This window comes from Taudactylus pleione, unplaced genomic scaffold (assembly GCF_031769625.1).
Source record: "Taudactylus pleione unplaced genomic scaffold, aTauple2 ptg000040l, whole genome shotgun sequence".
Taxonomy (NCBI): Eukaryota; Metazoa; Chordata; class Amphibia; order Anura; family Myobatrachidae; genus Taudactylus; species Taudactylus pleione.
The window spans coordinates 10764632-10832873 of NW_028284442.1; the positions used below are offsets into that span (position 1 = coordinate 10764632).

The 68242-nt window shown below is 43.3% G+C and overlaps 1 protein-coding gene across 1 annotated transcript; it reads right to left on the bottom strand.

Annotated features, from left to right (window-relative positions):
• Positions 1–15029: 15029 nt before the first annotated feature.
• On the bottom strand, positions 15030–60549 carry TSPAN19 (tetraspanin 19). Its single transcript, XM_088455387.1, has 8 exons — positions 60481–60549; positions 54044–54116; positions 50771–50907; positions 38881–38961; positions 35336–35446; positions 33139–33282; positions 28032–28115; positions 15030–15104 (listed from the first exon to the last, which is right to left on the bottom strand). Exons 1-8 carry the CDS (start codon positions 60544–60546, stop codon positions 15030–15032), a joined length of 771 nt encoding a protein of 256 aa, XP_088311513.1. The 5' UTR covers positions 60547–60549.
• Positions 60550–68242: the final 7693 nt, after the last annotated feature.

The following is a 68242-nucleotide window of genomic DNA, read 5'->3' on the forward strand; positions in this document are numbered from 1 at the left end:
TGGCCACAGTGTTCAGGAAGTGGCCACCACATCTGTCATTCGAAAGTAGACAGAGTTCATTTAGTATATACTGTACATAACTGCAGTACATCTCCCATGGGAAGGAATAAGGCACATTATCACCTTATGCAGGCAACTGCTGAACATCTGCCCTGCCTCACATCCTGATTAAATACATTAAAAATAGATTAAAATAAAAAATCAGTTGTAACCATATAATACAATCCAGAATCCTGGCTGGGAGCAAGTGTTAACCCCCAGCCCCCCACAATCTAGCACATTTCATACTTCCCTAGTATGCCTATTGAATTATATAGCTTTTATTATTTGGTTAATTAGCCAACTGAAAGATTGGCAGAATTATAATTAGACTGTATTTATATAATTAATGTATATTACGCTTAGAACAACTGATCCTTTATTTATACTTGTCTATTGTTAGTGATAAAGTCTATAGCTGTAGCTATTGTATATACCACCTATTACATTATTTAGTGCCAGTTTAGTCTACTTGCCTTAGTCCTTTTCTACTCTCAGCATTTCTTTTTCTTATTCTCTCATTTCACTCTCTCCTCCCCTTCATCACTCCATCAGCCCTGGTGTCTGCAGTTGCACTATACAGTTCTAGCAGGTGGCAGCTGTTGGCTCATCTCTAATGATTAACATCATGATTCATGATGGATTTTGCCAGGCACGAAATAGCACATTATGCCACGGGAGTCGGGACCACTGTGTGGAGTTTGTATGTTCTCCCATGTTTACATGGGTTTCCTTCAGGTACTCTGGTTTTCTCCCACACGCCAAAAATATACTGGTGTGGGACATCATTTACAATTCACTTATGTGCCCTCTTAGTACTGTCATGATTATAGCAATCAGCATAAGATTTGGATATATACATTTTCATTCAACAAAATGTATCCTTTCAGTGAAAGATCATATAGTTCACTTAAAGTACAGTATGGCAGGGTGAAAAAGGGGTTAAACTTCAAGAATTCAGGGTATTATTATACCTCAGTACCTTGTTGGTTAGTGTTTGGGAGATTGTTATGACCCCCATAAAGAGCCTGTATCTACAGGAACTTGTAAATACTCCATCGCCCCTATCCTGTGTGCTGGGCCGTGATGTGTTTTGCTGTGGTGTATTCTCACAATAAGAGATTGCTATACTTGAATACAAAGTAGAACAAGATGCATGGATAAGTGGGTGGCCAATTCTCAGGAATAACCTAAAAACTCAGTTTGCCTTTCTACTAATGAGGAAGCCCAGGTACGCTACCAACTTTGAGAAGGTGAAGTCAGCCATCTGTGACTGTCTTGCTCTTGAACCAGAGACTGTTTCAGTCAGAGCATCACGAGCTGCTGTCAGGCCTTGGTGCAGAAAATTTCAGCGTTCACAGCTAAGTCGCTCTCCCAAAGCTCCATACAGCTGATCAGGTAGTGGAAAACTGTAATCTTGGAACAGTTTACCTGTCTTCTACACTGGATGAGGCTCACTGGACCTGGATTTAAAGAACAGAGGGCCTGATTCAGAGCCGCTCGTAAGCGGCCGCTCGTTCGCTCCGAGAGATGTTCGCACATCTGCGCATGTGCCAACCAGTCAGTGCGGTCGGAAATCGTGTGTTCGCAAAATAACGAGTGCCTGCTAATTTGAGTAACAGGATGAGGCATTTGTGGGTGGTAACAGGGGAAGGTGCTTGAAAACGGGGAGTGGTGATCCGAACGCAGGCGTGCCAAACGGTCAAAACGGGCGTTTTAAGGGTGTGCATAATTAACAAAGCAGCGTAATCGGCCAGTCACTTGGTTGTCTCTTTCGCATGATTGCGGTGGGAAAATCCAACCACAAGCACTGCGAGCAGTTCAGATGCCTTTCGATGTACTCGATTAATCTAATACATAGCGGAGATGACGTATGATGCGAACGGCCAGGGGGCGTCTTTACAAAATAGCGAGCGCTTGTTTCATTCGCTCGCTCAGACATAGAGGCGTCAACAGACCGCAAAGAGCGAGCGCTCAATTGAAATAGCTGGCCCCTTTTTCTGAACGAGCAAGCGCAAATAGCGTCTGGTTCTGAATCAGGCCCAGAGTTTGCTAATATCTACTGTTGTTGATGAAAAATGCAGATGGTGGAGCTCCCTCACCATTAATGGCCAGCACTGAGAGCCTCATCCCGCTTCACCACCATTTAAACAACAAAAATTAGCATCAGTGGCAGAAGGGATCAGAGCTCCATTGCCAAGTTCTTCAGCCCTGCAATCATCAACCCTGGCAAAGTCCCATTCAGCTACACCTCACTTACTTTATGAAAGGCTTTCTACTGGCCTAGGTCTGAATCAGCTGGCAGGGGTCTGGCCTTGCAGTTTCTAGAGTCCAGCGTTGTTTGGCAAATGATTAGTCCTGTGCCTCTGGACCTAATGCTCTTGTCCTGTGGAGAACAAGGGCACAGTAATTAACAAATTGGCTGTACCTTTTCAGAGGTGTTGCTCAATCCGGAAAAAGCCCTGAAACCCAGAAATAAAAGAAATAAGATCGTAAGGGCAAGGTTTCAGTGAGGAAGATGAGTATGTTTATGTTTGTGTTTACTAGTAGTAATGATAGAGATTTGGATAATATCAACAAGGAACTGCTAATCCTTCCCCTTGAAATTCTTCCTGATTTTAGAGTGGCTCAATAGGAGGACCCTGTGCTTAAAATTACTTTTAATAATGTTGTTGCTGTTGATGGCCAACAAAAGATCAGGCACCCATATTTAATTTTGCTAAATTACATTTTGTACCAAAAGAACCAGTATAAAGAAAAGGAAATAATTTACCCCCGGTTGTCCCCACTACCTTTAGAAAACAAGACCTGGTGACAGCACCATAAAAGAGCTTTATTGCACCCTGTGCTGTCCACACCCCTTGAACGCATGATCTAATGCCGTTATGCCGAGGGGCTAGGTCCACTAGTGCTGGGAATTAATGCACTACCCAGAGCATCCTCAGGATGTTTCAGAGGGCTATAGTATGCATGTCTGGAGCATCCAAAGGATGCTCTGGGTAGCATTGCAGCAGCAATTCTGGCTGCATGGTGCTGTTCAAGGCACCCTGCTCACCAGATGCAAGTGCTGTGGGGCAGTAGTGGTGCTTCCCTTAGGGCTCACCGCTCGCACACACCCCTGGTATGACCCTGTCTGGTGGGACCTATCATTATATCCTGGCGGGTACAAGTTTATTTTAGTGATAGTAGACTATGCCACTCAATATCCAAAAGCATTATCTCTGTGTGTTGCCAGTAAGGTAGTGGAAGTATTCTACCATGTCGGTACAAAATGTTATTATTTATAGATCAGGGTAGTAATTCTATGTCCTGTTTGTTACAAGAGCCCCAGAAGCTCCTTGTATCCCTGGTGAGGATGTGTGCCTGCCATCCACAAAGAGATGGTCTAGTTGAACACTCTAGAGTCAATGTTAAGATGCAGAATTATGGGACTAACACTATGATTTGTTCCCTGTTTGTGAGGTGCCGCAGGATTCCATTGGCTTTTTTGCCATTTGAGCTCCTTAACAGGAGAAAGTATTGAGACAATCTTGCTCTTATTCAGGCATCCTGGGAGGAGCAAAAGATAGCAGGATAGCTAACTGTACTTTAGAAATAATAGAGACTAAATATTTTGGGTACACTGTTTCCAATGGTTGCCTTTAGTCCCTGGTTAATAAGGTACAAACCCTAAATAAAGCCCCAGTCTTTGGCACAAATAGCAGCTAAAGTAGCTCTTTCTGAAGTCAGCTGGTTACTGTACGGAGTTTCTTCACCAGTTTTCTACTCACTGCTACCAGGATTCTGGGCCTGATTCAGACCACTCGCGAGTGCTGAGCACAGCTATACGACTGGCCAGGAGGACGCTCTAAAAATCAAGTAGGACGGCCCTGATTCAGAGCGAGCGCTCTGTCAGGGCGTCCGGCTCTGAATCAGGGCCTCTGTTTGCTCCTTTCCCTGTTGCCACATACTGGTATACTGTAATGGCTTGTTTGTGATTAGCTGACAGAGGGGGATGCAGTCAATTGCCAGACAAACGGGATGCCGACTGTCTTGCGCCGAAATTCCGATTAGCTGGAGATGCCAACGCCTGGACTCCTGATCAGTTGGAGATGCCGATGCCGGAATACCAACAGCCAACATCCCGAACATAAAAACAGTGGGGCCGGGTAGCTGAAAGCCGCATGGGGGTAGGGAAAGGTTAAGGTTTAGGCGCACCAGGGGGACTTAGGCTTAGGCTGCGGGAGGGGGGAGGTTAGGGTTATGCTACAGACAGGAGGGTTAGGCACCATCGGGTGGAGGTTAGGGTTAGGAATCCCCCGGGGAGGATTGGGTTTAGGGTGTGGGAAGGGAACTTAGGGTTAGCCACCACCCCAGGTAGGTTAGGGTTAGGCACCCCAAGGGAGGGTTAGGGAGGGGAGAGGAGGAGGGCCAGGGTACTTACCAACCATAGTCAGGATTCTGAACAGCGAGCTTCTGGCATTGGGATTCTAACTGGCGACTTATTAGCCGCCGGCATATAATACCCAACCCAACTGAATAGCTAATTAGCATAAGTGCAAAGCTGAATGCAGATTCCCAAATATCAGAACGGGTCCTGCGTGATCACACCCCCTGTGCCTGGATACTGAACGTATCCCGACACCAAAATAGCAGAGCAGTGCTATTTTGGTGTCACCCGATGTAGCCCGCACCCCCAGACCAGTGACATGTGGTGAGGGCAATGGCTGGAGTGGCACACATGGAGATGTACAAGAAAAAAACGGGGTGCGGGGAGCAGTGGCGTACGTTCAACCCAGGCGCCCGGAGGCAAGTTATAAATGAGTGCCCTCCTCGTCACAGCCGCTGACACTGTAATGTAGCAATTTGCATGTTGGCAAGCTATAGATAGACGAAGGCAGCAGCTGATAGTCTGACATGGAGCTCTCCACTAGTGTATGGTGGCTTCTCAGGTGCCGGGAAGGGGTGCCATGTATTGGGCGGCCGTGGCGGTACACTCTGGATACATAGTTACAGCCCTAAGTGGGGTGATTATGTTGTGGACAATGGAGGAGGTGCCACTTCAGAGCTGGAGCCCGGTGGCATAGTTTGGCCCCTGGCGGGGAGACAAGATGGCGCTGCACTTTCGAGATCTCTGCCTTGCTACACTTTTTAGACTAATCCCTCGAAGTCTAGCAAAATAGTAGCCAATAAATTGGTTCTAGAGGCTGGAAAAGAGAAGACTCTGCACTGTGGAAAACTCTTGAGGTATGTGCTTTGTAATTTTTATTAGAGCCACCTAGGTTTTTTTGCTCCACTGAAAAATGCCTCACTGCATCCCAGTGCAGACTCATATTCTCCACCATTTTTTTTGTACTAAAGACTTTTCCAATATATGTTTTAGAAAACGTTTTATGTTTCAATAAATTAACTTTTGGATTAAACCAAGTTGAATATGGGGATCTGTGTGAATTGAAGAAACCCAGATACGTTTATCATCTCCGTGAAATACGTGAGTACGGTACGCATATTATATAATCTATTGGGTACAGGGGAAGGTGTCACTTCAGATATCACATTGGGAAAATAAACCATTATAAGCTGGCAATAGCACAACCTTATGTAAGTCAGGTGTGTTACCTGATGGAAATGTTTGGGGATATGTATGAAAAGAGGGACAACCTATAAAAAGGACCCTTTGAGATACCCCTACAAGGTTCACCTCGTCTGATCTTTGTGCCAATTTAGGTGTGCGTATATTCAGAAGGACCATACAGCATTTATCCATTCTCCTATGATTGTGCATAATTCTAAGATACATAGCTGTATAAGAATAACCCTAAAAGATTTGCTGTAAGAATTTTTGGAAATCCTACAGGGTAATACACATTATATACTATTTTCTATCCGCATATCTGTGTGAACCATTTGAATCTTTTTGAAAAAGTGACAACAGAAACGAAAGAGCAGCATATGAGACACTTTAAGATAAGTATATATTTCCTTGTGTCTAAATATCACCTGTGGTATATAAGAGATATTGCCCTCTTTTTCTACACATGGAGATGGGTCTGAGTACTTTGAGCCTGTCTTACCCCCTACTCATTGTAATTTTTCCCTCACTACACTAAGCTTTAGTGTCTATTGCTTCTCCTACCTGCATCACTGTGTCTTCTCTTGCTTCTGCTGACTGTGCTCCGATCTCTAAACACCAGTGGCGTAACATGTGTGGGGTTGCGCAGGGCATGATAAGAGGGGGAGCTGTCGGTTGCAGTCCAGGACACTGGTTTCAAGTTCATTGTAGTGCGGACCGCACTCCATGCGGTCTGCACTACACAGTAAAAAACACACCAGCGCTGGGTAATACACTCGTACAACCCGGCGTCGGTGTGTTTTTTTTAGCAGCCAATGAGAGTCAGACAGACTCTAATTGGCTGCTGCACCCACGTCCGGAACTGGGCTGGAACTCACTTATGAGCTCCACCTTCCAGCTCCCGCAGTGGGTGATGGGAGAGACATCATGACGTCTCTCCCATAGTATCGTGTGGGAGGACGGAGGAGCGGATGGCAGCGGGCGCAGGAGTGGGGATTCAGGTAAGTGTTGTAGTTTTTTTTGTGTGTGTGTCTTTCTTCTATATATGCAAGAGGCATAGCATAGGGGAACCATTATTGTGGGCACTATATAAGGGACACTACTGGGGGCACTGCATAGAGGGGACCACTACTGGGGGCACTGTATAAGGGGCACTGCATAGGATGGGACCACTACTGGGGGCCCTGCATAAGGGGGACCACTACTGGGGGCACTGTATAAGGGGCCCTGCATAGGGGTCACCACTACTGGGGACACTGTATAGGGGGACCACTACTGGGGGCCCTGTATAAGGGCACTGCATAGGGGGGACCAATACTGGGGGCACTGTATAAGGGGCATTACTGGTGGCACTGTATAAGTGGCACTGTATAAGTGGCACAACTGAGGGCACTACATAAGGGGCACTACTGGGGGCACTGAATAAGCAGCTCTACTGGGGGCACTGTATAAGGGACACTACTACAGGGAGCACTGCATAAGGGGCACTGCTACTGGAGACATTGCATAAGGGGCACTACTACAGTGGGCATTGCAAGAGGGGCACTACTACTGAGGGCATTAAGTTGCATATGAAATGGAAAGGAATGTTCTCAGAGTGATGAGAAATGGTGGTGTGTCATGTTGACACCCCCTCATTTATCAGTGGCCATGACCCTTGTGACATGTAGCCACATATACTTTTTTGGCACGCACATACTTGGTGGGGAGGCTGTCTTTTAACTTGCCCTGGGCTCCAAATACCCATTTACGCCACTGTTAAACACTGCAATGCACTTCCTAGTCACATGACACATCCAAGGTGTCCATCAGTGCTCAAGGCATGCCCCCCGTCCTCAGAGGCATTGCCTCTATTAGCTATCTTTCTGTGCAGCTTAATGCCCGTGGTGTGGCCCCGCCGCCAGTTCTACAAGCAGTGTCTGACTATACAGAAGCAAGGCTTAACTGTTGCTGCCTCATTTCTTGTTTCCCTCCAGTCCCATGAACTCCACAAAGCTGCTGAATGTTAACTATAAAAATGATTATAATAAACAAAGAAGATGTTTATAAGTGATAAATATCTTCTTTGTATTCTAATCATTTTATATAAAATCTCAGGAGTAGGACAGGGGAGGCTCTGCCGCTACTGCCACTTTGTAAACACATTATGCTGTAATGGATGCTCATTTCATTGCTTAAAATCACATAATATGCATGTTTTTATATACATATAAAAAAATAAATCTCTCAATTCCAGTTGAGAGTTTTACAAAAGACATGTGTGATATCACAAAGTAGAAAAGAAAAGTGTTAGCTCACATTTATTTGCATTCTTAGATGACTATAGCTATTCTTAAAATAAAACAAAAGAATAATGGTTTTTTAATTTAAGTAGTTTCTATAGTAACAATGTTTGCTTATACAATATATATCCTCTTTTTTTATTCACCTTTAGTTGAAATCCCCCAGAATTGTAACTTGTAAAAAGACAAGCTAGGTAACAGAATATGCAGTGTTTTCATTACTTTAAAAATCAGATGATGCTACAAGCAAGAAACATCACATGCCTGCTTCAAACACATCTAATTATCATTCAGCTTTAACTTTCCATCACACCAGCCTGGGGCGTGTTGTTGCACATCATGCAAATCAAACCAAGGGTGAGGAACATATATAATTAAGATGAATCTAATTATAAAACAGCTATCCCGCTGTAATCAACAGTAAGAGAGCACACACTAATTAATTAAAACAAATCGACATTACCAGAATCATGTGAGTGCCCTGAAAACATCTCAAATTGTTTAAAATCTATTAAGAACAGTTTAATTAAGTGGTTCCTAAACTGTGCGCCGTGGCTCCCGGCTGGTGTATTTCTTTTATTTAAGTATTTTTTTTTTTATTTTGCACTGGTGGGAGAGGGGTTGGTGGTGTGGGGTAAAGGGGGGTTGTGTTGAGCGCGGGGAGAGCTGTCACCGTAAAGTAGGGGTGGGGAACCTTTTTTCTGCCGAGGGCCATTTTGATATATATAACATTATTTGCGGGCCCGGTGCATGCCATGCCCCCTCCGTGTGAAGTCACATGGGGGCGGGGTCCCAATCTCCGGTGATTACAGCAATGCCCAGAACATCCTCAGGATGCTCCGGGGAGCTGTAAGGGCAGCGGTGTGACCGTCTGAAGCATCCTAAGGACACTCCAGGTGGAACTGCTGCAAAGATTCTGGCTGCAGTGTGCCATTCTAGGCACCCCGCTAGCCAGATGAGGCTAGCAGAAAAAAACTCAGAGGGCCAGATCAAATGAGGCCTGAGGTTCCCCATCCCTGCTGTAAAGCAACAGGCAATGAATCCTGAGGCTGCCTATTGTAAATTGTGAATTGGGTCCTACAGTGCAGTAAGGGCCAGTGCAAGGTTCCGGATGCCCCTGCTCCCTCCAATTCATATTATGCTCTGCATCAGTCTCCCCAGTTAAATAATATGCCACACAGCAGTGTCCCAAATACATAATATACTTTACAGAATATTGCACACAGCAGAGTGCCAAAATCATAATGTACCTCATAATACTGCCGCAAATACATAATATGCCACACAGCTGTGCCACAAATTCAGTATATGTCACTCAGCCATAAATAACGCCATTATTTTTTTTTGTGGACTCAGCTGCATCCCCCAGTGGCTGGTGCCCTTAGGTAGCTGCCTAAAACTGCCTAATGGTAGCACCAGCCCTGAGTGCAGTGCATTGTGGGAAATCAGACAGGAAGTGTCTGATCTGACCTGAGGAGTGATGCTGCAGAACGGCACTGACAATCACAACTAAAGGTAAGTAAAGGGGGGACATGGAGAGGGGCAAATGGAGAGACATGAAGGGGCATATGGGGAGACAAGGAGGGGGGAAAGGGAGCGACATGTAGCAGGCAAAGGGAGAGACAAGGAGGTAGGTGGCAAAGGGAGAGACATGGAGGGGGCATGAATTTAAAAAAAAAGGGTCTGTTCAGTAATTATTTTGGCCTATGGGTGTCTTGAAAGAATTATGCAGACTGTAAGGGTGCCTCAAACCTCTGTTCTGGACAGTTATGTACCCTGGTGACAACAAGTGGTACTAGCTCCTTAAGGGAACATAGGATCTTATTCAGAGGCAGCCATACGGTCTACGACCGCACGGCCGCCTCGATGTTTGGCCAGTGCGCATGAGCGCGAGGGAGCCCGCTCCCTCATGCGCATGCGTGAGACCCGCTACGACCGACAGCGTTGGTCATAGCGGGTCTCTTTCCAAAGGGGGCGAGCTGTCAATGTTGATTGACAGCTCGCCCCGTTTGGAAGGCGGTCCGGGGGGGTGGCAGCCCAAATGGAGGCGTTCCCATGGGAATGCCTACCGTTTGGGGGAGGCCCCACTGACATCACTAGTGATGTCAGTGGAGAGCTTCCGGCTCTAACAGAGCCAGAAGCTCTCCGGGGCTTACGACAAGTGAGACCCTACCCTAGGGTCTTGTCGTAAGCCCCGATGGTCGCGATTGTCAATGACCATCGCGACCATCACCCTAGCGGTCATTAGAGCTGTGGATGTTAACCCACAGCCTAACGACCGAAACAGAGGCGGGCGGTCAGGATGCAAGTGGCCGCCAAGTTTCTCAGCGACCGCTTGCATCCTCCGACCGCCTCTGAATGAGGTCCATAGTACTACACCTAGTGGTACATAGAACACCCACCAGGCAACATTTAAGAACAGTGTAACCAGGTTACAAAATCATCAAACAAAACAATGTACTGTACATAGTATTCTCATAGTACTGGGAAGAGAGGATATCAAGCAGACTTTTCTGGCACCATTCTCTTGCCACATATGCCACAGTCCAAATGAAAATATGAATTTAATAATATAGCAGATACATTTGCTAATTCTTGTATAAGTAAAATTGAGAGGAAAGATACTTAGCAACTATTTTCTGCTCTCCTCCAAGAGATATCAGTGGGAGCGGGCCAGAGTGCTGGAGGTATAGGGGGCATAGTGCTGCAATTCATTCAATCATAGCCCCACCCAGGCTGCAAGATACAACAATTTGCCGCATTAAACCGTGGGCAGCAAGGCTAAATGGCACATTGGTCACCACAATGGGCATCATTTCACTAGAGATGTGGGTGGGATCCGGGAGGTTGAGATACTCTACTGGAGATCACTGAAATTCGTGAGTCTCCCTGACATGCTGGGAAAGTAGGCATGTGTAATGAGCAGACCCATTGCAAAGCTCTATTGACACTACTACATTGCTAGTGACTATTGCTAAATGGAAGACTGTCCACAAGCCTTGTGTAAAATGCTGTACCAGGAAGTTCCTATGAAGTTCCTTCTGTTTTGTAGAAACCAGAACAATATATTGTGGCCAATAACAGAAAAGATAAAACCCAAATGAAATGCAACTTAACTTCATCCTTTTTGACCATGTCTATATTAATAGACTACTTGTTTGTAATATATATATATATATATATATATATATATAAAGCACTAATCCACGGCACTCACCATTCCTAGTTTTGGGGTGCAACATGGTATGTGACCACATTGTTTAAATAGAAATCACAGGGGCTCTGTACTCACCATAATAACTAACAAATAACTAACAACATAATAATAACAATAGACATAATAAACAGTGTGGTTTTGGTTCATGAATTGATCAATGCATTTAAGCTTGCAGACCGCGTCATTATTATTATTGTTATTATTATTATTGTTAGTTATTATGGTGAGTGCAGAGCCCCTGTGATTTCTATTTAAACAATGTGGTCACATACCATGTTGCACCCCAAATCTAGGAATGGTGAGTGCCGTGGATTAGTGCTTTTTGTTTATTATGATTAATTTTTATAATTAATCATTTTTGTGATCACATTTTCTCATGCACCCCTTTTAACTAGTTATCTAACTTGTGTCAGCTGTTTCCCTAGGTGCTTTAGGTGTGCTTGGTAACTGTCTCACATTTAAAAGCAAAGTTGCTGTGAGCTTTAAACCTTGATAGCATACCCTGAGTTTAACACTAATATGATGGCTATGTCCATGTTATAATTCTGAGCAATAGAGTAGGGACTTGCAGTAAAGTGGGGTCCCGTGACACGGGCTGCAAGCTTAAATGCATTGATCAATTCATGAACCAAAACCCCACTGTTTATTATGTCTATTATTATTATTGTTAGTTATTATGGTGAGTGCAGAGCCCCTTAGATTTCTATATCTATATATATATATATATATATTTATATATATATTTATATATATATATATATAGATAGATAGATATTTATATATATATTTGCTCAGCTATTACAATAATATAAATAATATATTATTGTATAATAAATTATAATAATATCTAATTATAATATATATTATGTATAATTATTAAACCCCTATCACCATGTCATAATTATATAGTGAACTCATGTGTGTCAGGAAAAATTACTTTTCTAGATAAAAGAATAATGGACATGCTTAGAGACGTTTTTGTAGTACATACAAAGATATAGTGGGGAGAATGGTAGTATAAACAGACATGCTATCCAAATATCTGTCATTTGAGAATGGATTTACCATTGAGCACTAAAGCTTTGATATAACTCTGCTTGTTGAATCTGTCTGGACTTTGTCTGGATTGTCACAGCTTCAACAAAAGATCTTAACACCTTTCTCACTGACAAAGGTCCAGATGCACGCGTTGTGCCTAATCCGAGTGGACACAACTTGCTGACGGAAGAGTTTTAAGCAGTTGATAAAAAATAATTATCACTCAGCATTGTCACAGGAGAAACTGAACTCATATTAAGAATTATCAAACATAATTGATTAATTGTTACACTGTTGTGGTGGCAATCTGCAGGAGTTACTATATCGTACATTTACACAAGGAATTATATATTTTATAATAAATCATGTGACTTATATGATACTGCAAATAAAAAGGATCCAAATCTAAATTAGCATATGGCCACTCAAAATGAAATGTCCCTGCTGCGTAATTTTCAGAAGATAAAGGGATGAGCACTAACTCAGACTGCAAGTTACATACAATAAATGTGGAAACTTGGTGCTTTGATCTACGAAATTACAGTTTTTGTGACATAAATAATACAGTATTTTTATAACTACAAAATATAATACAATAAAGATGAATTAGTGCGCTCCCGGTCCTGAGTCACATGCACTGCTGATGGTGACGGAATTGCGCAATTATTTGCTATTGCATGTGCATGAAAATCCCTAAAAACTCAAATGCCACCTGCGTTCCACAGAGTGTACGCACAAAGGCGTTGTTGTCTTGAAAAAGTGCTGGGCATTCCTGGGCGGTGACTGAGAGATTGCTAGATAGACGCACTGAGATAGTCCATGTTATGGGTGTGTTCGGGAGTGTCACAGGTGTGTCACTGAGGTGTTTGCATACTCAGAAGCTGCAATCATTCCCTTTGGAGGCTCTACTCATGGTAAATCTGCACCTGCCATAGGACTGGTACAAGTGTTGATGGTGTGACCCATGATGGCACCTAAAGACGCACCAGGCTGTATAAACATGTACAGATGCTGAAAGTGGGCGTCTCAGTCCTTGCACATTCATACGCAAGGATGTACAGCAGGGAAAGACTTTGTAGTAGCATTTGCATAGTCACAGACATGCTACTGCCAATAGATGCAGCTGTGGCTGCATCTACATCCACTTCTGAATCCTTGGTGTCCTTATACTTGTGTCCTACTTTAAGTAAGACATTTAAAAAAAGAAAAAGAAAAATATTAGTGTTTCTTATTATATTTATTTGGTGTATTAATATGTAAGTACGGGCGATGTAGAGTTGCACACATTTACATTGCATCTACAACTACTGAAGAGGCATAACTGGGCTGTAATAATGGGGTGTTCTCACATAGCAAAGGTCAGTTAAGGCATGTCAATGGAACTGTTGGTTATGCAGAGTTGGACATAAGTGTAAATCGGTGTATCTTTTGCACATACTGTAGCATATATTGGTGCAAGGGGACACTGATAATGATGAGTAGTAGCAAACCAAGCATATGCATCGGGTGTAGGTGCATTACACGGTACATACAGCCATGCTTCAAAGCTTCTGTGAGTAGTCTGCTGTTTTGGGTTTGGCAGCCGCAACTGTAGTTTCTGGTGACTAGAATGCATGCACATAAGAGCCCGCACTGTATGGCTTGGAACTCCACCCCCACTCACCTTGTAAGGGAACTTCACCTAACAGCTTGTGTTAGGCAATTAGGTTTCCTTCGGGACACCTGTGCCTAGCTCCAGTTGAGTGTTTTTGCTGAATACTTGGAAATTGGCTTTTGGACTGTATTTGATTGGCTTCTTTCTGTGCTCTTTAAACACTTTGCACACTAATGCAACACACACACCTGGTCAGGAAGGAGTGCCTGTGGCACATGCTACCTGTCCTACATGAATCCAGCACACTAGGCAAACATCACACAGACTCTCTATGGAATAGAAGCAGTTCATGGTTGGGATCATCAACATAGGGGAGCCCACTTTATACCAAAGGCCTTTATAAACGAAGGCAGCCCCGCAGAAGGGGAAAGATGCATACAACTCTACATCTGGGTTCAATTATGGATGACTTAGGTTCAACTCTGCATCATTTCCTAGCACCCTTGGATAGTATTCACATTTGAAAAGGCACCCAGCTTCTCTAATTGCAAGAAGCTGGAGTAGAAATCTATATACTGTATGTGCATTTGTTCTGTGTACAATAAATAGAATTATAGGACAGTACAGTAAGATTATTTCAGATTCTTATAGAACGTAATTAGCACATGAAACGTTATTTAAAATATAACTAATTAATATTTATGAATAGCACAAATGAATAGCACAAATAATGTACTTATATAACCATAAAAACAAAACACATAACACGAAGCAGATATATAGGTAAAGGTCTCTTTAGGTTGATGCATCATCAAATATGTATCCAAAAGTTCAGTATAGAGATCAACACAATGGATCTACTAGTAATAAGTTGCCAGTGGAGGAATGAGGAGATTAGGCCCAGAGAAATCTGACTGCACAATGGCAGCATGAGGCAGGATCTCTTAAGTAATGATAGCTTGTTCCCGCTGATACTGTATATACCTTTCTGATCACAAAAGACTGGTTAAGTTTAGCTGCATGCTGGCAGCATGGAAAGAAAGTCCTCATCTCAGTAGTTGTATAAGGCTTCATGAATAGAAGGGTTCCTGTTACAAGCAGTAAAAGTCCCCTCATAGCGTTTTCCACATCTTACATAAAAGTTAAGTGCAATAGTGATAGTGTCCACTACCTGGTATGAGAAATTATGAAGTCGACCAGTCCTTAAATGATGCCGCTAAAGATACTTTAAACATTTGTTCAGTGAACATTTGAAAAAGGTTTCAGACAAGGTACGCAGTAACACACTAAGGAATACAGACAACATTTTTAGGGATCCTGATGAACTTTATTTAACTGGTGTATTTTCTTTATAAGGATTATTGACAATGCAATCTGCAAAACCTAAAAGAAAAGATAAACATATCTTACAGATGTGGACTATAGCAATAGTTCTAGTAAATTGTAAAACTACATAGATTTAATACCCATACCTCCTTGCATATCAATTAGTAAAAAAAAAAAAAATACTTAAAGTTAAAGTTAGATTATTGTAAGTGAAAGCTGGTCTCCAAATGTTACTTACTGTAGGCACACCATTCATAACCCTTTTCCACCAAAAGCCCTGGTCCAACCTGGAATTCGAACATGGGGCCTGATTCAGACCTGTTCGCTAGCAAGCGATCGCTCGGAGCGAGCGGTGTTTTGCAAATTGTGCATGCGTATGCATCGTAGTGCACATGCAAACTAGTCCGAGCGATCGGGAAGCAATCGCTCGCGCAGCAGAGACAGCCCAGCTGAATGAATGACAGGTCAAGCTGTTTGTGGGTGGTAACAGGGGCAGGCCAATAGAAACGGGGGTGTGGAGGTGCGAACGCAGGCGTGCCTGAGCATCTTAACGCTGTTTCAGAGGCGTGCATAATTAACAGGCAGTGTCATAGTACACGTCATGTGGTTGAATTATACACTGAAGTGCTCACAGTGCTTGCAGTAGGGTACAGTCAACCACAAGCACTGCGGTCAGTTCCGATGGAACCCGATGTACCGATTGTTGTATATACTTCCTGGAGATGACGTTCGCTAGTGGGCGGCTAAAGACAGGCTGGTGGGCATCTGCATACACAAAGTGATTGCACGCCAAGACATAGTGGGAGTGCTTATGCCTTGCCGTGCGATCGCCTGCCTTGACATCACTTAGCTGAATTTGCATAAGCTGGGAGCGAGCATCCATATCTAGTGACCGGGTCTGAATCATGCCCATGGTTCTAAACCAGGTGAGACCCAGGTCAGATCCAGTGTACACTGCACCTTCGATCTGGGTGATTCCCAGGTCAGCCCCATTCACACTGAACCCGGGTCTGCCCTGCTAAACTTGTGAGGTCATAAAAAGTGGGAGGTGACTGCTCTACAACCACCAATCAGATGATTTTAGGCATGACCCAAGTCGGATAACCCGGGTCACGCCGTTTACACTGCACCATTACCCGGGTGCATCCTGGGTCTGACCCTGGTAGCTACCTGGGTTGGATACCTGGAACACTTGACCCAGGTTATTTTTCAGGGACCCTTTTCCACTGAGCCGTGACCTAGGTAGACCCGGCAATAACCCGGGTTATTGCAGCAGTGGAGAAGGGGTATCAGTCTCGCTGATAAATCAAATTACATTCTGTGCATATCTGCTTCTGTTCTATGCACTCCTGCATATTCCCACAGAACAAGTATTGTTTGTAGACAACATACTACCTGTCTAAAAAACGTTTGAAGTAGTAAGTAGAAGTGATGTCTACCTCAGTCTCCTCACTATTCTCTTTTGTTAAATGCAGCTGTCAGGATGTGGCCAAGGATCGGTCACTACTCACCTCTGCGCCGGCATCCTTGGGCTTAGGTGTTCAGTCGCTGGGAGTGGAGGTGAGTGGTGTCTGAGTATTCTCCCCGGTGTCTGCTAGGGCTTCCATGCATGCATCCTGGTTCCAGGGGTGCCGGGAATGGGCGCAGCCATGTTGGTCCATATCACCTGACTAGTCTCTCCCAATGGTAGTCCTGTGGTCACTCAGCTGATCCTCTGATCCCATTACCAGCTACCCAGGGGTATATAGTCTAACTCCAGGAACAGGAAATTTCTGTGATACTCTCCAGTGTTTCTCCATATACAATCTCCAGTGTGTTGTTTCAGCTGTCATGCTGTCCTCCAGTGTTACTTATATCAGCTTCCATGCTGACTCTCATTGTGTCACTTCAGCTTTCTCACTGAACTCCAGTTTTTCATGTAACAGTTCCAGTGTTATTTAGTAGTGTGCTTTTAGGCTCTCAAGCTGGACTCTCTGTGTTACATGTGTCAGCCTGCATGCTGACTACTAATTTAACTCAGGCTGAATCCCTGTGTTACATGTGTTTGCTCTCATACTAATTACTAGTGTGCTGATCAGCTTCCATGCTGATTCCTAATGTTACTTGTAGCAAGCTCTCATGATTATGCCTAATATTCTAGTGTTTCCTAGTGTAATTACGCTTCTAGGGTTCCCAGTGCCTACTCTAATACAATTTCCGGTCTTCATGCCACTCCCAGGTACCTATCCAGAGGGCCGCGACATGCTCACTTGGTGCAGCGAAACCCAAATCCCAACTGGGGGGGTCACTGGTGAAGACCACTGCACCTCTGGGCAGGCCTAGCCAAACCTGGGTTTGGCCGCAATAAGGAGACCTAGTCACTGTCACTCACCTAGTTGTTTCCTAGCCACCCTAACCCCCTGGCTTTTGTCCTCACCTGAGGAACTTCCTGTATGGATCGTGACAGCAGCATGTTATCCATATTATTGCCAATGGGAGCATACATGGCAGGGAGGAACAGTGGTATATACAAGTAAGATGCAGGTGACCCATTTGAAAGACTGAATGTAAGGCCATACTGTAGATAAGTAATTTTTGGAGGTTGGATTTCACTTTTTCCAGTCCAAAAGTAAAGGTGTGTGTGTGTAACTATAATTGCAGTACGTTTCAAATAAAACATTACTTTAAAAACTAATTCCATTGAACACTGAAAATTCAGTTTAGGGTAGAATTAGTATTTACAATTTGCTATATAAAATGTCCTACATTCATAGATATATACACACACCTCAGTTTTGGGGGAGAATGTCAGACACCTTTAAGAGAATAACAAGGAGCTTATCCATATGCATCTATTTATAAAGCAACATCTTACAGTAACACTGGAATTTCCATCAAAACAAAAGACTATTCATCCAAAGAAGTGATAATTAATAAGTACATCAAGGGTTACAACTAATGCACAGCATCCAGCAACATTAAATAGTCATAGTTAAAGTAAGATGATCAGTAACGTAACTGGTACAGAAAAGTATTCCTGAATGCTAACTTTACAGAGACAGACAGAACAAGTGATAATCGGATAGATTATATAAAATTGCTCCCCTCTGAGATTTTTGACTTTTGGTTCACTACCCACTGATTCATTGCTTGTCTTGACAATATTCACTATGCAACTCTCCATTTAATTAATAATATTTTATTATATATGTAATAAGAAAAGGGAGAAAAAAGTTCCTCAATTGAGTTAAAACAAATAAGCAAACTCACAGCAATATTGCACAATAATCATTATCACAAAGCTTTAGTACAAAGTAACATATTTTCACAGACTGTAATTTGTGCACATAAAATAGTATATTTTTCTCAGTTCCAATATATCAGGGACACTAAGCATTAACAGTGAATTTCAGTGGATATCGCAGTCAATGGAAAATATATCCTAATCTTGTAGACACATACAGTATATAAATGGATTTCCAAAAAGCCCGTAGGGTTGATAAAGCCGTGAGAGTTAAGGTGCATACACACGTAAAGATTTTCTGTCCAACCATCCAACTAGTTCATTGGTTGGAATGAAAATCTGGTAACATATGGGAGTAACTGATGATCAGCAATTTGCTCCCAAATGCCGGAAAACGGACAAAAACTGTTGTTTGAACAAATTGTTTAGATGAAACATTTAACAAACTTGTCTGACGACCATTTTCATGTGTATTCTGGCATTTAGGAGCAAATTGCTGATCATCAGTTACTCCCATATGTTACCAGATTTTCATTCCAATCAACTAGTTGGATGGTTGGACAGAAAATCTTTACGTATGTACCCAGCTTAAGTGTAGGTATATAACATGGATATGCTCATAGATAGACTATTATATCCAAATGTAATCAATCACACACACAGAGTTTAAAGTCACCGTGTACCATAAACGTATAGAAAGAATACACGTAGATCAGCGTTATTGGTAGTCTCACCCGGCCAGATTGCACATTGTTTTCCACTTCGGCAGCACAATGTGAAGCACCGCTCACCGTGTCCTTCTCCGGAGCTCGGTAATACTGCAGCGCTGTGTCCAGCATGCTACACGCTGCACAGTGAGTTCAGCATGGATGGAAACACTGTTCTTTCTCTATAGTTAGAATGCAGGGCTGGCGCTCCGTGGAGCGATAGTCAAGTGCTTGGCTGATAAAAGTGGAGGGTGCTGGGTCCGGTCATATAATGCAGGCATATATAAAGGGTAATAAAGCTTATATCCCACAAAGTCCTTGATGCGTGTCCCTATCGATGATAGTTTCCTCAGAAGGGCACCAAATTTTTTATTGATATAACATTATTGCTTTATGTGGATTGGTGATTACCCTTAAGAGCAGCCACTACAATATTGGTGAATGATGTGGTGCACTATATATTTTTAATCTTGTGACTCTTGACATCAGTATCTTACATACTAATATTGAACATCAAGAGGGTTTGGATAGAAATAAAAATATTTCAGATCAGCAAAAAAAAATGTTTTAAAAAAGTTTGATGAAACTTCAACTTCTATTTCATATATATAGACCCTAATATCACTTTAAAAAAGCAATGTATTGATGCAGGTCACAGGTCACTGTGTAGTGAAAACTGTGTTGCTTTAACCATGAATGTGTCTTAAAATTGACAAGAAAGGGGGATATGAGCTGCTGAAGAGGATAGCAGCACAATAATTAATCTATCATTTAGGACAGTGGTTCTCACCCTCAACCCCCAGGTTTATAGCAACCACTGCACTACAAAGACCTGGCATCTAAGTTGGTTAGTAGTGTAACAACTATCATGGCAGACACAGTGGAAAGTCTAGTTCCCGCTAAATTAAGTTTGTTCAACACACTACAGAGGACCTGACCCAGTATTCTTCTAGCTGTCACCTTAAAGCTGTCAGCAATGGTGTAAACCTTTTAAATGTGCCAACTAGGGCAGAAGTCTGGCATGGACCCAATCCAGCAGGTATGATAGTGCTTCAGGGACATGAATCCAGCTCCTAAAAGAGCATTTAGGGCAAGTTCCCAAGAATCCTTTCATCTGAGAAATGTGGGATCTGATTACACTATTATACAGCAACATAAAGCAATCCGAATCTTACATTTTAAGATCAAAAACATCAGATTTTCCAAGACATATCTTCAATTACACTGGCTAAGTGCAGAGAACTTCAACCATTTACCTCCATTGTTTATGTCAACAATATAATGCTGATAGAATTTAATGGTATTAAGTAATGTTTATCAGTGCTAATGTGCATTGATGTCCATTTTTAATACTATGCCACCTCTTACACAATCCGTTGTCCCCAATCTTTCCCCCATTCCCCGCTATCACATATATCAGATGCCCTTGGCTGGCTTGCAGCTCAACCCCTTGGATGCAGAGCCCAAAGACAGCCTATTGGTAGTTTTTGCACTGCTCTCCTTCCCAGTGAAATAAGCCAATGTCAAGAGTGCAAATTGGTCTTACATGGTTCATTCCTATTGTCCCTCCGATCTCCTAAAATGTTCATCGCTAGAGGTCATTACAGATCCATGTACTGTATCTCGTGTCCTGAAGTTCTTACTTGCTTATATGTGATGGAGGTATACCAAATACATCTTCTTTTTCTCACTTATGGTCCTAAGAATATTTTATCTATATTTTAAGGGCTATAAGAACTCCCAGAAATTATATGCATCCTTAAAAATAGATTAAGGGGACTTGGGTCTAGATTACTAATCAGCAGGTTTGTCTCTGAAATTTGAAAGTTTTCCGAGCTTGATTGCATTAATTCTCAGAGCCTCTTGGAGGGGGGGGAGGCAAAGAGGGGTCCATTCGGATTCCTCCTACAGCTTCTGCCCTCTTTGTGCATATGCATGAACTCAATTCACGCATGTGCACTTACACTACTTATTACCACCAAAAGTGACAGTGCTAGGAATCATGGGACAGCTGATTTTTGGAGTATCCATTGTTGCAACTTGCAGTAAGTTGGATATTTAATAATCATTTTTAATGATGGGCTTAATAATGATTCTGAATAGATCCCTTAATCTATTATTATCTATTATTTAAACGCGGAGGGAACGTCGTCGTGGTGGAGTCTTCAGTGCAGTTCTAAACAGCACCTTCGACAGATCTTTCTCTGTGGCATATTTGTAATTAGGACAGATTGAGCTGACTTCCAAAGAGCCAAAGCATTATAACGTCTTAATGTATATTTAATACTGTTATGCATTCTTTGTGAAATACATTTCCTATTTGATGCAATGCAGATGAAAAGACTTGTTTTAGTTTGTGCCAAATTCAAAAAACAGGTGTTGATCTCCTTTAATCCACTTAAAGTGCACATGCACAGGTATAAAAAACAAAGTACTCAACAGCCATTTGAAATACATTGCTGATAATCTAAAAACTAACCTGTCAGTATGATTTGCTTATGCCCAGTCTTATAGGGGGGGAATTCAATTCAACGCGCTAGTGAATAGCGACGGGAGGGACTCTCGCAGCTATTCAATACACCGCGCTGTTTGGGCCCCCTGGGGAATGCGAAGAGAAATCCGACCAAAGTACCGGGTGCGCGGCTGTTTTTCTACATAGCGCGGCACTAACAGTCACGCGCCCGGCACTTTGGTCAGAGAATGCCGGTCACCGCGCCTTAACACCTTTGTTAAGGTGCGATGACCACGATAACCGGCATTCTCCGACTACACAGCACACTGAATTGAATAACTCCAGGAGCTCGCTCCCGGTGATACTCAATTCGCGTTGAATTGAATCGCCCCCATAGAAACAGAAAAAGTGTTAGTGTGGAGTCTCCCAGACAAAAACTCCCTTTAGCAAGAGCCATGCACAAGCAAAAATATTATATTAGGTACATCTTTCTGCACTTGAAGAGGATTTTTCAATGCCAAGCCATCTACTTCTTTTAAGATGTCACCATGCCTGTCTGTTTTGCTCGTATTAAATAGTTCTAATTAGAATATTTTGATTCAAGGATCTATTGGCATGCAACCTTGTTTATTTCTGAATCTACATAATCTGATAGAAAGAAAGACATATATGATGAGGGGATGTAGTTGGCATCTGCCGGTGCTCAGGATCCCGGCAGCTGCGATCCCGACAGTAAGTATTAGGGTTAGGAACAGGTTTAGGGTTAGGGATGGGCACTAAGGGGATGGTTAGGGTTAGGCTGCAGGGGCGGAGAGTTAGGGTTAAGCTGCAGGGGAGAAGGGTTAGGGTTAGGCTGCAGGAAAGGTGGGGTAGGGGTAGGGGAAGGTTTAAATGACTTACCTGCATGCGTTGGATTATTACCGCCAGCATTGTGTGTGCCGGGATTGCCTACCCAACCCATGATGGGAATAGAGAGTAAAGACCTTGAACATAATCATTAGAAACTTAAAGTATGTAGACTTGAAAAAAACAAATGTTGGGTTCACCAAATATGCACATTCCACTCACTAATCATTTATTATCAGGATAAATCACTGTTTATCATTAACATTTAGTCCACAATTTTTTGTATAATTCATAGCCTGTAGTTGATAATGTAATTTACAAACTATCATTTTTGCTAGTGGAAATAAAGCATTTTGAAACATCTACAGATGTGTCCTCATATACTGTGGCTTCAGTAGCACCAAACAGCCTCTGTTGGCACTTGAGATCCTGGGCAATTCGGCCACGCCGAGCATCTTTCATATTTCTGAGTCTGAATGTGTATGAGTAGTGCTATGATGCAGCGGCCGCAGATTTTTCTCATGCCAAGTTCCTTTGTATGTGTTTAAAACTAATTCCTGTGAGGTTAAAGTCACAGCCCAGGATCTCTAGTACACTTTCAGTGGTATTTAGCTGCATCTACGATGCAAATAATACGCAGACTTTACAGAAAAAGCCGGTACACTACACGCATGTAAGTGGTATCGCACATGCATCACGATATTGTTTGTACAGAGTTGCAGAACAAATTTAGATACACAGAATCAGAAATGTAAGGGGCGTTCCTGGACGCTAACTGGGAGGTAACAGATAGAAAGATAAACAGAGATGTTGCACCTTATGGTGGAGTGTTGCTGGTGTGTCACGGGTGAGTCGATAAAAGAGGTTGAGTACAGAGATGTACAGTCACTCACAGAGGAGGCCATACTCAGACAGAGAAACTGCACCTGCCATAAGGCTGGTGCAAGTTTTGATGGTGAGACTGACAGTGCATCTAAAGAGGCATTAGATGGTAATGCAGTGCCTACAGGTGCTGCAAGTAGGCATCTCGGTCCTTGCACATTTGGATGCATGGATGTACATAGGGCTTTGTAGCAGCATTAGCATAAAGTCACTAATTCAAGACTGGAAAAAGATGCAGACATGGATGCAGCAGTGTCTGACTCAGAATCAGGCCCAATGGCTGACCAAGCCACTTACAGGATGGGTTGTGATGGTCAAAGTAGAAATGGTGTTGAAGAATGTAGAACTGTGAAGGACAAAGCAAAAGGCAATCACCAGGCTTACAAAACTCTTGAAGCATCAGTAGACAAATTAAATTCCAATTTTGCTTGTGCACAGACCAGTAGGAGTAAAGACCTAATAAAGGAGAAATACAGGTGAAGTATCTTAGTTGACTTGACCTTTAGCAAAGTGCTGACTGCAGCAAGTGAAAAAGAATGAGCAATTGTCGGTATTGCTGGAGCTCTAACCAGTCATCTGTAGCTGCTATTGTGGCAGATACTCACATGTTGCAATTATAAGTGCCATCTGTTTTGTCTGTAGCTAGTACCTCACTGTACCTCCCCTTTTAGGAGCAGACTTTGTATAGTTTGTCAGGATGCCGTCTGAAGAATTTGGAGAGCAATGTAGGTGCATGAGCATACATCTACTTAATCCATAAACACTCAATGGTGTATTTTTAATAAAGGTCTAAGACATATAATTTAAAAGCAATAATAAAGCATTCATATGCATAGTAAATATAAAGGGAATTAATCTTGTAGCAATATATGCCACATATGTATAGAAGACTTGTTCTACAGTCCACAAAAAGCTATACTTATGTTTTGGATGCCGGTATTCTGGTGCCAGTTTTCTGGCTGCAGGTTGGGATTCCGGCGCCGGGATTCGACCGCCGGAATCCCGACCGCCGGCATCTTAACTGCATCCCCATTTGGATGACTAGATTATTTTTAACAGCAGCAGAAGTGTGCAAACATTTTTTCATTTGTAATTTTATGTTTGATTGAGGAATTTCTCTGACTCATTACTCATCTCATTGCTATCCCCATCCCAAGTGACTTTTGACAGCACCTAGCGTTTCCACTTTTACTTAATCCATGAGCAGACCTAAGGAACGAAGCTCTTCCAGTGCACCAGGTACTGTACACCTTTCCTGGATCTAAAGGCCCCCCATACACGGGGCAATTTGTATCTGAACCAATCTCGCATACGATTCCCTTGAAAATGCTTCCCTTGACATTCTGTACGATTTGTATTTAGAAAAGGTACGATTGTACAAACGACCTTACGATCAGCTGTATTAAGATGTGTCACATCATACTGTTCAGTCGAAATCCTTCTGCATAACCATCTGATCTATGATGGCGATACACAACGCCGGGGGTGCGCATCGCAACATCATTGTGTATGAAAACACTACTTTTCACACGATTGGTCGTTACGATCAGTCGAAAACGGCCATATCGTGTGAAAAATCGCCCCGAGTACAGGCACCATAAGATCATACAGAACCACATTTCCCAGTTTCTTTAATTCTCAGTAAGCCAAGGATGTCTCCCTCTTATTAATATATCTCAAATGTTCATGGCAGGCTTGCCGCACATCCTCATGCACATCCACATGCATGCATCCACATGCATGCATACATGCCTAGTCCATTGTCTACTCAACTGTGTTTTTGTACTGCCAGTGTAAGTGTGCACTAATAATGATGATGCTATGAAACCAAATATACACATAGGCATGATCCAGCCACAGAAATGTGTACAGCTCAGCCTCCAGACAAATATGTGTAATTAGTTCTGTGTACATGCAATGTCAACCTTTGCTTGTGCAAAGTATGGTAGAAGTGGGGGCCTTATCAAGACTGCATACAGGTATGGTCACTGTCACTATACAGATATGTCCTCTTGCATCTTTGCTGCAACGCATGGCGGGAGGCGTTCGCCAGTGAGCGGATCCGTGCGCTATGTTTGCACCCGCGACTCCAGAGGATTGCATGGTGCGATCGCAGTGCGCTCCATAGTGTACGGTGCACGGTGCTGCAGGTAATAGCATGGCGCGATGCGTGCGCATGTTTGTAGCGCGATCGGCAAGGATGTACGAGGACACATCTGTAGACTTGCCCTTCAGCAAATAGATGTGCAGTTGCCAGAGATCGTGGTGCATTGCCACCTCTTGTACTGCAGTGTAACTTCACATGTAGTTGTCACTGAGCCTGATTCAGAGTTGGGAATAGAGTAATAAAGAGCAAGTAACTGTGCATCTTGATAAAACCATGTTGCACTGCAGGTGGGACAGATTTAAAATGTGCATAGAGATTTAGATTTGGCAGGGGTGTGTCCTAACTGACATCTAAATTAAAGTGTAAAAATAAAGCGGTTCAGCATTTGTGGGCTATGTGCAAAAGCAGCCAGTATTTACCCCACATGCAAAAAAATTGTGGGCCTGATTCAGAGCCGGACGCTATTTGCGGTCGTTCGTCCAGAAAATAGGGGTGGCTATTCAAATGAACCGTTCGCTCTTTGCGGTCTGTTCACGCCTCTATGTCTGAACGAGCGAACAAAACTTGCGGTCGTTTTTTGAAAAAATACGCCCCCTGGCCGCTCGCATCATACGTCATGTCCGCTATTTATTAGATTAATCGAGTACATCGACCAGCGTATGAACTTCTCGCTATTCTTGTGGTTGGTTTTGGCTACCACAATCTTGCGAGCGGTTCTGGCTATAAAATAACCCAGTGACGTGGTTAATGAAGCTCCTGTATTAATTATACACACCCTTAAAACGCCCCTTTTTGACCTTTAAGCACGCCTGCGTTCGGATCTCCACTCCCCGTTTTCAAGCACCTTCCCCTGTTACCACCCACAAACGCCTCATTCTGTCACTCAAAATAGCAGGCATTCGCTATTTAGCGAACAAACGATTTTCGGCCACACTGACTGATCCGCGCATGCGTATTACGATCCGTACGCATGCACAGTTGGGCAAACATCGCTCGGAGCGAACGAGCGGCCGCTTACCAGCGGCTCTAAATCAGGCCCTGTGTTTGTACTCCTTGCATTGCAACATGGTTTGTACAGGTAAACGGTTACTTGCTCTATCCTTCTCTGGGCCTGATTCAGCAAGGAACGCATGGATGCAGATGCACGCAATCGGCGGATGTTTGCAGTCTGTGCATGCACCTGGGTTGCAGTGCGCATGCGCGGTTCGCTGCATCCGCATAACCGAGAGCAGTGAATACGCAGACCCAGGGAAAAGTGATTGATAGGAAGTGCCATTTGTGGGTGGATACAGGGAGTGGTCGGCCGAACGCAGGCGTGCCAGTGCATTCGCACCCCGTTACAGGTGCGTGCATAAATTAGCCTCTGAGGTGCTGGACGCAGCCTGGCATCCCTCTGTGTGCAGGAAGTCTCTCAACTTCTGCGGCAGGGTCAGGTCTACCTTTAGTCTGCATGCTGCTCCGATGTTATTCTATGTTTTCTCAGCCTTGCGCATCAGTAGGGACGTTAGCAGATGGGGGTGGCAGAATGTAGTGCTGGGCGTCTGCATCTTTCTGCTGCGATTGCCATGCGTATACAATCATTAGCATATACTTGCAGCTGCCGGGTGCGTGCGTCTTCATCCGTGCGTTCCTTGCTGAATCAGGCCCTCTATTCCCAAATCTGAATCAGGCCGAGTGTTGGTAATGTTCTGCCACCTGTCACCTGTAATTGGTATTGCAGGAGATCCTCACACAAGTTAGGCTTTCATGTCCTCTATATTCATTCATTAAAACAAACCAGTGAGCCCTTGCAAAGAACAGCTCACGTGCTAATATATTTAAAGCACAGCTAGAAATACAGCTGAAAAGTTTAAATGCTGCATTCTAGCCATAAGGCAGAAAATAAATGTATAACAAATAACAATGATCTACAACTTACCTTATAATTTATCAAATCATTTTTTAAACAGTCGGTGGTGATCCCCTTTAAGAATGTTTATATTTCTATATTGCTCTTTTTCTAGCTACATCGCTGGAAACAATGGGCCTGATTCAGAGCCGCTCGCTAGATACGATCACTCTCACGATGTGTATGCAAATTGCGTAGGCAGTGCTACCGCACAGAAATGCATTAGCACGCCCATTATTTCTTAGAAAGCGATCACATAGTGTATGCAGACACCCACCAACCTGTTTTAAAATGCCCACTTGTGCACGTCATGTCCAGGAAGTGTATGCAACCATCGGTACATCGGATGCTATTGCAGCGCTTGAGATTGACCATACCCTGCCGCAAGCACTGCGACCACTTCAGTGTAATAACAAGCCAGGTGACGTGTACTATGATGCTGTCTTATAACTATGCACACCTCTAAAACGCAGCTGAGATGCTCAGGCACGCCTGCGTTTGCGCCTCCACTCCCCCGTTTTTAATGGCCATCCCCTGTTACCACCTACAAACAGCTTCCCCTGTCACTCACTCTGCTGGGCTGTCTATGCGCAGCGAGCGGATGCATTGTGAACTTTCGCTAAGGTATGTACATGCGCACTGCAATGCATACGCATGCTCACAAATAATAAACACTGCATACCATCGGCATCTTAGCGAGCGGGCCTGAATCAGGCCCAATGTTCACTAATCTTTCAGTAAAAGTAGAATATATCAAGCATGCATATGTTTTACTGCCAACACAATAATCAAATAATCCAACATACTGTAGAAAGAGTGATCTTTTCTTCTTCTAATTAGTAGTTTGGTAATGTTACTTTTAGGTGTATCCTGACCTACCTCAGTTATAAGTAGAAGAACTAATAATCCACTCATAGTTGCAATATTGTTATTGTACCACTGTATAATTGCATCTTGGCAGCCCTGTGGAAATATAAAGAAAATTGAAAATCCAATTATATTATGGGGTTAAATTCCAAGTATAATAATCTGTGTATATATAAGTGGCACTACTGGTGTCACTGCATAATGGGGATCACTACTGGGGGCACTGCATAGGGGGGACCACTACTGGGGGCACTGTATAAGGGGCACTACTGGCGGCACTGCATATGGGTACCAATACTGGGAGCAGTGCATAGGGGGGCCACTACTGGGGGCACTGCATAGAGGGAACCACTACTGGGGGCACTGCATAGGGGGCCACTACTGGGGGCTCTACATAAGGGGCACTACTGGGGGCACTGTATAAGGGGCAATACTGGGGGCTCTACATAAGGGGCACTACTGGGGGCACTGTATAAGGGGCAATACTGGGGGCACTGCATAAGGGGCAATACTGGGGGTTCTACATAAGGGGCACTACTGGGGGCACTGTATAAGAGGCAATACTGGGGGCACTGCATAAGGGGGACCACTACTGGGGGCACTGTATAAGGGGACCACCACTAGGTAAGTATTTTTTGTTGTTGTCTGTGTATATATAAGGGGCACTACTGGTGACACTGCATAATGGGGACCACTACTGGTGTCACTGCATAATGGGGACCACTACTGGGGGCACTGCACATGGGGGACCACTACTGGGGGCACTGCTGGGGCACTGCATAGGAGGACCACTACTGGGGGCAGTGTATAAGGGGCACTACTGGGGGCACTGCATAGGAGGACCACTACTGGGGGCACTGAATAAGGGGATCACTACTGGGGGCACTGTATAAGAGGAACTACTGGAGGTATTACTGGGAGGACCACTACTGGGGGTACTTTATAAAGGGCACTGTATAAGAGGCACTGTAGAAGGGGCACTACATAGAGAGGACCACTACTCTGGGGACTGTATAAAAGGCAGAACAGGGGGCACTATATAAGGGGCACTACTGGGGGCACTATATAAGGGGGGGAATACTACTGGGGGCACTGCATAGAGGGAACCACTACTGGGGGCACTGTATAAAAGGCACTACAGGGGGCACTGTATAAGGGGCACCACTACTGGGGGTACTGCATAGAGGGGACCACTACTGGGGGCACTGTATAAGGGACCACCACTGGGGACACTGCATAGGTGGGACCACTACTGGGGGCACTACTGGGGGCACTGCATAGGAGGGACCACTACTGGGGGCACTGTATAAGGGGCACTACTGGGGGCACTGTATAAGTAGCACTGCTGCAGTAGGCATTGCAAGAGGGGCACTATTACTGGGCGCATTAAGGTGCATATGGAATGGAAATAAATGTTCCCAGAGTGATGAGAAATGGTGGTGTGTCATGTTGGCATGCCCCCATTTCTCAGTGGCCATGCCCCTTGTGGCATGTTGCCACACCCACTTTTTCATCGCACATGACTTTGGCGCACGCACATAGGAAGGGGGCTCCATTTTTCATCTTACCCTGGGCTCCAAATACCCTAGTTACGCCACTGCACAGGAGAGTGTATGGAGAGGGTGCTGCAATACTACATGCTTATTGCCATTACAGAGCATTGTAGGTAGATATAGTGGGCTGAAAGCATGTAAAAGACTGTAAGCATATTTATTTATTAGATTTATTTGTCAGACACTAGCTAGCACCTGCAGTCATGTGCAAACAGGCTCTTGTGTATATTTGTTAGAAGAAGTGAACCTGAAGTGAGCTGCACATACTGTACTTAAAATTGTTTTCATAGATGTACTATATTCTTTTAAACTGCCATGTGTTTGTGTCGCTGCTCTGTCACTTAAGGCCCCATCCACGGTGTGATATGCACCTTGTGATGCAACGGACGATCCGACAGCCGACATATCGGGCAGTCCCCACACACAGGCCCTGATTCAGAGCCGGACGCTCTGACAGAGCACTCGCTCTGAATCAGGGCCGGGCTATTTTTTATTTAGAACAGCCTCCTGGCCGCTCGCATAGCTGTGGGTGACCACCCACAGCTATAGCGAGCGGCCAGGAAGATGGTCGCGATGGTCAAGACCATCGCGACCATCGAGCTTGCGAAGAGACCCTTGTGGTAGGGTCTCGTTGCCGCAAGCCCCAGAGAGATTTTGGCTCTAACAGAGCGATCGCAAGCGGGTCGATGGTGCCCTAATGCGCATGCGCACGATGGAGGGAGCTCCGTCGTGCGCATGCGCCAGACCCGCATAGCGACAGCCAAGCTGTCGCTATGGGTCTCGCACCAAAGGGGGCGTGCTGTCGATGGTGAGTGACAGCACGCCCCCTTTGGTGGGCATGCCGGGGGCGTTGCTGCCCAGATGGAGGCGTTCCCATGGGAACGCCTACCGTCTGGGTCTGGCCCCACTGACATCACTAGTGATGTCAGTGGGAGTGCTTTTGGCTCTGATAGAGCCAAAAGCACTCCTGGGCTTGCGGCAGCGAGACCCTACCACAGGGTCTCGTCGCAAGCCCGATGGCCACGATGGTCTTGACCATCGCGACAATCTTTTTGGCCGCTCGCATAAGCTGTGGGTGGTCACCCACAGCTATGCGAGCAGCCAGGAGGCCGCTCCATTTTTAGGTAGGAGGGCCCTGATTCAGAGCGAGTGCTCTGGTCAGAGCGTCCGGCTCTGAATCAGGCCCTCTGTCCTTAATTCAGCAATCCCTATGGTCTCCAACACATCATCAAGTACTTCTAGCAATATTTCCACTTCTGTGTGTCCACTCTGCATAACTTCAGTGGACCCCTCGGACATCCAATCAGGTTGCAGCACCCTCTCTGTATGCCTCCTTTCTAGGATACTGGTTACAGGGTAGTTGCTGTACTTCTATGTTCTACTGGCGTTACACTGCCATTCAGTCTTGCCTTTCCATCTCGGGCAATGCTGTGCTTGGGGATGACCGAGGATTACTTACTGAGTGGTATTAGTTGGACAATTGGCACATCTTTGAAGCTACCTTTTTTGTAACCTTCCCCATATCAGGTTCATATACCAACTTCTCAGCTGCAGACAGTCCCTTGTAGTGCAGAAACACATCTAACAGGCTTTCAATTTTCTCCTGGATAGTGGCTCCTGTCTATGCTCTACTCATCTCCCAATCATCATACATGTACTCTCACTGGGGCTGCATATTTGCAGGGTACTAGTCATTTTCTTTGTCTCCACCTGCTGAGCCCCTGGCATTTGTTTCATCTTGAGCCTCACTTATCCTTGGGGCTATTATACTTTAAGACTGGATCAGTCAAGATTTAGTCCACCACTCTGGCAGGATTCACTTACTGACAATCCTGTCTTGTGGAATACAGCATGCTTCTCTGTTTCTCTGCTGGCAGTGTGTGCCACCATCCCCAGCTGCATACTGTAGGCATAATTTTACCCTTACCTACTGTCCACATGATTCTCCTTACTCCCAGCCTTCTGACACCTCGGTTAGGAATTATGGTTTCTGAAACAGCCCCAGATGTACTGATACTGTCTAGTTACTAGCTAAAGATGTGTCTTCATACACCTATCCATTTTCCGCCATGTAGCTCATTTTGCTACTTTTTCCTTAACTTTGCTATTTTTTCCTGCTACATTTTCCTTTTATTTTTGTACTTTTTTCCTCAAGCTTGCTCCTTAGATCACAAATAGAGTACTACATACTAGTTATTTTGTCGCAAAGGAATTGGTATAAAGTCATAGATTTAGCATAATGATACATGGCGAGGGTCACTCGTATCAGACCTGTCTTGTCTACTTTTTCCTGAACTTTGCTACTTTTACCTCAACCTTACTACTTTTTCCTTTGTGCTAATTTGACTTCAGTTTTCCATCTTAGTTAAATAGTGTACTAGAAACTTTAGGATTAGTGTTTTGGCAAAGCTAAGTCTGTGCCACAATAAATGGGGCTATTTGGTGCAATTTGAAAATATGTGTATCTGGAAACATCTGTATTCTGTTTTATAGCCTGGCTGTACCACCACACAAACCTTTAGCTTTACCTGAATGCTGGGACTGTGTGATCCTCACTGCTTGAAATCAAATGTGAGAATATCAGGTTCAGTGGCGGAACTAGCAGCGGTGCAGCCGGTGGCTTGCACCGGGGCCCACTGTGGTACAGGGGCCCATAGCCGCCGCTGCACCCGCTGACAGTGTCCCTGCCGCTAGTGTAGTATAGACCACAGTGAGTGTGGTCAACACTACACAGTGACAAACACACAGCCGCCAGCTAAACTAGTGACGTCTCTCCCATCGTGCAGAAGAGTGGGCAGGGACTCAGAGCAGACAGGTAAATTGTGTTCTTCATTTAAAATGTATGTGTGTGTAAGGGGCAATGGCACTGCATAAGGGCACTGTTCGGGGGGCCACTACTGGGGGCACTGTATAGGGGGGGCCGCTACTGGGGGCACTATATGGGGGGTGCTACTGGGGGCACTGTATAGAGGTTGTGGCCGTTACTGGGGGCACTGTATAGGGGGGACAACTACTAGGGGCAATGCATAGGGGGGGACTACTACTGGGGGCAATGCATAGGGGGGACTACTACTGGGGGCAATGCATAGGGGGACTACTACTGGGGGCAATGCATAGAGGGACTACTACTGGGGCACTGCATGGGGGGACTACTACTGGGGGAAATGCATAGGGGGGGCTACTACTGGGGGCAATGCATAGGGGGACTACTACTGGGGGCAATGCATAGAGGGACTACTACTGGGGGCACTGCATAGGGGGACTACTACTGGGGGCAATGCATAGAGGGACTACTACTGGGGGCACTGCATAGGGGGGGACTACTACGGGGGGAAATGCATAGGGGGGACTACTACTGGGGGCAATACATAGTGGGGATGGGACAGACGTCCATTTTCCAGTGTTTAAGAGCATATGGCCGATTGTCATTGGCTCCCATACATTACCAGATTTTCATTCCAACCTGCCAGATTGGACAGATATCTGACAGATAATTGTAGAGTGTATGGCCAGCATTAGATGCTTATAAAGAAAAGAAAAAAATAATAAATAAACAATATACATACACTCTGAAATATTGCCAGGTGACTAGTGTTACAGAACTTGTCATTCACAAATGAATTAGTGCAAGAACATGGCAGATAATATGGTTCAGCCAGGGAATCATCTTTTATCCAATCAGTGTAGTTTTGAACTCCACAGCATTTGGACTACAAAAAAAGACAGGCAAATAACTACATAACATTTCACCACAGGTTTACTTGAAATATAGAGCCTGATTCACTACGGATCGCTATTGTAATCACAGCTACAATTACACACGCAGTTCTGCTGCAAAAATATGCTAATGATTGCAACTGCTCACCTGGAATAGAGACGCCCACTACCGCTTTCTCAGATCCGTAACATATCGCAATCCTGCGTATACATCCAAATATCGAATAACATCAGTCCCTCACGCAGAATTACAGCAGGTCTGACCTGTCTCAGAAATTGCAAATGTCATTGCACCCAGTGAGTACTCAAGCTGCGTATGCCGTTGCAGTAGCTAATTTATGCACGCCCTGGAAACGGCGTTCAAATGGACAGGCATTCCTGCATTTCTCCGACCACTCCCCTGTCACCACCCCCAAACGCTGACATCCCATCACTCACTCTCAGATGGCTTTGTATCTGTGTAGGTGATCACAGTGCTATTGCAATGCTGGCTGGCACATTGCACCATCGACCGATCTGCGTATGCTGTTGCAGTTGCGGTCCGTGATGAATCAGGCCCAAAGTTAAATGTTAAGTGGACCCAGTTTGTGGTCTGACCTTCTTGTGAATTGAGCCACTTTTTGTGACAATGCAATCTACTAGAAACTATTGATATCACATAAGACATGAAGCACAAAGTTATAATAATATGCAGGGTTTAAATGCCTTCAAGAGGGAACGTGCAGGAATGATAGGAACAGGTGTGCAGAAGACATTTGGGGACCCATCAAATAGCCTGAACCCCGGACACCAGTTAAGTACATTTTTGGGGCTACGATCCATTTAATACATTCCATCATAATAAAAAACACTCTCTATTAATGGGTTACACTGGTCATTGTTAGGTATAGTTTTATGGCTCATTATTGTTGAAAAATATGGTGGCAACACCTGAATATATTTATTATACTAGTTACTACAGTCTCTAATATGTTAAATATTAACATGCTAAACATTTTATATGTTCATTATTGGATATGAAATGCTGATATTTGCAAATAAACTGATGGTAAAATGTCCTTGGAAAAAAAAACCTAGTACTGCAAGAATGCAAGAAAAACACAACAATATCCTATATCTGTTCTGCTTTTAGTGGGATAGTCTCAATTAGAGGACCTTTAAAGGAGCAAAGTTTAACCAAAACTGGAGGATCCTGGATGGATCAGGGCATGATTTTGTCAGATCAGATAAAGTTTGAAAAGGGTTCATTATGAGCCAATTTGTGTGTCTAAATTTTGGGATATATGACATTACAGTGATGGTTAAAGCCTATTTATTTACTGCAGAATACAACTACAGATATAAGGGTCGATTCAAACCCGGACACTAAGCTGTGCTCTCTCGCAGCTAAAAGGGTCCGGGTATGCAAATTCCATGTTCGCACTGTCTGGTGTAATGACGCCCTCTATGTCCTATAGAGCGACGGCAGAGCGAACGCATGCCAGTTTAAAGACGCCCACTTTTCTATCTTAACACATCTCCAGGAAGTGTATGATTAATCATGACCATCGAGAGCCATCGGAGCTGCTTTCAGCCCTTGAGGTAGACCCTACCCCACCGCACGGACTGCAGGCTGAAATATAAGCAAGTGACGTGTACAATGACATTTATTTGCAAATTATGCACGCCCATAAGACGCCGTTTTGACGACCAGACACGCCAACGTTCGCAATACCACTCCCCCGTTCACAAGCACCTTCCCCTGTTGCCACCCACAAACGGTGTTATCTGTCACTCAAAATAGCGTCCAGTCTGTGTACTACGAGCGTACGATTCCCGGGCACAGTAACTGGTTCGCGCATGTGTACTTTGACGCTTACGCATGTGCAAACGTGCGATAATCGCACATAGCGTGCGTCCGCAGCTTAGCGAACGGGTCTGAATCAGGCCCATATGCCACACTCTTCATTCTACGCTCAAGTAAAATCTACAGGCAGTGGTTTCATTGTTTATTTTATTTTAATATTTAAATTCCCCTTTATCTACATTGTGCATGATGAAACTCACAAATTGCTGCATTGTATCTAGAATTGCCAACTTCTCTTCGTTTCCAATTAAAATTTTCTTTGCAAATTGAGAAATAACCTTGTGAATATTTTCCAAAAAAATATTTAAAATCTGTAAATAATGTAAAAAATACATGAAAATTATAGCAATCCACATTGTGTTTTAGTTTGAATATATTAAATATTATGTATGATTTTAGTATTTTATTTTTACATAAGCCTCTTTTTGGGAGTTTTGAAATATGTAACATTTGAGACCCTCAAATAACAGAAATCTTTTGCTTACAATACTTATATTTCAAAGAAGAGGTGGGTAGCCGTGTTACATTTATAAATCACTATCATCTCACAAGTCTGTCGATCATTACAGGATTGACTACTGTTGTCTTAAGGCCCCCATACATCAGCAATTGATTGCAGCAATCGTGCAATTTGCAATTGAATTGCCACAATCGATTGAAAAAGGGAAAGATTTTTATACACAATCGATTGCAAATTGCACGATTGCTGCAATTAATTGCTGATGTATGGGGGCCGTTATGTATCGTGATTTATTGATGTAGCACTGCTATTTATGTCTATTTTTGAAATCTAAGCAATTTTTATGAAAAGTATGAGTGTCTTTGTTTATTTTTATGAACTGTGGAATCATGTGAAAATTGTTCAGTGGCACCGAGGTGGATGCATAATGAATCTATATAGTGCTGAGCTGTTTGTCATTGTGTGTTTGTATATTTCTATATAATTATTGCAGAAGCTTTCCTGTCTCCTCAATGCGCATGCAATGGAACCTGGGCACGTGCCCCAATGGCTCCCACTGTGAGTGAGATGGTACAGACCTAGAAGAGGAGGATCTGCCGCCAGGTATTAACTAAGAATGGGTTCCAGGGGGCAGGGGGTGATGGTGCAGAGTGACCCGGCATATGCCAGGGAATAAGTTAATATATCTATTGTGACACAGTTAGGTTAGGGGGTCCCTCTCCTGGGTAGAGGACTCCTTCCTTACGCACACACACACAGCAGCAGGGAAGCAGCACACCAGTCTGGATACAAATACAAGCTGGTCGGCGCCAGTCTTTATTGTACAATGTCAGAAACATAAAGAAAACATAAATATAAATCCTAGCCCTGTCGGGGCACTAACTTCACAGGTAGTTCCCTCACTACCAGAACCTGGCAGGGCCTAATGCCCTCGCCAGCAACAAAAGCACAGCACAACACTCACAGTAAGGTATCCAAGTGTCTCTGAGCAAACTCCCTGTCTGCTCTCCAAGGTGAGACAATCAGCCCTAAACAAACTAGGCTTATATTGGCCACTCTCAGGTGGAAAACTAACAATCCTGTTACCAGGCTGCGAGAACCAAAACCTGGAGTGGCCGTGGGTGGAGCCCTCCCTCTCCTCTCACCCACAACCCCCAGGTCCCAAACCGGCTTTTCAAAAAGCCGAAACTCAAGCCTGCTACACTGCAGACTTTCTCCTGGGGGTTTAAAACACAAAAGACAGGAATCTGGGACAAATGTACCTGCCACAGACCACTTTACCAGTGATCCTATCACACTATGTAATAATAATCCTCCAAAATCCGTCCTATCTTCAACAGGCATGCGAAGTGGGATCCCAGGGCAGGCACTACCCATCCAATGGCTCCCACTGCTAGAGGGGTAGAACAGACCTAGCCAGAGAGAAGGACCTGCAAGGACCACCCGGAAATGGTTTAGTATGGGAGCAGAACAGGGGGGGAAGCAGTACGAGATTGAGCAGTGGTGGCTGGGACAGAGCAGTAGATAATAGAGAGGAGTGGGTCAGATGAACAGTCAGAGCAGGGGCGGAGTAGCGAGCAGTGAGGGCATGGCAGGGCAAAGTAAAAGGCAGGACGCAGTGGAGCAGGGGGCAGAATGAGGTGACACGGCATATGCTAGGTCCCTTTAGTAGCATATATATTTCTTTAGTCAGCTTAGTAATACATATCAGAAAGGTTTTTACATACAGGATAATCCAACATTTCTCAGTACACTATTTTATTACGTCAGATAACGTCACCAGTCATTGTCATGGAGACTGGCCAAACATATAGGATGCAGACAGATGTGAAACTGAAAGGAAGTGGCATGTGCAGCTTTCTTCATGCCTGTTTAAAGTTCCCTGAGGACTGTAACGGTACTGAAACATAGGATTATGTGTATAAAACTTTCTGATATGTATTATACCCCTTTTCCACCTAAATTCCGGGTCTGACCCGAAGTTGGAACAAAGGTCCTATCCGGTCAGACCCGGAATTTTGCCGGCGACGACTCGGGATATTCCAGAGTTGGCGCCACTCACACCGGAGTCGGGTCTGCATAGACCCGGCTTTTCCAGAGTGAAAGTGGTCGCTTGGGGATGACGTCATCTCCAAGCGCAACTGAAGCCGGACCAATCGGCCGGCTAGCAGCGCACTCCAGGTCATCATGACTCGGAGTGCGCTGTTCTCACTGCAGGGTTTCACGGGCTATGCCCGTGTTAAACCCTGCTAGTTACCTGGGTTGGATTGCCGGGTCACTCGACCCGGCAATCCAACCCTCTCCCATTTTACACCAGGGAGCTGCCCGGGTTAACCCGGTGTAAAAGGGGTATTAGTAAACTGACTAACATGATTTTGTTACAAAGACCTGGAGTGCAGTCTGTTCTTGATTTGGATGGCTATCTGGCTAGTGCCTAGACTGGACTCCTAGGAAAACAAGGATATTGTATGTGTGAGTTCCGGGATTCTAATATTGTCACTATAGAAATAAATAATGATAATATTAATACAGTAATTATAATCTATGCTCTACTTAAAGTAGTTATTCAGGCAAACTCTTAATAAAAACAAGTGTACATACAGTACATTTCCAAAATATAGGCTTTTTTTAAGATTTGGAAGCTGTGCAAGGGCACTGTACTCTACACATTGTGACATTTGTTATATACTAGAGTATAATGTCCCTGCTATTTACATGCATAATAAATAGTTTTCCATTAAACGTTAGAGTACAAATTAATAACTAAGGGGGAGATTTAATAAAGCTTGGAGAGAGATAAAATTGTGAGAGACAAAGCACCAACCAATCAGCTCCTAACTTTCATTTTACAGACTGTTTTTGAAAAATGACAGTTAGGAGCTGATTTTTTAGTGCTTTATCTCTCACATTTTATCTCTCTAAGCTTTATTAAATCTCCCCCTAAACCCTTTATACCCTTCTAATTTTTGTTAAGGTTCGACTTTCTGAGCTTGCACTGAGAAACAGCCCAGCATAAGAAGAAGAGTGAATTTCTAGAAAAATTATTACTGTGAAATAATATTACAGCAGCACACATTTTTTAGTGTAATGCACAGAGAATACAGAACTTAGGAGGGTGTTCTGCTCACTACAATATGTGAGTGTGTTTGCCCTGGTAGTTACATGACACTATGCAGAATTATGAATCATTAGTAGCAGCCTGAAGCTCCAAAACAAGGAAAAATGGTAATTGCACAATGATTTATGTTTTCGTGTTAACAGTAATGCCTTATACAGTATACATACCAGTCCTTTGTAGCAAAACACCAGAATCGGTAGATGAATTATAAGTTCACTTGTAAAAAGCAAGCACAATAGACCAGCAAACTGAAAAAGTGAAATACGTTCCTGATGATTTTTAAATATTATGTAAATAAATATCAAAGACTAAACACTCTTCCCTAAATGTTACTTACCTGGTGTGGAATGTATTGCAGTGGCTTGTAGGTTGCTGTAAATCACATTACTTTTCCTGTGTTTTTTGCCTTAAAACAACTGGATGTAATGCACAATGATTTAGAGAAACTAAGCTGCCAATACTGTGTGATGGGTTTAAAACCAACACATCACTGGCAGTTTGGACTATCCTTTAAATAAAAATGTAAAGAAGCATAGTTTTCTCCTCTCCAACGTGTAACAAGCACTAGCGCTCAAAGCCTAGATTGGTAGTGGTAAAATCACGGGGACAAACTGCATACGGTCCCCCCTCAAAAATCCACTACCAGTACTGGAGGTTGCATTTGGAACATAATAACAAGGGAACATTCAGTGTGTGACCCCCCTGACATAATGTAAATTTTTTTCATAGAACATTGGGCAAGTTGGGATGGTAACTTGTGGTGATGCTTAATTTGAATTTTGTTTTTTTGTCCTGTATGATTGTAAAGTGGTTATTGTGGTTGTTATGGTGATGCTGAAGAAGTATCAAAAGCCGCCACAGCATACAGTGCTCCGGGCGGTCCTCTCAGGACTGTTGCTAGGAGACCGGGCCGCCATGTGGTCCTCTTACCCGGCTGCTTCGTCATCTCCATCCTGTCCTGATTGGATCCCTCTCCCTTTTCACCTCTGCTCAGTCTCTGCTCGGATGCCGGCTATAGTGTTTGTTACGTGGCTTTCGGTTCCGTGTATGAAGAGCATTCTCATGGTGTATCTAGTACCTCCTGTCAGTGTAATTTCCTTCTCTTACAGTTGTATTGTGGCATCTGAGCGGACTAAGAGTATTTTCCTTTGCGGTAGTCTCAGCCGCCCTGCAGTGTCTAAGGCGACTGTTCGTTACCAACTTACAGCCGTCTAAGCCGCACCACTGCATCTAAGTGGATATTTATTTTCTATTCTACTGCTGTCCCAGCCGCACTGCCTGCATCTGACTGGACTTTTAGTTACCATTTTACAGCAGTTTCAGTCTGAATGGACACTCGTTATCACTTCATGGCTGACTAGGCCGCACCATTGCCAAGTATACATCAGCCTTCCAAGCTGCAACTTGGCCATAAGGCCTATCCAGCCAAGTATTTATCAGCCATCTAGGCTGCAACTTGGACACAAGGCCACATCCCAACCAAGTACTTATCAGCCCTCAAGGCTGCAACTTGGCCACATCCCAGCCAAGTACTGATCAGCCCTCAAGGCTGCAACTTGGCCACAAGGCCCATCCCAGCCAAGTATTAATCAGCCCTCAAGGCTGCAACTTGGCCACAAGGCCCATCCCAGCCCTCAAGGCTGCAACTTGGCCACAAGGCTACATCCCAGCCAAGCACTTATCAGCCCTCAAGGCTGCAACTTGGCCACAAGACTACATCCTAGCCAAGTACTTATCAGCCCTCAAGGCTGCAACTTGGCCACAAGGCTACATCCCAGCCAAGTACTTATCAGCCATCAAGGCTGCAATCTAGCCACAAGGCCGCATTTCTATCAAGTACACACCAACCATCAAAGCATTAATTATCAATTGACTCACATCTCAAACCTTGTACACATCAGCAGTCAAGGCAGTAACTTGGCCACAAGGCCGCATCTCAATCAAGTACACACTCACCATCAAGGCATCAATTATCAATTGACTCACATCTTAAACCTTGTACTCATCAGCACTCAGGGCTGCAACTTGGCCACAAGGCCGCATACCAATCAAGTACACACCCACCATCAAGGCATTAATTATCAATTGACTCGCATCTCAAAGATTTCTGGCCTTCGGCTGCTCTCTTACTCAGACTTACTCTATGTTGTTGTGCTCCTTATTTCTGATAGCCAAATCAATCTAACAGTGAATCAACCCAGGAATTCATAACTTTATTGCTGGCTCAAAAAAGTGATACTTACAGAGAATTGAGGAGTCATCTGTCCTTACCACGAATCCCACTCAAAATCCTGCCCAAGTCCTAGCTGCGCAAATTGAAGCCTTAACCCAAAAGATCCAAGAACTGTCACTTCGGGTTGAGGACACGCTCAGGCCATGGTTTGAGAGCCTAAATTTAACCTTCCAGACTGTTTCTCAGGGACTCGTAAAGACTTCATGAATTTCAGTATGACCTTCACTTTATAGTATGGCGACCATATATTCTCTGGCTGTCTTTGGGATCTTCTCTGTATTGTAAGGTTTTCATACAGTGCTCTCTTTATTATATGGCAGTCACAAGAATGCTCTCTGTACTGTATGGCAATCACAAGAATGCTATATATTGCCATTATAAATGTTATGCTTTCTGTGTTGTATCGCAAGCTTTTGTATGCTGTGTTGTAAGGCAGTCATTAGGATACTTTCTGTATTGTATAGAGGACAATACTCCTTAAACTATATGCCAAGGGATTATCTCCTCAGAATCCTTCTGTTAGATTAGTTGGATTTGTCCTTTACACTTAAAGCAATCAACTTGATTAACTACATTACAGTTTGTAAGTGCATGCAATTGCTTCATGCAATGCTTCTTTCTTTGAAGAGAAGAATTTGAGCTAACAGTATCTTTTAACTTAGTCCATTTAGTAATAAAAAATTTTCTTACCAAGGCTTACCCTTATAAACACTATTTTTATAGTAGCATTATAGCAATTCCTGTATGGTTTCATGGGTAATCCAGATTGTGCATATTTCAATTTAGAATACTAGCTATACAATATAGCTGCATTTGTCCATGACCACCTATTTCGCACAACAGACCACCTTTCTACTAATCTTAGTGGCTGAACTTGGTTTATAAAAAAAACTCTTAAAATTCAATGTCAACTTTGCAAAATCAGAACCCTTGAAACTTACACTGACACGACAACACATTCTAGTTTGCAATCTCATTTATTTATTTGGACTCAAGGGAAAATGCAATACCTTAGCAAATTGTCTAACCTCTAAAAACCTTTCTAATTGAATATTCAAGCCATGCTAGGCATTATAACCTAAGACTTGCGCCGCATGAGTTTTCCCTCTTCCTCATAGTGTTGGCAGTGCACCATGACAGGGACCTCTGCTTATTTTAAACCCAACTTAAACAATTTTGGTGGCAACTTCAAAGTGAGATCAGTAAATATATATATATATATATATATATATATATATATATATATATAGCTAAATAACCTCCTAGGCTGGACAAAACTTAAAAAAAAACTAGAGATGCTTGAAATCATTTCAAAGTAGTTCTCAATACTGTTTGTTGAACCACTTCTAAAGTTTGCAACGTAGGCATATTTATAACGGGTGTAGGGTGTGCAGTGAACATGGGCTCCTGGTTCCAGGAGAACCATGCAGTGAATGCCCTGAACCCAGAGTTTACTTACTTTGTGCTAGGAAGCAGGTCCCTCTTCCTCCATGGCGCCATCTTTCCAATTGAAATCTTCGGTTAGATGGCACCGTGTAGTGAAATCGACGACTTTGGCACTGTGCCAGAGCTCTTGCTCTCTTGTGTGCATGCAACATCTTTCTGGATATCTTTAGGAAGATTGTGCCTTGTAGAAGGTGAGAAACATTTTCCGGCACCAGTTAGGATGTGCAGCTGAGAGAAGTCTCGCTGCTCAGAGGAGGGGTTCACTGCACACGGGTCCCCTTGGGCATTATTATGCCTCTGATTTGCAATAAAGTCTCAAATGTTCTAACTAACTTTGAGCAAGGGAAACTGATTCAGACTCTATCAAGCTATATTGTTGTATTGTATAGTATTTTTAATGAGCTGTTGTCATAATGACGACAATCACAATTTTGACAGTCAAAAAGGTCGACACCATAATGTTGACTGTCATAAGATCGAGATAGTTACAATGTCTACACCCGACATATCAACACCTGAAAAATATCAACAAAGACAAAATGTTGACACGTGAAATTTCGATACTGTAAAAATGTACCAGAACCTCCATTCTCAGTTAGAAATGTTGACTGTCAAAATGTCAAAAAATATAAATCTTAGGGTTATGGTTTTGGGTTAGGCTTAAAATTGGGTGTCAACATTATGTACCCATCAACATTTTTGCTGTCGATCATTTGCAAGTCAACATTATGTTTTTGTACCTGTCGACATTATGGTATCTATATAATGACTGTAGACATTGTGATTGTCGACAAAACATAACAAAACCATTTTTAATGGATTTAAGTGTAAACAGTAATGTTTGATGTTAAACAGCAAACTTCAAACTTGAGTTAGCTTTGCACAATAAAATGCACTAATATGCAAAAGCAAAAAAAATATTATTTCAATTTATTTAATATCAGTTGAACTAAAAGTTTGAGGTTGCCAAACTAGACCAATTCAACTGAGTTTCAAACTAGATTGAATAAATTTAGCATATGTAAAATATAAAACCCAGACAGAGGGGAGGTGCTGACTTTTCAAGCATATTATGAATTGCCTGCCATTATCCAGTTAGTGCACTGACTTTTCAGAATTAGGGGGGTAGTCATGAAAGCTTGTAGAGAGATAAAATTGTGAGAGATAAAGTACCAACCAATCAGCTCTTATCTGTTACTTTACAAGGCTGTGTTTGCAAAATAACAGTTAGGAGCAGATTGGTTGCTACTTTATTTCACACAGTTTCATCTCTCTCCAAGCTGTCATGAATACCCTCTTAAGGGGCCTATCCATTACAAAACCAGGAAGTTTTGGTTGGATTGTTCAAAAAGTTGTCTAATGGATAGGCTGCAAACATCCTGCACCGCGCACTCCCGCGAACAACAAAAGAAGTCTCCGCCTGATGGTCCATCTGATGGTTCTCCTTGCTTGCTCCCTTGGTATTGCTTCATGTGACTTCCCGGTTCCAATTGTGGCTTTCTTATAACCTGTTTCTGCTTGTCCCCTCGTACCACATAGTCTGCATGGTTCTGACCCATATCTGACACCTATGCTTCATTACGCCTCACGGCATCCAGTATTTATGTCTGCCTTTGTACCCACCAGCCTGTACATAGGAACCCAGTTACAGGGCTGCAACCTGTATATCGAGCGCAGCAAAGCACAAACCCCCTTGTGGAGGTTCCTGGGGAAGGCCACTGATACATTAGACTCCACGCCTCTCCTATTTTTACTGTCAGCATCTATGCCATCGTAGAGAGAGTTGTAACAGTATACTTTGGCCCAAGAAATATGGATGCTGATGGTATTCTCTTTCCAAAGGAACTTTGCTTACAAGAGTGGAGAGATAAGAGAACGGCCTGGCCCAGATCATGCAGTACTTGCAGACCCTTGTGCATCGGGGTGATGCTATAAAGCCTTTCCAGGCGCAGTCTTAAACCTCTGCAGCTCCAGTTTAAGCCGAAGGAGCCTTGTTTCATCTGTGGATACCTAACCTTCCCAAAGTTTAATGGGGACCCAAAAAGTTGTCGGGTTTTTTGAATCAGTGTTCAATACAAATGGAAATTCAAGCCACCAACTTCCCAATGGAAAGAATAAAAGTGGTTTATATAATTTCTTTATTGTTTGGACATGCCAGGGCCTCTCACTTATGGGAAATAAATGATTCCCTGGTGCACAATAGTATCAACTTCCTGGAAATCTTTAAGAAACTCTTTGATGAGCCTAGATGGGTGACATATACAGGCTCCGTCATTTTGCATAATACATGGAACCAAATCCATGGGCCAATATGCAGTACAGATTAGGAGCTTCTGAACTCCATTGGAATAATGAGGACCTTGTTGCCACCTTCTTTGAGGGTTATCTGAACAAGTTCAAGACAAATTAGTATCCAGTGAGCTGCTGTTGTCCTTGGATGATTTAATATCCCTCCGTATCAAAGTGGACCTTCGCCAAAGGGAGAGCTCATGAAAGGGAACAGTGCTTTCGTTCCAACTACAGATTCACTCCCTGTTTCACAGTTCCTCTTGTGCCCCTGGAGAGCCCATGCAAATTGGGAAGTCGCTCTTCTTCAGGAACAAACTCTGCCTTTATTGTGGGGAGCTAGGACACCTTCCCAACAACTGTCCCAAGCATTTGAGAAATGAGAAATCCTACCTGATCAAGGGGTGGTCAGGGTAAACTCAGTGCAATACACCCCAAAAGATGCCTCATCACAATTTTCAAATGAAGTGTCCTTGCTGTTGAACAAGTCTTCAGAGTTACGTATGGCCTTCTTGGAATGCAGAACAAATGGGAACTTTATCACAGTCAAGATAGTTAAAGAATTAAACCTAACCCTCCCCTCACGCAGCCTAACCCTTTCCACTGCAGCCTATGGTATGGAACATAAATTGTAAGCTCCATCGGGGCAGGGACTGATGTAATTGGCTAAATATTCTTTGCAAAATGTTGCTTTAAAATTGGATAATATGTAATACAATGCTGTTAGTGCATTCACAGTTCTAGAATTCAAAATGCAAATATTGCACACAGAAGACCTAAAGTGCCTCGGCAGACATTGAAATAAGGAACATCAGGGTTTCTGGAAAAAGTATTTCCTGGATGTAAAAAAGCAGTGTGAGTAAATGCATGAGTCTGGAAAAAGATTACAGGCAATCATCTGCTGTTAGTACATTCACAATATAATCAACAAACATTTGAGTGTATAAAAGATGCACACATGAAGTCATAAGTGTCTCTGCACATGTAAAAGCAATAAATATTCACTGTGTAACAACAGAGAATTTGTGACTTCAATATGGTAATAGCCAATTCACAATGTTATCAAATATCAAACTTTATCATAAAGCTGTGTACAATATATAAATATAAAACATTAATAATACAGTTTAGTATGGATGCAGATATCCTCCCTAATGGTGATATGATTACCTTTTGACATAGCAAAGTCAGAATTTATCACAGCCCTTGTGAGCTTAGAATATAAGTGATTCTAGCTTTCAACATAACATAGCCCATTGATAAACAGTGCTCATGAAGCCAATAAAGAAATTATGTGACAGTATAATAGAAAATAGAGATCCAGAACTGTGCTGGCCACCCCACTTTGCTGTTTACCATTTTGCTAAAAAGTATAGGATGGTAAATGAGAGAGTAGGAGACTCAGTGCTGGCATGAAGGATAGGCAGGAAGAGAAGGTGTGTGGCTATCACAGGAAAAAGTGTCTGTCTGCCCTGATACAAATGCAGTGCACGGAGTCTGCGACACTTACCAGCGGTGCAGAACTCTCTCAGAACTGAGAAATAGCGAGTAATGTGTCTGTGCAATGTGGGCTTGATTGGTCTAGGGAGCCAGCGGGAGGTCATGTGCTGTGACCTCCTGCTGGCTCGCTATACCAATCATGCCACACTGCACAGACACACAATCGCTTTTTCTGCTGAAGTGCATTTCACCTCAACTTGTTCTCTCGCATTTTTTCAGTTCCTGAGAACTATTCTGTTGGGGACAAGGAATTGTTAGTGATTAATCTTGATTTACAGTAGTGGCGGCACCTGTTAAAAGGAGCAAAATTCCCTGCAATGGTCTTTATTAACCATAAAACCTTCAAACCGCACACTGTTAAAACTATTGGCAGGCCAAATGGACGTTGTTTTTTGACCGTTTTAAACTTGCCATTATATTTAGTCCTGGAAAAAAGAATATCAAGGCTTATGTGTTGTCTCACGCATTATATGCATGAGACAACACTAATAAACTAATACCTAATGACTTTCCAGGAGGTATTTTACTAATCACAGAAAGAGAGCGTGCCAAGTTCAGAATTAGTAATACCACCTGGAAAGTCATTTGTACCACCTAAGCTTCGTCCAAAATTACTCCACTGGGCATGCAGGGTTGAAGAAGAAGTTGGACCTTATTCTCAGGTTTTTTTTTTAGCCAAAAGTGCATCTGGATGTAAAAGATATTGCGGCAGCTTATTCTACTTGGGCTCAGTATAAACAAGTCCAACTTCAATTCCTATATGGCCGTTGCATCCTCTTCCAACTCCTGATCATCCATGGACATATATATTCATGTACTTTATTATCAAGTAACCTTGCTGCATATCTTCTGGTTCTGTCCAAAGTCAAGAGGCTCTACCTCACATTTTTAACTACCAGATTTTGGGTGTCTCATGACGACTGTAAACTTGTATTGCATCATGATAGTCTTAACAAAAGACCATATAAAAATCCTTGCTAAAACATGCACACTCATTTCACATTAACTGAAATGACATTTTCAAACATATTTGCTGTAGCCTACATTTATGAATTGCAGTGTTCATGTTGTCTATACATGTATAAAAGTCCCACATAAAACAATTCAAGGAATGACATTTCTGTGCCAATTACATTTTAAAAAATTCAAGTACAACACTGCCCTCTACTGAAAAATCAATTTAGTGCAGGCATCTAATTATATTTCTTGCACATATATAGTCATAATATACAGGCATTAAGAAACATAAAGCTCATCAAATGTAAATACATTGTGCAATATTACAGCATCAATGATATCATTTTGTGAGGACATGTTAAACATTTTCTCAAATAGTATTGTCCTTGCAATAAATTAGGATAAAACCAAATAACAGTATTTAACAAGGCTACACAAATTCAGGAATTGACGATCAGTAGAATGATAGATTTACAGGGTGACATCGATTCAAACACAAAGAGAAAAGAAAGCTATTGGATGAGTGCACACACCATTTCCCTACAGTATTAAAACTGAATATTTATTAAGTATATATTATAATGTCATAAGAAATCAACAATAGTTCCATATATTACTTGTAATCAACAGCTATGATTACCAACCTTGATGTTCTGCTCTGTATCAGAGTTATGTATTTCACGTTTCTCACTTGCCACCAGTAATGTTCTGCTCTGAGGTCACAATATTAAATAAATTACTGCAACAATATTGTAGATCGCACCCTGGCTGTATTTTCCTCACTTATGGTCATATGTAAGCTCTGTTCACAGTATTACATTCATTTCAGAAATATTCATAGTGATGTACCCCATATTAGGGCTAAGTCTGCCCATTAATAATCTGTATATGGACTGAATTATAATATTATGCTGTGAATAAGAGCTGTATTAGTCCAATAATGGGCTATAAATAAATTATAAAGCAGATATTGTGCTCAATAACAGAGCTAAATTTGCCCACTAGTCTACCATCAATGAGCTACGACCTCATTGTTCAATATCAATCAGTCTCTAAGTGCAGAGCCTATTGAGTATAGTTAATTTGCTAACATAAGTAACCAGACCTCTGTATATGGGAGTATTAGTTTCCTATTAGTTGTTTCTTTTAAACACTATACAGGTATTTCATGCAGTATGTACTATTTGTTTCCACACAACATCAGTTAAATTCCATAGTATTGAAAAAATCTCCAAGGGGGGCAATATCTCATATACAGGCTTGTGGGTAATATCCGTCCTATTATTTGCCTACATTAAGAGTGTGATGAATTATTCCCCTAATTCATCACACTCTTACATGAGCCCAACTGACCGTTGTATGTGGCACTAAGTGTCTCCTATGACATGCTTCATGTCAGAACAGTAAACGGTAATGTCTCCAGTTAATTATTCCATAGTGATCACCTGCATTCTACACTAGTACATTTTACTATAGTGGTATTTGTATTAGTCCAAATTTCCTTACAAAAGTTATCAGTAACAGCGGCTAATTAGGATCAAGGGGTCTAGGTACTAATAATTGCGACACTGCCGAGATGATTATGTATCCAGCTCGCCGGGAATATTTTCATTTTTGATGAAATTATCCCTGCTGTGTACCAAGGGAAACTTGCATTGACAGCGTTTGCGGTAACTGCTGTCCCAGCGAGTTATATCCCTGTCATTTGGAAGAAGTCTTTCACAGTACATTGGAACCAAACATAAAATTAGGCAGAAACTGCAGTTGTAAAAATCAGCTTGATACATATGCCTCCATATCTCTGTTATATCTATGTGTATGCAGTGACCACATAAGCTGTATCTAATCTCGTACCAGTAGTAGTGCCAGTATTAAATTACATAGGTGCAAAAACAATCATTTCATATGTATAACAATATCACGTGGAATTAGAACAAGGCAGCAGCGGATGCAGACGTGCATTTCACTAGCTGTTTTTCAAGGCTTAGAAATACATAACTCTGATACAGAGCAAAACATCACCGGTGGCAAGTGAGAAACGTGAAATACATAACTCTGATACAGAGCATAAATTATAGCTACAAAACTGTGGTCATAACTCAAGTACAGCCTATTACCCGGCAAATATATAGGCCTATGTATCAAGCTATTTTTGACATAAAATTATGCAGAAACTGCATTTTCTGAATAATTGTATGTATTGTTTCTTTATAATAAAAGCACAATGCAGGATTTCACAGAAATCTCCGGCAAAGTGCTAATTAGTGCTGCAGATTGCAGTCCCCATTATTATCAATGGGGACTACGATCTGACCCCTATGTACTAAACTACAAAAATCAAAGCTTTCTGAGTTTCGTCCCGATAGTTTACACCATCTTCAGATGGTGTAAACTAGTATAAGCCTATGGAGGCTCAAGGGGCAGGAGAGAGATCGTTCGATCTCTCCCCCGAAGCCCCCGGCTGACATCGAAAGCTGACACTGTGCGCATGCTCGGTGTCAGCTTCCCCCGGAGATGTCTTTACTTCTGTGAAAGACTTCTCCTAAATGCCGGGGATATAACTCGCAGGAACAGCAGTTACCGTAACCGCTGTCCCTGCACGTTCCCCTGCGAGTTGGATACATAATAATCATGACAGTACCACATTTATTAGTACATAGACCCCATAACCTGAACATGACACACAGTATTGCGGTTGGAGGCTACCAGGTATAACACTATAGTGCAGAGCCTACAGATCTATAGAACAATATAGCTCTGGGACAGAACACATCGTTATTTACCATAACTAAAAAGAATAGCTAACAGACCACCAAAAATATAGCTCTGATACAAAGCATATGAGTATGGATATTTGTACCTTTCCCAGCATCCCTGGTAAGTGAACAACACAGAATAGATAAAACTATCAAATCCGTAAGATCATATTGATACATAAATGTAACTATACTTGCTGACAGAACTGACTGATACATAGTACCCAAGACAGAAATTCAACACTATTGCAATATATGTAAAACACTACTGGTTACATCTTACATAATATGGCATATATACATTGTTATTGTCAGATTTATTTATTATAGACTTAATTTGAGAACAAAGGGCAGCTATTTTATACACGTATTTTCAACATTCTTTTTTCACTTTCTATTATCTATATTTTATATTTTGCTTGCATTTTAGGTTGGTAATCAAGCTGTTGATTACAAGCAATATATGGAACTATTATATTGTTGATTTCTTCTGACATTTTGATGTATAACTAATAAATATTGTTTTAATACTGTAGGGAAAAGATGTGTGCACCCATCCAATAGCTTTCTTTTTTCTTTGTGTTTGAATATATGCTTTCTAGCTTTGGGTAGCACCGCCAGGTTACAAGACTATTAGTGTTTACTACTATCGAGACATCTCTTTGGATTGGTGCAGGAGATAGATATATATATATATATATATATATATATATATATATATACTTCTTTTCTATGTTGAAATCAATGACAGTTACTGTATACCTATTGTCCTTGTACAGAGATTATCTTCAAGGCTTCCTGACAGCAAAATATTAAACAGTAGAATTGATAGTGGGTAGTAGCACCCATTTAGCATATGAAAAACATTTTATAACTTACCAATAGGAAAAACATTCTGATTTCTTTTACTGCTCCCAGAATTCCAAACAAGCATGCAACACATGTTGCGGCGCCCGCAATAATCAGAGCATTAGTAAAGACAACTGGAAAAGTATAGAATGTATAGGGCTCCAGATCTATAAACATATATACAGTACATACAGATATGTGAATCATTTTTTTTTTTTACTAAATGAACTAAATACAAGTACAGACTTTCAATATTAGGAATCTCAAATGACACAAAATACAATATTTAATGATCTAAATGGACTTGCATTATGTTGCTCCAAGCACTGTTCTAATTTATTGAATCATCTCTCTGAATATAAATATTTTTGGTCAACCACAGTAAATAGAAAGAAAAGCAAACAATGATAAATAAGTAGCAAATATAATATCCAGTATTGTACCTATTCTTCATGATCTCTGAGTGAATCAACATACTCAGCTCTATGCATTATACAGTGCCAGCAAGACCATTATTCAGAATACGCAGACGTGTAGGTCACCAGCCAGAAGTGGGCGCCATGCTCTCTTCACACAGCTGCCCAGCTAGCAACAACCACTGTGCTTCCTGCACGGAGCAGCACAAAAGGCACCACCTACCCACCCTAGGCCATTCGGGAGTAAGGTGAGAGGGAGGGGTGCTCAGGAGATGTGCTGCTTACTAGCTGTAATTGGGTTGGTCCACCCCTGAATGCAGTGCTTTACTTACACAGATGCATTAATTTATACATACAGTGGCGTAACTCCCAGAGGCAATAGTATCTTGGGTTGGGGGTGCACCAGCTGGGACACCTTTGGATACTTACACAACAGTGACGTGTGGTGAGGTCAATGGCTGGGGAAGCACACATGTATAAAAACAGTTTTTATATCAAAACTCTGCAGCATGACAGAGAGTATGATAGCGGAGGCCCTGACTACCCTGACTGCATATCCCTGATACAGAATAGCGATGCCTGCAGGGTATCCAGTCTTTTTAGTCTGTCTACAGTGTTAAAGAGGCAGCAATTGCCATATACACCATTGCAGCCATGGAAGGGTCGGACAGTGGGGGTTGAAGGGGGTGTTAAAGACCTTGCCCCCCCGGGTGATGAAGTTCTGGCACTGCCTGCACACAAAGGTTTTAAATCCCTTGTTAAGTAATATTTGTCCTTAACAATATATTGGAGTATTTCAAAGGTGTAATGTACAGTCTGGTGCATAAATATTGGGACATTGACAGAATTTTCCTATTTTGGCCTCTATTCTCCACCACAATGGCTTTGAAATGAAACAAACAAGATATGCTTTAACTGCAGACTTTCAGATTTAATTTGAGGGTAATTACATCCAAATCAGGTGAACGGTGTAGGAATTACAACGGTTTCTATATGTGCCTCCCACTTTTTAAGGGGCCAAAAGTAATGGGACAAAACTAACAATCCTAAATCTAACTTTCACTTTTTAATACTTTGTTGCAAATCCTTTGCAGGCAATTACAGCCTGAAACGCATAGACATCACCAGACGCTGGGTTTCATCCCTGGTGATGCTCTGCCAGGCCTCTACTGCAAATGTCTTCAGTTCCTGCTTGTTCTTGGGGCATTTTCCCTTCAGTTTTGTCTTCATCAAGTGAAATGCATGCTCAATCGGATTCAGGTCAGGGGATTGACTTGGCCATTGCATAACATTCCACTTTTTAGCCTTAAAAAACTCTTTGGTTGCTTTTGCAGTATGCTTTGGGTCATTGTCCATCTGCACTGTGAAGCGCCGTCCAATGAGTTCTGAAGCATTTGACTGAATATGAGCATATGATATTGCCCGAAACACTTCAGAATTCATTCTGCTGCTTTTGTCAGCAGTCACATCATCAATAAATACAAGGGAACCAGTTCCATTGGCAGCCATACATGCCCACGCCATGACACTACCACCACCATGCTTCACTGATGAGGTGGTATATTTTGGATCATGAGCAGTTCCTTTCCTTCTCCATACTCTTCTCTTCCCATCACTCTAGTACAAGTTGGTCTTTGTCTCATCTGTCCATAGGATGTTGTTCCAGAACTGTAATGGGTTTTTTAGATGTTGTTTGGCAAACTTTAATCTGGTCTTCCTGTATTTGTGGCTCACCAATGGTTTACATCTTGTGGTGAACCCTCTATATTCACTCTTGTGAAGTCTTCTCTTGATTGTTGACTTTGACACATATACACCTACCTCCTGGAGAGTGTTCTTGATTTGGCCAACTGTTGTGAAGGGGTTTTTCTTCACCTGGGAAATAATTCTTCTGTCATCCACCACAGTTGTTTTCTGTGGTCTTCCGGGTTTTTTGGTGTTGCTGAGCTCTCCGGTGCATTCTTTCTTTTTAAGAATGTTCCAAACAGTTGATTTGGCCACACCTAATGTTTTTGCTATCTCTCTGATGGTTTTTTTTTTTATTTTTCAGCCTAATGATGGCTTGCTTCACTGATAGTGACAGCTCTTTGGATCTCATATTAAGACTCGACAGCAACTGATTCCAAATGCAAATGTCACACCTAGAATCAACTCCAGACCTTTTACCTGCTTAATTGATAATGAAATAACGAGGGAATAGCCCACACCTGTCCATGAAATAGCCTTTGAGTTGATAGTCCCATTACTTTTGGCCCCTTAAAAAGTGGGAGGCACATATAGAAACCATTGTAATTCCTACACCGTTCACCTGATTTGGATGTACCCTCAAATTAAATCTGGAAGTCTGCAGTTAAAGCACATCTTGTTTGTTTCATTTCAAAACCATTGTGGTGGTGAATAGAGGCCAAAATATGAAAATTCTGTCAATGTCCCAATATTTATGCACCTGACTGTATAATTACAAATTGGCAGTGTAATGATAGACATTTTGTCTGCCGGTTCAGCCAGTCTTTCAAATTTAATTTTTTTTTCAGTGAAATAAATATTGGAACAGGTGTAGGTAAAGTTATTTCAATATGTTTTATAAGAACTGTAAATCCAAATGTGTCTCAATTATAAATGCTTTTTTTATTCACTCAAACAAATATTATATAATAGGTGGTTCAAATTATGTAAATATTATGTAATAAACATTATGCTTGAATAAAAAAAATCCGTAAAGCCCATGTATAGCTAAATTTGGAGAATCAGATGCAACTTTCTAAACATTTGCTTATCTGTACCATTTGCATTCCCTCTGTCATATCCCATCATGTGTATTTTATTTTACCATAGTCCAACTAAAGCTCTTCCACTGTGTAACATTATATCTTGTACACAAACTTACCAAAAAAGCTGAACATATTTTTCTGATCATATTTCATCCAAAGGCCAAATCCCACATTTAAAATTCCTAAAATCTGAAAACAAAAATGGAGAAACCTTGAGGAACATCAGGAGAAAAAGGGTAGGCCAACATTTAGGTAGATAAGGGAATGTCTGTGCAAAAGAAAGACTTAGAGAATATAGGTGACAGTTACAAAATGTATTAGATGAACAGTGCAATATACCCAGCGCACATACCCTTTGTTCTTCTGCTACTCTGCAAACCCACCATTTTACTTCAAATATCTATGTGCCTTGGTAGAAATCTAGGTAGACTTGAACAAAGTACAGGGTCCAAAGGTGGTTTGCATTGTGCAGCTGAGAACTTTGCCATTTGTTAACAATCTCTTGTGATTACAGTTTAATGATTCAGAAGAAATGTCAATACAATCACCATCTGAGCTGGCTCACTTACCAATAATAATATTTTTGGTACTCACTGTTAAATCCCTTCTCTGAATCCATCTGGGGGACACTGCTACCTTGGGTGTAGAGAATGCCATTCGAAAAGTGAGCACATCTTCAAACCTAACCTGTTTGCAACAAAACTCATCCCCTCTAAATTCCAAATGCCAGAAATAGCCAGTAGCCATTTTAAAACTAGCAAAGCCTTTTAGAGAGATGAAACACACATTTAACTAGAAAAACACTCAACCAGAAGGAAAATGCAATATATAACAGAATGGTGGGAACGCAGTGTTACCTAGATTCAGAGAGAGGGATGTATTGGTGAGTACCAAAAATGTTCTTTCATCATTTCTGGAGGACACTGCTACCATGGGAATTTCCCAAAACAGTCACAAAGGGGAGGGATGAATAACACCAACAGCACACAGAGCTGGTGTCTTTGTTAACAAAAACATTGAACCTATAGAACTTAGGGCCTGATTCAGACCCGGCCACAAGCGTTGAGCACTCGCAACCGGGTCGATGGTGGCCCAGAGTGCATGCGCACCACGGAGCCGGCTCCGTGGTGTGCATGCGCGAGACCCGGATAGCGGTGGGCAATCCGTCGCTCCGGGTCTCGTACCAAAGGGGGCGTGCTGTCGATGTTGAGGTGGCTACCCAGACGGAGGCGTTCCCATGAGAACACCTACCGTCTGGGAGCGGCCCCACTGACATCACAAGTGATGTCAGTGGGAGAGCTTTCGGCTCTGTTTGAGCCGAAAGCTCTCTCGGGCTTGCGGCCACGTGACCCTACCACAAGGGTCTCGTCGCAAGCCCGATGGTCACGATGGTCTTGACCATCGCAACCATCATCATGGCCGCTCGCTATAGCTGTGGGTGTCACCCACAGCTATGGGAGCAGCCAGGAGGCCGTTCTAAAAAAAAGAAGACCGGCCCTGATTCAGAGCGAGCGCTCTGTCAGAGCGACCGGCTCTGAATCAGGGCCTTAGTGTTAGTATTAAAGTTAGCTGTTTTGCAAAGCTGCTTTACCAAGCCCTGTGTAACGCCACTTAGGGCGCCCCCATCGAAAGGGTAGAATGAGCGACCAAGAGGTCAAGAACTGGAACTTCCTCCGAAATATACAGTCATTGTAGATGTTATCCATCTAGCAACCAAGATATTCAATGCTGGCCAGCCTTGTTTTGTAACATCATATACGATAAGAAGACTGTCTTCCAAATGGGTGCTGGTCTCTCAAAATACAGTAAATGAGCAATGCTCTTACAACATCCAAACATAAGGTGAAACCTCACTAAAAAGACCTTTATCCTCTGGTAATTCCAGAATGCCTATATCCTAATTGATGTAGAAATGAGAAACAAACTTAAGAAGAAAAGATGGCTTGGTACACCCTGTCATGATGAAAAATCAAAGAGGATGAATGACAGGATGAGGATATGAGTTCCAAAACCCATCTTACAAAAGATATGGCTAATAAAATAACACCTTGCAAGTGAGATATTTATATTCAACCAAAGCGTAAGGTTCAAAAAGAGGTTTTTGCAATGTTAGATTGCACATATGGAGGAATATGTGGTGGTTGTATATGGAGAACACCCTGAAGGAAAGTCAGCACTTCCAGAATAACAGTTACTTTTCTCTAGAAGTCAAGTGAATGTTGTCACGTATGGGTTTTCAGATCCAAGTAAGGACTCTTGGACTGGGCTGACGAGTCGTAGTGGAATTGTGGTGGTTGTGTCTACTCATGGGAATGCCCCATGGGGTAAATTCCTTGTGTCCTCATAAAGGTCAGTGAAACCAGTAAGGCTCCCAGTTAGCAAACTGGAACTAATTGAGTGGAACTCAACCCCTAACCCTGAATACAGGAATAAGGGGCTAGAACCAGTGTTTGAGAACTCAAGGGACAGAGCAGTGAGTAATACAGGTAATTGATAGACCATCTGGAATCTGCTGGCAGATGCTGCAAACCAATTACCAGAGTTGGGTGACTGGAGCCTACAATCTCAAAGAGGAATCTAGATCCAGTACGCAGCCCCCATCAACCTGAGTGAATGCTGAAGCAGAGACTCAGCACGAACCCTAACACTAAAAGAGAGGACCCTCAGACAACAACCACCATCATTAGCTGTACCGATGGTATGGTTAGTAGAGACTCCCAAAGCCAGGTTTGGAGCTGCGATGCTGAGAATGAGAAATACACTTGCTGAGCAGTAAAGTAATATGAAGTGCAATACAGGTCAAGTCTACTCGCCAGTGCGCAGCGCTGTGAAAACTTTTCTTTTGTTTACCGAAGGGGGCGTGGAAATGCCTCCCGCGATAAGGTCACGCCCACTTTTATTATCGGGGCCAGGCGTGGCTCTTGACGGGCCTGACAGCCGGAAAGGGTAAGTATGACTAATTCCCGGTTTTGGGATAAAAGTGCTGAAACCTGAACAACCCTCAAGGTGTGTACACACTAGACGATATTTTGCACGATTCACCCGATTGCGACGCATCGGAATGACAAATCGTGTAAAATATGTTCAAATCGTGAGTGTCCACTCACAATAACGATGGCGATGAGCATACCAGAGGGTCGTATATCGCATCTTCAAATCTTGACTACAGCAGGCAAGATTTGCCAATCTCATACACGATGCACTGGAAATCGTTAAGATCGCATGATAGATTGATGGCCAGATTGGACACTTATTAGCACCATATCGTGTCCTGGAGTGCAGGGGAGCTGTCGGGGAGAGTTCAAGGTAAATTGCATCGTGAGCACATCGTCTAATCCCAAATCATAATCCAGTCCATCCTTCAAAAAGAACAATAACCTAGACAATCTAAATTTAGCAATATGAACCTGTTTACTTTTGATACCAATAAATGTATATTCTTCAAACTCTATGATAATGTTTTGAAGATATAAGGCCCAAATTTAATATTGGGCCTGATTCAGATTTGGGAATAGAGTAATAAAGGGCAAGTAACTGTGCATTTTGGTAAAACCATGCTGCTCTGCAGGTGGGGCAGATTTAAAATGTGCATATATTAGATTTGGGAGGGGTGTGTCCTAACTGAAATCTAGATTGCAGTGTAAAAATAAAGCTGTCCAGTATTTGTAGGCTACATGCAAAAGCAGCAGGTATTTACCCTGCATGCAATTTTTTTTTTATGTATTTGCACCCTTTGCATTGCAACATAGTTTGTCTAGGTATATTGTTATTTGCTCTATCTTACTCTTCCCACATCTGAATCAGACCCATTGTGCGGGATTCTGAAAGTCCTGAAATGTCAGCGAGTTAGCTAATAAATTTAAAGTGGCTGTGTTTAATAATTGCAAAACCAACAGTTTTTTTCCTAACTGAACATTGCAGTTTGAAATTTATCTGCTACTGTACCTTACCAAAATCTCGGGACTTTCAGAATCCAGCACCCTATTATATTTGGCCCATAGGCTTTCTCTCCTTGATTATTGTTTGTATGCCCTCTTCAGAACAGCCTTTAAATCTAGCTAAACTAGGTATTGGTTACAGAGTAGACCCTGACTTGGAAGATCTAAACGATTGGGAAGATCATCAGGAAAGGAATGGTGGACACTGTACAGAATATCACTCCTATCTGTAGGCAGCGGCGGATTGGGCATCCGGGAAAGCGGGAGATTTCCCAATTGGCCGGTCCCCTCTCCACTCTGCTGGGCCGCTTAACACTGACAGGCAGCTCTGTGAGGGCTGCTGAGCTCCGATCGGGCAGCGGTAATGAGCTTCTGTGCGCATGCGCAGAAGCTCATCCAGGAGAAGACGAATATAAAATGGCCACGGGAGCTCCTCCCATCGGCCATTGCGGAGCTCGTGAGTGACAGGCAGCTCACGGCTCCGCCTCCAGTGGTCACAAGTGTAGGAGCCGGGAAGGGCAGTTGCAGCCTGCACGACTCGAGTGGCCGCGGCTGGCTCAGATACTGCGCCACAACAAAGTATGCATTTCTGATTGCTCTTTATGAATTTGACCACCTTACAGTTAATTATTGTAGGGTTGGGGGGAACTTATATTTCTATGTGCTATATATTTTATATGTATCATCATCATGACATGGCTGCCACTGTTTTAGCTTACAATATAAGATTATCCTATATTGTAAGCTAAAATGTGCATGACAGTGGCAGGAATGACATGATGATGATGATACATATAAAATATATAGCACATAGAAATATAGTAGTCCTGATGAAAAAGCTGTAATAAAAGCTTTGAAACATTGACTGTCACGCTGCTTTGAAGCCTCTGTCTATACCAGGAGTGCCGCACTCATGTAAGACTGTACAATTTTTTCTGTGAGGGCACCCAGTCAAGTTAAGGGGCCTACCCATTTATACACTTGAAGGTCTGAACGTTTAGAGTTCAGACCTTCAAGTCGCCGGGTGCTGAGCGGCACTGAAAGACGTTCACTGAACGTCTTTTCAGTGCTGCCGCTGCTGCACGTCCGGCTTCCTATCTCCTAACATGCCGAACCTGATGACTGTCGTGAGGTTGACCGGCATGTTGGAGAGATAGTCGGGGTCGGCAAGGACCTAGCGTGCACGCGCATCGCTGGTCCTTGCCGGCTATCCACTAGCAGACTTTCTGCACGTTCTGACCAAAACCTCCTGGTTTTGGTCGCATCGGGCAGAAAGTCGGCAAATGGATAGGCCCCTTTACTGTGTTACAGGGAGTGCCAGACCCTGCTTTCATGTTATATGTATATGTATTTATATATTTATATGTTGATGTAGATCAAAATAGCTACAGGTAAAGTTTATTGTGTACAGCTTACTCCACTGATGCACCATACATGGGGAAACCCATAAATATATCATATTTCAGGAAACAAACATTTGCAGTTACAATTTTGAAAAAAACTCTTGCTTCTGGGGAGAGGGAGTATCCCACGCCCCTCAACAGGCCCTGCCCCCTCAACAGACCACACCCCAATCCGCCCCTGTTTTCCATCCCAATCCGCCCCTGTCTGTAGATGTGTGATAGAGGAACACATATGCTTGTGGATATGTTATGTGATATAATGTGTCAAATTATGTAATATAACCCACTTATAAAAAATAAAGAAAGGCCACGCACTAAATTCAAAGTAGTTGATGGTGCTCTACGACAATACTATGTGCCACCATTGCTGATGGCACAGATGAACCAGGCACAGGAAACGCTCAGCAGACGTGCTCTATCCATACCTACTCAGTACTAAAGGTACTCCTCAGACTCTCTCATCAGTTTCACCATGTTCACCCAGCAATGTCCATGATACCAGTGCCACAGTGTGATTTCTCCTGCCCAGAAGGGTTTGAACTACACCATACACCAACTACACCACAATCGGGTCCCAGGACTCCAAACATCCTGTAAACTTGTCACAAATTAATATATATGTCTAATGATAACAATACATAGCCAAACCAATGAATGGAAGTCAGAAATATAAGAGTATAAATTAGCAGATTGCATTAAAGCAGTGCTGTTGCTAGCACTGGGGTCTCCATTAGCAGCTCCTCTACCCCTTAGGTGCCCCTACCTGTGCCATTTCTTACCTTAGACGGGAGGTGGGTGACGGCGTTCTAAGCTCCTCAGTGAGAGAAGCAGCCCACTCCCAGACCATCACAAATATGGAGGAGCAGTTGGCTGGTTTACAAGTAAAAAGATGCTGACTGCTTCTCCTTCATGATGTCAGCAACTAGTGTCCAGTGTTGGGGAACAGCAGGAGCATTAAAAACATTGGATGAAAGAAATGATGTTACCAATTCAGTGATTTAGATACATTTTAACCATTGATGCTCTGGCAATTGCCTAACCATTAAATTATGGCGGTCCATTTCTGTTTTTATATTGTGAATTAATGTAACATAATCACTGACAATCAATCATTGCTAAAATAAACCTGTGGCCAAGTGAAGAACCATTTGTCTCATCCGGTATCTTATAACATATTGTAATATTCAGAAAAGAGCTTCTTGAAAATCTTACCAGTAATATAATATTGCCGATGGAAAAAACATACTTCAGAACTTTGATTTTGCCTTTCTTTTTCATTTTACCTTTACCTTATTGACGTTTTCACACCTGCAAAACATAATTTGCATGTTTAATGACAATATTTAGTGTTTGTAGATAAGCAGGGTCAAACTGACTAATTTATACATATATTTTCATTTAATTAACATGCCTATTTTTCATTCGATTTCAAGGCAAGTAAAGCATTAGATTTTTTATCACAAACAATAATACAGTAAAAGAAGGATTTTTGTTATGTTAAAAACATTCTGCACAATACATTTCCTCCAAAGCTAGCCTCTTTGGACACGACAATTATGAAAGCTGTACATTTTTATAAAGGTATATGGACAGAGGTGGCTGCTCGGTGGAGGCTTCATGCCGTGCCTCCAGAGCAAGGAGCACCCATAAGAATTAAGGGCTCCCTGACAAATTTTGATCAAACTTCCATCATGTAGCCTTTATTCACCTGTATCCCACCACAACTGTTTCAATAGGTCTCTGTGACCGGATGGCCTCAGCCTCCACTCCCGATCACAGATTGGGTTTGATCCCCACTGGGTATTAGGGACTTCCACTTACCGTCAGTATGTTGCTGCCACCACCAAACTCTTTCAATCAGTGTTTGGAACCTCTTCTTAGTACACTCAGGCTCCTACCACCGGCACCTGGAACCGGTTCTGCTGCATATGCGTCGACTAGCTGCGACCACACCTCCTGATTGGTGTTGGCTGATTCCTCCTGATCCCTCGCAATGGACCAGGCTCTACACAGTAGCTGGCAGAGGGCTTGAGCTTTGGAGATGCTTGGCTCAATCCAGAACACCCGGAGAGAATGGAATAGTGTTTTGCGGAATTCTGTTGGTCGCAGGATTCAGATGCAGTCATATAGTCAAAGATGTTTATTGCTCAATAGTCTTGACAAAGACCCTTTCCCTCAGCATCAATGGGATACATAGATGTTACAGGAGTCTTGATGTTCAAAAGATACACACATACAGGGCTCACATGCCCTTCTTTTATGCCACTTAAATACACATTACCACAGGGGTAAGTCTGCCCTGTGGTTTTGAACCAATCAATTTAAGTGCAGCAGGATTTTATACGGGATTGGTATGAAATACCGCTGGACGCATGTCAAATCCCGATGCCGGAAGACCGGCAGTGAAGATCCCGACAGGTAAGTATTTAAACTATTACTAACCTAACCCCCCCTAACCCTCCCTTATGGGTGCCCAACCCTAACCTCCCCCCAAGTGCCTAACCCTAACCCCCCCTGTAAGTGCCTAAACCAAATCCCCCCTTCCCCGAAGCCCAAACCTATGTCTCCTGGAGGGGGGTGCCTAACCCTATCCCCCTCTTACCCTAGCCTAACCCTAACTCTCCCAGGGGGGTGCATAACCCTAAGTCCCCCCCGGGAGCCTCTAACCTAACCCTCCCCCCAATGGCTGTCCGTGCTCGGTATGCCGGACATCTGGCTCCCGGCGTAGGTAAAGTGACAAGCGCCAGGATTTCGACCCGTCATTAGACCCCTGCCGGGATTAGACAGTCGGGAAGCCGGTGGTCGGCATTTCAACCGTCGGCTTCCTGACTGCATCCCTTTTACACACAGAAGCACTGCAGCTCAGGACCTGCTTCCCTGGCTCAGTGCTGCACATATTTTTTTTCAACATTTCATGTTAACCCCATGTGTTTTTATTTACTGTGCCCAGTGCTCAGTGCTGGGCTTGCTATCCCAGTGCTGGTGGTACTGGGAGCTACTCCCAGTCTCCAGCATTCTACAGCACAAGCAGTGCCCAGCACTAATCGCTGGGCTCCCCCTGCTGCTAAGTCCGCAGCCACAGGGCTCAGTGCAGACGCTGCTCTCTGAACTGGGGTACGGGGAGTGGGCTCCCCCGATCCCCCATCGTGCAGCCACACTATCTTGGGTTGCTAAGGCACCGGGAGCTAAGCTCCTGGCCCTCAGCGATCAGCGCACAGCTAACTGGCTTGCTTGGTCCCTCTGTATCACTCAGTCCTGCAGTCTGGGACACTTGGCCCGGCTGCAGTGACTACCTGCCAGGGCCGTAGCTAGGGTAGTGCGAACGGTGCCATCGCACAGGGCACCACAGGACTGGGGGCGCTATTTGGGCCTGTCAAATTTCTGTTTATTATCATTCTCGCTTATAACTTTCTCTTATTTCATCCCCAGCATCTCCTGGCCTCCCCTATCTCTTCCCTGGCCCTTCCCCATTAGGCAATTCCCCTTTTTTGGGTGCATCATTTCCCTTTGAAAAATTCGGGGGGCGCCAATGCTCTTTCTGGCACAGGGCACCAAAAAGTCTAGCTACGGCTCTGCTACCTGCCACCCTGTAGCGTGCTGGAGGCTGGTCCCCAGCAGTCGGCAACGAGCCCGGCAGCTCTGGTCCGAGACCCGGCTGCAGTAGCACCTTCCCAGTTGCTGTGGCCGCCAGAGCTCTGTAGTCTCCAGAGGTGGCCCGGGGCTGTAGTGCACCACACAGCCGCCTGCCACCAAGCGCCGATCACCGCAGCCACCAGAAATGGTCCACTGCTGCGGCAAATTTCTGGCAGCCACAGAGGGAAATGGCACAGCTGCGGCCCCCTACCCCCAGCACACCTGGGGTTAACACATTGCCACGGGCCGCTGGAGCGGGTCTGGGTCGCGGTACCAACAAATAGTTACATTTTTTTAAACACTCTGCACCCAGCACTGTTAATACATATAAATACAGGGCGCCTATTGTTACATTTAAAAATGGTGCCACAGCGCAGGGGGTTAACCCCTTCAGCACCACGGCCGCCATTAACCACATGTGGTTAGCCTCCGCTCACAGTCTCCATTGTAGCATTACACCCTACTGCCAGAATGTCTATATGTCCACATTATAGCATTGCCCTCCACCCCCCCTTTAGCAATAGATCCCCAAGTGGCTGTAACACCGATAGAACCAAATGAATTCCCCATGGTGCTATTTAAAGAACATGGGGTAGTTGAACTACATGTAAGAATGTTTGAACCTCAGGAAAACAGTCAACCTCTTCTGAAAATAAGTAGACAGGGCCGCAGCCTGATCCTTTAGAGAATTAAGTCTGAGACCACTGTCAAGTCCTGTAAAAAATAAAGGAGATGAAATATCCTAAAGGATGAAGTGGGAAATCCTTTGCATTCACATTACACATTATAAGCTCTCCAGGCTCGATGATAATTTTAGCTGAAACTGGCTTTCTGGCTTTTAACATGGTCTGGATAATTTCTACAGACATATCTTTAGCCGTCAGAATCCTGGCTGCAACAGGCACACTGTCAAAGCCAGACAATAAAGGTCCTGGTGAAGAAATAGACCTTGAGATAGACTATCCTCCATTACTGGAAGCTTCCATCTTACTGCCAACTTAGAATGTCAGAATACCAGGATCTTTCTGGCTGTTGTGAAACCTCTAAGATCACTGGAACAGAAACAGAGAAGAATGAAACAGTTCTAGGCACTGTTATTAGATACTATAAACTTAGTATTAAATAATGTTAAACTGCTGTTTTTCAGGGGCCCATTTGACTCCTAAAGAGCCAAATACAAAAAAATTATAATAAAACAGCACCATATAATTAGAATGAACTCTTTAATATGATGAACGGCACAGATTAATCAATCCGTTTAATTTGTACATCAAAGAATAATAAAATCAACTTTAAAAATAATCATACAATAAAATAAAATGTAGGGGGTGTGCTGTGAACACATACTGTATATGAGAGCCAACTCTAATGTTTGTATCTCCTTAAGGATAATATTAATAATAAATGTTCATGAATGTCCTTTGGACAGATCTATCCCAAATGACTAATATAGCCAAATTAAATTTTCACACTGGCCAGTAGTTCTTTTCATTTTAGGGGTCTCCAAGTGATACGCTGTGTAAGAATTATGTAATATGGTATAAACCTGCTGCAAAGCATACAGCAGCATTCTATGGGTTATGGACAAGCCTGCGTATAGCATGTAAAGCCATTGATAGTAATAAGTAGTAAGGTAAATCAATTTGTTACCAGATCCTTTTGCATTTATCTTGGTGGGCTGTTGTATCACCAAGCTGGTGAAATATATTCATACAGTATGATGTCGCTGACTGATTGAGGAGAATTAAAGTCTTGGGGGTCTATTTACTAAGCAATGTTAGGAGACAGATTGAAAAGTGATAATAAAGTGCCATTTTTCAAACACAGCCTGTGGGATGACAGTTGGGAGCTGATTGGCTGGCACCTTATCACTTTCTTATCACTTTTCACTCTGTCTCCTAACACTGCTTAGTAAATAGACCCCTTGGTCTCATGAGTTATTGATGTGGTTTGAGGGCCTGATTCTGACCCGCTCGCAAGCGGGTCGATGGTGCCCAAGTGCGCATGCCGTCGTTAAGGGTCTCACACCAAAGGGGGTGTGCTGTCGATGGTGATTGACAGCACGCCCCCTTTGGTCGGCATGCCGGGGGCGTGGCTGCCCAGATGGAGGCGTTCCCATGGGAACGCCTACCGTCTGGGTCCGGCCCCACTGACATCACTAGTGATGTCAGTGGGAGTGCTTTTGGCTCTGATAGAGCCAAAAGCACTCCTGGGCTTGCGGAAGCGAGACCCTACCGCAGGGTCTCGTCGCAAGCCGATGGTCGTTACCATTGCTACCATCATTTTGGCCACTCGCTATAGCTGTGGGTGGTCACCCACAGCTATGCGAGCGGCCGGGAGGCCGCTCCAAAAAGTGGAAGGGACGGCCCTGATTCAGAGCGAGCGCTCTGTCAGAGCATCCGGCTCTGATTCAGGGCCTGAGTCTGTACTAGGCTGTTTTTGTCACAGGACTAAGGTTTTGTAGATTCAGATCAGGACCCTTGGAAATAGCTTTGTATGTGAGAAAGTAGTGAAAGCCTGAGGCCTTGATAACGTTCCTACTCATCAGACCACTACTAGAAGGATATGTATGGGTGCTTGTGAAGGAACATACATGTATATTATATAGTCTTTAGTAAAATATAGAGTGCCAAAAGCACGACAGGTATAGTCTCTTGATGATACTGTAGTCAGAACTGTAGTAAGCAAGGAAAAGGCAGTGGATGACAACAGTGAAGTGCCAGTGGTACTGGTGTCAGCATGCAGAAGATGATGCTGAAGTGATGCACAGTACTGACAGATGGATGCACCAACGTGTAGTGGGACACCTGCTGAAATGGATGCAGGAAGCACTTATAAGCAGGTAGCTGGTTTTAAGCTGGGTACACACTTGTCCAATCCCCAGGGGGTCTAACTCTAGATCAAACTGTTTGCATAATATTACTGCAGACCTGGTCACAGATTCTACATCCAAATTATGTGTACACACTTGTTCAATTTTGCAGAAGGTCTCCAATCTGTATCTGCTGAAAGGATTGTATCACTGTACACACCCTTCCACACTCTTTGGCAGACCAGCGGCCACTCACACAAAAAAATTAATTTGTGCCCCCCTCCAAATCAGTAACCAGCCCAAGATCTCTCAGTATAGGCTGGCACTGAAAATAGGGGAAATAAACTGGTATGGGGGTTCCCATTTTCAAATAACCATCACCAGACTGAACCAGCCGAGGGGATAACATTATAGCAGCACATATCTGGGGTGAGGTGGTGACTGTCAGCATGTCATACATGCCTACTCATCCGGAAGTCGCAGGAGGCGGGTAACCCCCCGCACCCCAGGTAAAGTAGGCATTTCTATTGAAGGGGGTGGGGCTTAATGATGCAATTCTTTAAGAATTGTGTCATTTAGCCCTGCCCCCTATTTCAATTTGTGCCAATCACTGCAATTTACCTAGGAGGGGGCAGGGCTTAATGACACTAACCATCAGGCACCGCCCCTGTCACAACCCACCTGCTTCTCCTCCCCAGGCTTCTCATGGGAAGGAGAAAAAAAAAAGTAGGCAAGTATGCAGCATGTTAGTGCTGGGCCCACAACCTGTTAGCAGATTCAGTGTATGGAGAGAATAACCTCACTTAAGGCTGAACAACAAGTAGCATAACACACAGGTATGTAACATGTATAACAGCAGTGTGGAAGCAGCCTGGAGCTTATGGGTATTGCTGGGCGCTGTAGTGTGCTGGGTGTCTGTGTGGTAAAAACACTGGCAGATTATAGCACTATGCCCCCTCACTATAGTGGTGGTGGTGGTGTATTTAACTTTTTGAAGCTTTCAAACAGCAAACAGATGGAGAGTCTCAGGTTTGCATCTACCCATGAGGATCGCCAGGGAGAAAGACGCGTGGAGACACCATGCATGCAAAGTAGTGCATGTCAGAGATCGGACCAGCTCCAGCAGGTCCTAGAGAACGATGGCTCAGTTACCTGTCTGCAGCATGGATGGATGCAGTGTCAGAGGGCTCCTCATGCAACAGTTTCCACAGTGTCACAGCCTGCAGAAGTTCAAACATTAACAGTTCTGTTTTGGGATTGTTGTGTACAGTTCTCCTCTTGAAAAAGGTCTCATGGAAACCAAAACGTTGAAATATTTACTACTGGATATGTAAGGAATACTTTTGTTACAGTACTTTTAATACAAACCCTGTATCGAAAACCGCTGAGAGTGGATGGGAAAGAGAGGACTTTTCTCTACCATCCCCAAAGTGGCTACATAAATGGACAAGCATATTTCTATTTTACAATAAGGACCTGATTCAGAGATGTACGCTAATCCAATTGCAGCTGCGATTTTGCAAGGTTCACAACTGCGAAAACATGCTGTTTCTAAAGCTTGTCCGAGTATAGCGAACACAGGCTGATTCAGCAAGAAACGCAATTGCAGTTGCGTCCTTGCAATAATGCAAATGCAGCAGGAGGTGTCACAATTGCAACCATCGCGACTATCGGTGGTCGATGGTCGTGATGGTGGACGGTGCCTTGCGGCTGGACAGCTGAGTAAGCCTCAGCTTACTCAGCCTGGCCGGCTTGCGAGCCCGGGATACTGCATTGTTCAACGCAGATCCTGGGCTTGCCACTCCCGGAAAATGGGGCGGATGTCAGTCAGGCAGAGGCATTCAAGGGCTAACGTGCGTGCTAGCAGGACCCATTCTGCACACTCGCAGAAAGGGTCCTATGCATGCGCAGATTCCCGATAATCGGGAATCTGCATTCAGCAGTGCACGCTGAATTAGCCCCACTTTTATGTTTGTCTGGCAAGTGCATCTATTTTAGAATTGTTACATTGTCGTTTTAAATAAACACAAATACAAACTCATACTTTCAAATGTGCGTTCTACATATTTTTTCTCCCTATGATAGGTAAGTCCTTTCTGATTATGGCCCTCATTCAGAGCCGCTCGTTAGCGGCAGTACGCTCGTTCCGAGCGATGTTTGCACATCTGCGCATGCGTACGGTTTTTAGTACGCATGCGCGAACCAGTCAGTGCGGCCGAAAATCGTTGGTACGCAATATAGCGAGTGCCTGCTATTTTGAGTGACAGAATGAGGCGTATGTGGGTGGTAACAGGGGAAGGTGCTTGAAAATGGGGAGTGGAGATCCGAACGCAGGCGTGCTTAAAGGTCAAAACGGGCGTTTTATGGGTGTGCATATTTAAAACAGCAGCGTCAGTGACCACGTCACTGGGTTATTTTATAGCCAGAACTGCTCGCAAATTTGTGGTAGCAAACACCAACCACAAGAATAGCGAGCAGTTCATACGCTGGTCGATGTACTCGATTAATCTAATAAATAGCGGACATGAC

What these genes read in the sequence shown, in the direction of transcription:
- TSPAN19 (XM_088455387.1), bottom strand. Translation starts at nt 60,546, where the DNA reads ATGAAAAAGAAAGGCAAAATCAAAGTTCTGAAGTATGTTTTTTCCATC. An exon ending in TCAGAATGTTTTTCCTATTG is followed by an intron (nt 38,962 to 50,770) that starts GTAAGTTATAAA and finishes TCACTTTTTCAG; the next exon opens with TTTGCTGGTCTATTGTGCTT. An exon ending in TTCTTCTACTTATAACTGAG is followed by an intron (nt 15,105 to 28,031) that starts GTAGGTCAGGAT and finishes CTTTTCTTTTAG; the next exon opens with GTTTTGCAGATTGCATTGTC.